Genomic DNA, 72,089 nt, shown 5'->3' on the forward strand with positions numbered 1-72,089 from the left:
CTCAATTACACCCAAGGGCACCTAAAATATATGAAAGGTGAAAAGACCTTAAAGTGTTCTAGTTCAGTTGTTTTTAAGAAATGACTTAAAGGGCTTAACAAATGTATAATAAAGATAAAATAATGTAGCCTTTTAAAAAGTTAGGATTCGGTGCATAATTGTAAGCACTTTTTTTTTTTTTTTTTTCGAGGTAGGGTCTCACCCTAGCCCAGGCTGACATGGAATTCACTATGGAGTCTCAGGGTGGCCTCAAACTCATGGTGATCCTCCTACCTCTGCCTCCCAAGTGTTGGGATTAAAGGCGTGTGCCACCACGTTCGGCTGTAAGCGCTTTTTAAGAGAGGGAAAGGTGAAACCATTGGATGTAGTGATATATACTTGTGCGCGGGTATGTAGAATGTGGTGTGGTGTGTGACGATGTGAGGTGTATGCACGCATGTGTGTGGCTACATGTGCTTGTGAAGGCTGGAGAATTTCTATGCTCTACCCTATGGCTCATCCACAAGCTGCCTGGAGACTGGGTCTTTCCCTCAGCCTGAAAGAGCAGATATTGGACAGCGACCAGCAGTGATTTCCTGGGGCTCCGCCCCTACCTGGATTGGCCATGCCCAGCTTTCACATGGGTTCTAGGGCAAGCACTCTTAACCGCTGAGCCATTTCCCCAGCGGCCCCCCCCCATCCTAATTTACAGGAAAAAAAAAGAAAATCTCAGGTTTCTAGTTAGAAAGAAATATTCCTTCTACATTATTCCTATCTGTAATTTACCAGAGAAAGAAGTGGTAGGCAGTGACATATACTTCTAAATAGAAGACTGATTGCTCAGCAGTAACAACTTAAATCCGACTTTACACTTAGTGGCTTGAGAAGTGAGAACAAGAAAGCACATAAATCGTTAACGTGTCGTGGGTTCAATTCAGTAATTCCGTGTAAAATCTCATTTCCCTACTTTCACTCGGTATTTTGGGTCGATTTGTTTTTCTGTTGATTATTGTATGGGGAAGTGTGATGTTTCTCCCAAATAAGGTTCAGTATTTATTCTTAACCTTTAAAATGAGCCTCTTGGGCTGGAGAGATGGCTTAGCGGTTAAGCGCTTGCCTGTGAAGCCTAAGGACCCCGGTTCGAGACTCGATTCCCCAGGACTCACGTTAGCCAGATGCACAAGGGGGCGCACGCGTCTGGAGTTCGTTTGCAGTGGCTGGAAGCCCTGGCGCGCCCATTCTCCCTCTCTCTCTCTCTCTGCCTCTTTCTCTGTAGCTCTCAAATAAATAAATAAAATAAACAAAAAAAATTTTAAAAATTCATCAACCTTGGATTTGGTCAAAACGAAGTTTGAAATCCCAGGTAAGAATTCTGTGTCTTACATAACCGCCCAAGGCCACATCAGAACACAGCCTAGTTTGTAGAGAACAATGATTTGTCTAAAGAATGTAAATTTAGTTATGGCTTTGTACTTAAAGCAAGTTGCTCTCAAAACAAAGTCTTAAAACGTGTATAGTTAGAAGGGAAAATGCTGATAAATTCTTTCTGTAAAAACTGTAAGATCACAGTGGCAAGGCTAAACTTAAAAACAGATAATAAGATATAAATGGTCTAAGGGCTCTTTCCTTTGGGGGCTGGAGAGAGGGCTCAGTGGCTAAAAGTGCTTGCTTGCAAATCCTCCCAGCCTGGGTTTAATTCCCCAGTACACACACAAAACCAGGATCACAGAGTGGTGCATGCATCTGGAGTTTGTTTGCAGTGGCAGGAAGCTCTCTCTCAAATAGAATATTTAAAAAATAATAATTCTCCTCAGATAACATTATAGAATAAGGCCGCTAAATGATTTTAAAGTATATTACCATATAAAGTAATATTAACACCACAAATGTAAAACCATATGCATAAATGCACATCTGCACTTCTGTATATAAACATAAACATATGGTGTGTAGAGGGAAAGAATGTGTATGAATCAAAGAGGCCTTTCTTTGAGCTAATTATTTCACTCTGAAGATGTGTAACAACTTCTGAAGAATTTCCTAGTTTATAACAAAATGCACTTCAAAAGAAAGACCATAAAAACACAAATTTAGTTAACATACACAATGGGATTCAGAAAAAAAATACACAGTGAATATAGACTTGGGTGCATTTTCATGCTGGTGATTCTTTTTTTTTTTTTAAATGTAAGCTATTAATATTTTAAGAAAAAAAATGTAACCCATAAGTTGCATATTGTTATTATACACAAATGGAAACATAAGTGACTTTTAGCACGGAGCACACATGCTTACATCAACTCAATAGTTACACATTTGAAACAGTTTGCACTTGACGCATTAAGTTCTCAAGTACATGAAAGCAATGATATTTTCCGTAAGACTGCAGTGAGAAAGTCAATTTGCTACAAGTGTATAAAAACAGCAAGGGCTCCTCTTGGAGCCCCAAGATGCCTCTCCACAACGCCTTCCACACAGAATCCTCCTCCAGTAATCAATACAGGCTATTTGTTTTCCTTAAGAGGTTTTATTTTCCAGGTACAGTATAAGCTCAAGAAAACAGACCAACAATGACGCGATGTAACTATGTCTCAACAACTGAATTGCACACAATGCTTCAAAGTAGGTTTGGATGAAGATCTCGGGACACTTTGGTATATGTTCCTCAGGGACTTTGACTAGAAATGCTAAGTCCCCATCTTGCATTAAAATGGACAAGTCTTTGGTTAAAAGTTCTACATTTTGGGCATTTGTTATCAATTAAAATGGTCCCCCATAACCAATGAGTGGCGTGACGTGTCACTAATGCACAAGACTTTTTAATTGACCTGCTTCTGATGCACTTGGAAGCTGTGAACTGTGAATGTCCATTTACTGTGTCATGGACGGTTTTAATTTTCCACCTACGAGCAGAGAAACCGACAGGTTTTTCATTTCTCTGTGATTTTCCTATTGTAGCCTAAACTGGACAGTACTTTGCAGGAGCTATAGATACCGTTCTGCAATATGTGATCAGGATTAGAAAGCGGTCGAGCATTAAATTTAAATTTTATTAAATCCTGACGGGTCAGTGTTCGGCTGTAGGTGAATCTGCACCAACTACCCTCAGTTAGCAGGCAGCGTTTGCTTCAAACCCCCAAACCATTCCGCGTACAAGAGGAACTGTTGCCAAAATGTATAAAACTGCAGATCATACAGGAAGAACACCAAACGTACTTTATTAGCACAAAAAAAAAGCAGCCGTAACAAGGCACAGCAAGCAGAAGCAGTCCAAGGGTTAGTTAGTGTTGCGTACAAATATAGCTTTTCTTCTCTGTGCCCGTGGCAATAGCCGTGGGGCTAGAAAATAACCTTGCTCTAGCAGCTGGCATGGGCACTGAGGAGCGCCCACCAGCAGGACCAAGCACAGGGACAGGAAGACACAAGGATGGATTTGGCTACCGTAATGCAAAAGTGTCTGGGCCAGAACTGAATTCAGTTCAGTACTAAGAAGCAAACACTAGGTCCTGGTGATACTTCCCATAGGTTTCAGGTTTTTCCATTAAGAATTAACTGCACTGAAATTATATCAACTGTACTGAAGCCATTCCACTATGAGAGCTTACAACAAAGAGATAAATACTGCCATCCAAATTATTAAGTAGAGCTTAACAATAATCTCAACATCAGCAACCATTATAGTAGTAATTATCTGATGTGTTGGGGCGTCTTTGAGTCTCGTTTCTCTCATTGTTCACAAACTCACAGGCGTAGAAGAAGATCCAACTTTAATGAAACAATGTTTGGACTGCACATGTCAACTTAGGGAGGAAAAAAAAAATCACACACAAGACTACAACTGCAGCAGCCATTCCAAATGCCTGTTTTAAGTTAAAGCACTCATTAAAAAAAAAAAAAAAAATTACCACCGAGGGCCTTTAAATAAAATTCTACCACTAACTTTGTAAGTCTGAAATGTTAAGAACTACCTTAGAAAATGTGGTTTACTTAATAATTGTACCCTTTGCAGGAGAGAAAAGGAGACTCACTAGAAACTACAGCAATACTTCAGTGAACTGCACTATGCCCTGTGGCCAGAAAATTGCATTTTTTTTTTCTTCTAAAAGGAAGGCAGTCTTTTATTATTTATTCATGTTGAACTTTCAAAGCTTGGTTTATAGCAACTACAAACGTCGCTACTCTTGGAAGGTTATAGAAAAAAATTCTTAGAAAACAAAATAATTTCAAACATCAGTCACACTGTTGAAATGCTCATCCGTTAGTAATAATTTGTTCTTCGGTAAGAAATAGAATTCTTCTTAGCAAATGCCCCAGAGTTGCCTCGCTCCATTACTTACTACGGGCCGTTTTTCTTTAAAAAAAAAAAAAAAAAAAAATCTGCGAACGTGAACCAACACCTGCGTGGCTCAACCCTCGTGTTTGCAATAGGCACCGCAATGAACGGCAGATGGCACCCGGACGGGACCGGGGACCGAGGCCGGCGAAGTGCGCGCTGCGCGCTCACACCCGGGGCGAGAACTCCCAGCGCGCAGCTCCAGCTCCGCGCGCGCTGCCCCGGGGGCGGGACGGTGCGATGCCCGCTGATGCCCGCGACAGCTGGCCAGGCCAGCGCCCTGCGGGGGGCGGCGGGCAGGGGTTCTACTTGGCCTTGACGGGCTCCCGCTCCAGCCAGCGCACCCTCACTTTCTGCTTGTAGTGGTACTCCTTCAGGAAGTCCTGCAGCGCGGAGGGCAGCGGGAGCCCGTCGATGCCGTCGTACGTGGTGCACCTGCAGATCACCGCGCGGCAGATGTACTGCAGGCTGAACGGGAAGGTCCTGTTCAGCGAGATGGTGAGCAGCGGCTCGAAGAACATGCAGGAGCTCGGGTCCTTGTAGTGCTCCAGCAGCCCCGTGACCGTGGACGAGTGGAACACGCACGGGTCGTGGGCGTCGAAGCTGAAGTTGTGGTTCCACTGCTCGATGCGCGCGTGCAGCGAGCGGTTGTAGCGGCGGAAGCTCACCGAGAACAGGTAGTCCTCCTGCGCCGAGTCCCGCAGCAGGAACGTGCCCTCGGGCTTGCCCTCCAGCAGCGCCTCGGCCTCGTAGCGGTCCATCACGCCCCAGTAGCACGGGTTGCCCGTGATCTGCAGCAGGTCGGGCACGAGGCAGTGGATGTAGTCGATCTGCGTGTGCACCTTCCACGCGCCCTGCCTGCCCGCGTGCCCGTGGGCATCAGGCGCCGTCGCCGCCGCCGCCGGGCGCTGCTTGGGCTTCCGCGGCTGCAGACACAGGGTGGTGGCGGCATCGTCCTCGGGCTCCCCGCCCGCGCTGGCGGCCGGCGGGGCTGATGAACAGCCGCTGTCCCTGTCCCCGCCCGCGTCCGCCATGCCCGGGGCCAGCTTGGGCCCCAGCTTGCACAGAGGGTTCACCTGGGCGCTGGCCTCGAACGTGTGGATCTGGGCGTTGGGCGGGGGGGTCCACGCCTTCCTCGATGCTGAGCCGCCGCCGCTCGCGCAGCCGGTCCTCCTCGTCCTCGGCGGAAACCAGGGACGGGTCGAAGGTGTCGAAGAAGGCCGAGTGCGGGCTCACGGGGGCCGTGTGCTGCTTAATCAGGTGCCACTTCTGCGCCAGGTCCGAGCCGGCGGGGAAAGGGCACTTCTCCAGCATCAGCTCGGAGAGGTGGATCTTCCTCCGGGAGGAGAAGAGGGGCTTCGCCTGACGGCTGTGCGCCCTCACCGGGAAGCACAGGCCCACCGTGTCCTGCAGCCGCTGGCGCAGGGAGCGGCCGCCCACCGTCCTGCCTGGCGCGCCATCCGCATCGTGCACCGAGCTCACGCCGTAGCGCCGCTCGCGGCGGGGCGCGCCGCCCCGGGCCCTCGCCAGCCTCTTGTCCCCGTCCAGGGGGCTCTGCGGCTTGGAGGAGCAGCAGTGCTGCTTCTTGCCTCCCCACGGCGCGTGGCGCGAGTAGGAGTCTCTGCGCGCGGGCCTGGGGGCGGGCGAGGCGCCCGGCTCGCGCTCCCGCTCGCGGTCCCTCTCCGCGCCCATCTCCACCACCTGGGGCACCTCGGCCGCGCAGTTCTGCTTCCTCCTCGCGGTGGTGGCGTCCGGGCACGGGGGCCCCGGCTGCAGGGCCGCGTTTTCCCCTAAGGCGCCGCTCTGCTGCCCCGGGGCTGCGTCTCCCGCGCCGCCGCAGCTCTTCTCTTTGACCAAGGCGCAGCTGCTGGAGCGCACGTGGGGACTATCACTGCGGCTCCCTCCTTCCGGGCCGAAGAGGTTCTGACAGCGGTACTTGAAGTGGTTCCACATTTTCCCCACTCTGTCCATTGACTACACGACCTGAAGGTGTGGCAGAACGAGGAGAGAGACGCAAGTTAGTAAACACGAAGCTACACACAGTAGGACCCCTCTTCCCTTCCCACTGGGATGTTCAGGAAGGCGAGCCAAGGGTTTGCTGCACCAAGGTCCAGTGATCACTAAGCCGACCCTGGCTAGAGGACAGCACTGAGAACTCAAACGACAGCAAAGGAGTTCAAATTCTACTTTTCTTTTCTCCAGGCGTCAAATGAGTATCACATTGTTTATTTATTTATTTTTTTTTTTTGGATTTTTGAGGTAGGGTCTCACTCTAGCCCAGGCTGACCTGGAATTCACTATGTAGTCTCAGGGTGGCCTAGAACTCACCGAGATCCTCCTACCTCTGCCTCCCAACTGCTGGGATTAAAGGTGTGCACCGCCACCCCGGCTCCTTAAAAAATTCCATCAAGCACATTAAAATGCCACCTGCAGCATTTTAATATAGTGTGGATTGTTGAAACACACTAGTATCTAACTTTCAAGTTACAATAAAAGACTACATCTGTGTGATCCCTAAATTAGTTCTAACACCTTTCAATAGTAATTTCCCCAATATTATCAGCACCTCCCTTGACATTTTATGTTCACTTTTTATTTATTTGAGAGTGACAGACAGAAAGACAGATAGAGGGAGAGAGAGCGAATGGGCGAGCCAGGGCTTCCAGCCTCTGCAAACGAACTCAGACATGTGCCCCCTTGTGCATCTGGCTAACGTGGGACCTGGGGAACCGAGCCTCGAACCGGGGTCCTTAGGCTTCACAGGCAAGCGCTTAACCGCTAAGCCATCTCTCCAGCCCTCCCTTGACATTTTAAAGATAACAGGTTATTCACGTGATACGGCCCTATCTTCCCTCCGTCCTTAATACATCAAATTTCATTCATGAGTCCTAAGAAGTATGAGTAGAAATGGAAACAGACGGAAAGAAAACACAGTATTTTAAGTTGAAGTGGAAAGGTGTCTTTAAGTTTCCCCATTTTTTTTTTTTTTTTCGTTTTTTGAGGTAGGGTCTCACTCTAGCGCAGGCTGACCTGGAATTTACTATGGAGTCTCAGGGTGGCCTCGAACTCATGGCGATCTTCCTACCTTTGCCTCCAGGGTGCAGACCCTACCTCGAAAAGACAAAAAAGAAAAAAACAACCAAACAAAAAACCCCCCAACTCTATAGAATTTTAAGGAATATAACAGGTGCATTGTTTCATTCAGAAAGTTATTTGCAGAAATTAGAAATGCAAACTTAAGGGCTGGAGAGATGGTTTATTGGTTAAGGTGCTTGCCTGCAAAGCCTAAGGACCCAGGTTTGATTCTCCAGGTCCCATGTAAGCCAGATACACATGGTGGCACACACATCTGGAGTTTGTATACAGTAGATAGAGGCCCTGGCATGCCCATTGTCTCTCTCTGTTGATAATAAATAAATAAACAAGAAGTGCAAACTTGGGCTGGAGAGATGGCTCAGCGGTTAAGCGCTTGCCTGTGAAGCCTAAGGACCCCGGTTCGAGGCTCGGTTCCCCAGGTTCCACGTTAGCCCAGATGCACAAGAGGGCGCACGCGTCTGGAGTTCGTTAGCAGTGGCTGGAAACCCTGGCGCGCCCATTCTCTCTCTCTCTCCCTCTATCTTTCTCTCTGTCTGTCGCTCTCAAATAAATAAATAAATAAATAATGGACAAAAAATTAAAAAAAGAAGTGCAAACTTAAAATTCAACTGTTTTTGGCACACTATGAGAGTAGAGAATTTTTATTAAAAAGTATTATTTATCATTTATACAGCATTTTTTTCAGATTTATCATCTTAAGACTATTCTTTGTTACTTAGCGTGCGTATTAGATACTGAGTTTCCTTATGGTGAGTCACCAATACTGTTATTTCTGTAATTCTGATTACTGCCAGATATTTGTACTTTGTAGGGTTACAAAAGTCACAGGGAATACTCATTTCTTAAAACGGATTATGTATCTTCCTGCTAGTTTCTTACACAAAGTGCTCCTGGACTAACAACGCTCTTGATCAATAATATTAGGAGAACACGTATTTCTGATGTCAGGATGGATACTTTCAGATGATTTTTTTGTGTTTTCCCAAGGTAGGGTCTCACTCTAGCTCAGGCTGACTCAGCAATCCTCCTACCTCTGCCTGCTAAGTGCTAAGATTAGAGGCATGCGCCACCACGCCCGGCTCAGATGGCCTTTTTTTTTTTTATTAGAAAAATATGGTTAAGCCTACAGGAAGCTTGCATGAAAGCTGGAAAACGTTCTAATAAAAGCCTGCATGGAATTCAGAGCCTCAAGGCTCACACCACTAGGCTTCACACATCTTGTAATTATTCAGTCTTTGTTCACACGGCACATATGGACTGATGCTTGCCAAGTTCTTCGTGACTCTACTATCTTTGATGATGTATTCTTCCAATACCCTAACCACTTTTTTAAAAAAGGAAGTATTCTTATTTATTTATTTATTTATTTATTTGAGAGAGAGAATAGGCGTGCCAGGGTCTCTGGCCACTGCGAATAAACTCCACATGCATGTGCCACCTTGTGCATCTGGCTTATGTGGGACCTGGAGAATTGAACCTGGATCCTTAGGCTTTGCAGGCAAGCACCTTAACTGCTAAGCCAAATCTCCAGGCACCCTAGCCACTTGTTTTAGCTTCATTCTTCTCATTTATTTAAAAAAAAAAAAAGTTTTATTCAATTCATATGTATAGTTTCAAGTCCTTGATGGTGTTAGGAGAAAGGGTCTCATTCCATAGCTCACGCAGACTATTCTAGAACTTACTAACCCAGGCTGGCCTCCTGCTCGTGCAATCCTCCTGCCTCAGGCTCCCACATGCTGAGATTATAGGCACGAAGCACACTTCTGCTCCAAAAAAGCTGCTCATTAGCAAACAACATACCAGTCATCCAATTCTTTTCATTCTTGATCCCCATTCCCTGAGTCAAGAAAAGCACTTTAACTAGTTTATTAACTCTTTCTGCCGGTATATTCAGAGAGAAATAATACAGTCTCCTGTCTGTGTTACACGTATCTGACTGCAAGGTTGTGAGAACAGGGGAATGGGACTGATGAAAGTCGGCGCTTGAGATTTAACCTTTAACTTAGTCCTTATTTTCAAGGATAGCCTACTTCAGTCATGAGTGAATCTCTCGGATTAAATCTCTCCAAGCTCTAACCCTTTAGTTTTATTCAAAGTAAAGAACAATGGTCTAGGGCTGGAGGGATGGCTTAGCGGTTAAGGCGTACGCCTGCAAAGCCTAAGCACCCAGTTTCGATTCCCCAGGACCCACGTTAGCCAGATGTACAAGGGGGCGCATGTGTCTGGAGTTCATTTGCAGTGGCTGGAGGCCCTGGTGCACCCATATTCTCTCCCTCTTTCTCTGACAAATAAAAATAAAATACTTAAAAAATATATATATGTACACACACACACACATATACATAAAAGAACAATGGTCTACCAGTACAAGGAAGACAGCGTGTGGGAGATCAATGCACTGATGCTTTTGGCCAGCCCTGCTCTCCCTTCCCTTTGAGAGAACGGGCACCAGTTCATGGACAAGGTTCTGAGAAGCTCTGGTCTAGAGCTGGGCTGTCAGTCTATGTGGCTGCCCACCCTTAAACCACGGCTGTGCCACATACTCAAATAGTATGTTTAGACAGAAACAGGTGAATATAATTTATTTTTAAATTTTTTTTCTTTACTTATTTGAGAGTGACAGAGAGAGAAAGAGGCAGAGGGAGAGAGAAGGAGAGAGAGGGAGAGAATGGGCGCGCCAGGGCTTCCAGCCACTACAAACGAACTCCAGATGCGTGCGGCCCCTTGTGCATCTGGCTAACGTGGGTCCTGGGGAATTGAGCCTTGAACCGGGGTCCTTAGGCTTCACAGGCAAGCGCTTAACCGCTAAGCCATCTCTCCAGCCCATCAGCTGAATATAATTTAAAATGAATTTCACCTCCTTTTTACTTTTTAAATGTGGGTACTAGAAAACAAATCATAGCTATAAGTCAGATTTCATTCCTACTGGACACTACAAAGTTTTGAGCTATCATAGGCCTGAGACAAATCTGGTCTATGACCAATTTTTATACAGACTGGGAGCTCTTTAAGCATTGTGGTGGTTGGATTCAGGTGTCCCCCATAAACTCAGGTGTTCTGAATGCTAGGTTCCCAAGCTGATGAAGATTTGGGTATTAACACCTCCGGGAGGGAGTTTATTATTGGAGGCGGGCTTATGGGTGTTATAGCCAGCACCCCCTTGCTAGTGTTTGGCACATTCCCTTGTTTCTATCATCCACCTTATGTTGGCCAGCGGGTAACGTCCACCCTTTGCTCATGCCATCATTTTCCCCAGCCATGATGGAGCTTTCCCTTGAGTCTGTGAGCCGAAATAAACCCTCTGTCCCCAAAAGCTGTTCTTGGTCGGGGACCAGCAATGCAAACCTGATTGAAACAAGTATGTTTCTTTATATTTTCAGAGGAATTTTAAAAAATCCAAAGCAAAAAACCTGCAAAAAGAAAATATGACAGAAACCACATGTAACCTACAAAACTGTTTTTTTTTTGGGGGGGGGTCCCTTGTTTTGTCCTTTTCAGAAAACATTTAATGACCTAGGTGGCTTAGCATGGTCAGAAATTCAAGCACACGCCGCTTTGGACACAAGAGCCACCATGTTCAAGAGATCCAGGAGCTCGGCTCTCTTCTCCACGTGTGTGCATCTTGTGTTGTCTAAAACTATTTTCCTGATAGGCATGTCCCGGAAAAATCACTGTTCAGGAGAGTGAACAGACCTGAAAGCACAAACATGTCCTATACAATGCTCTATCAGCAGAGCAAGCAGAAAGCATGCAGAACACCAAAGCCGCTTCTAACACTGAATCCCGGGTCCGGCTGCCCAGAGGAGACATGCGACTTCATTCTTTCTAACCTAACTATGACCAGCTTGCCTCGGGACAAAATACCGTGATGTACAGAAAGGATTTGGTGCTTCCACACTCCTTGAAGAGAGATTAGATTTTTCTTGACAAGGGAAATGCGACGTGGGAGGCTGGCATAGTAGGAAACAAACAAAAAGAAATGCTAACAATGAGTCATGGAATAGTTCACTTAAGATTCAAAAAAGCATTTCAAGTCTCTTAATATTTACAATGCCACATTTGTGGTCCTGTTGCTAAAATTTTTAGAAGTGAATTTAGGATAGAGCTGAAATCTTTTGAGATCTACAGTATAACTCTGCACTTTATAAAAAGTTGCACAGAGCTAAAAAATACTATTAAATGTCAATTGCATAGCTTCTAGAATGAAAGCTCATCATCTATTACAATCTTTCTCATTTCCACACATGCCCAGCTATATTTAAAACAATTTTATAAAAGCTATTTCTTCCCCTGAAGAATCATAATTTGAAATTGATTTTATGTAATGATTTTGCACATTAAATGGCATGTCAAAAACTGTATTTAATAGGATAAGCGATAAAACAGAATTGAGAAAAATTAAGAGTCAAGTTCTTTACTACAAAAATTTACATACATGAAAAAATTAAGAGAGTATGGTGAAAAGCTTTCTTAAGGCCAACTAGTGTCTATTACACATTAAAAAAAAGGTAATTCAAACAGTTCTTAGGAGTTCATTTTAATGTGACTTAGGCCGAGTTGTATGAGGATTCAATTCTACTCAGTAAGTTTTTTTATATATATATATTTTTAATTTTTTTGTTTATTTTTATTTATTTGAAAGCAACAGAGAGAGAGAAAGAGGGAGATAGGGAGAGAATGGGCGCGCCAGGGCCTCTGGCCACTGCAAACAAACTCCAGACGCGTGCGCCCCCTTGTGCATCTGGCTAACGTGGGTCCTGGGGAATCCAGCCTTGAACTGGGATCCTTAGGCTTCACAGGCAAGCGCTTAACCGCTAAGCCATCTCTCCAGCCCAGTTTTTTTTTTTAAATTATTTATTTATTTGAGAGCGACAGACACAGAGAGAAAGACAGATAGAGGGAGAGAGAGAGAATGGGCGCGCCAGGGCTTCCAGCCTCTGCAAACGAACTCCAGACGCGTGCGCCCCCTTGTGCATCTGGCTAACGTGGGACCTGGGGAACCGGGCCTCGAACCGGGGTCCTTAGGCTTCACAGGCAAGCGCTTAACCGCTAAGCCATCTCTCCAGCCCCCTCAGTAAGTTTTAAAACAACACTGATTGCCACAGTGGGTAAAAAGGCAGGCCAGGGTCCGCCTCAAATCCTCTTCCCCTGTCCATCAAGCTACAAGTACTCAGTCACGGTAATTCCTTTTCATTATCAAGTCCTTCAGTGACAGTAACAACATGGGGACACGTGGACTTATTAAAGTTTTTCTATGTCAAGTAGGTGTAGAAAATGAAAATTTTTATTGATGTGTTGGAGACATTTTGGTGTTTGGAAAAGATTACAAATTAACCATGTGAACACCGATCCAGAATCCCCAGTGGCTGCCAGGTATAAATATCTTATAAAGATCTGATAACTGTTTTTTTTTTTAACTTATTTTTAGTCACTTTTACAATGCATTGTGATCTAGTCGGTATTATCCAATTTGGTGGCTATTTTCCTTTATATTGCTATTTAGTATGAGGTTGAGCTGTATACAACAGAATTATACAAAACAGCGTTTTATGGGTCTAAAATGATCATACAATTCAACCTCAGAGTCACAGTATTATGTGCACTCAAAGTGTGGAGCCCTGGCAGGTTAGACTTTCTTTTTTAAAATATATCTTCGCTTATTTTTATTTATTTATTTGAGAACAACAGACAAGACAGAGAGAGAAAGAGGCAGAAAGAGAGAGAATGGGTGCGCCAGGGCCTTCAGCCACTACAAATGAACTCCAGACACATGCGCCCCTTGTGTATCTGGCTTATGTGGGTCCTGGGGAACCGAGCCTCGAACTGGGGTCCTTAGGCTTCACAGGCAAGCACTTAACCGCTAAGCCATCTCTCCAGCCCTGAGTTACACTTTCACTGCATTAGTTATGATAGGTTCCAAACTTGTTCGTGATACTTATATTAAGTTATAGGACTCAATTTATGTAAGTTAACATCATGATTGGGAGTCTGAGTAAGTTGAATGATTTTGACTATTCAATGAAAGAATTGAAAAGAAATAGATGACAAAAATCTCTAAGGATTCTAAATTAAGGATTTAACAAGTCTAAATTCTTCCCAAACAGAATCTTAAATGTTGTATTGTGGGTGCAGTTTCTGCAAGACAGACAATATGAACCTGCAACTAGATAGCCTATCTCTAAGGAAAGACTTGGCTTCTTAATCACAAGACTGGAAATCAGGGCTGGAGAGATGGCTTAGTGATTAAGGTGTTTGCCTGCAAAGCCAAAAGATCCCGGTTCGATTCTGATGCCTATGTAAAGGACCCACATAAGCCAGATGCACAAGGGGGCGCATGCCTCTGGAGTTCGTTTGCAGTGGCTGGAGGCCCTGGCGCGCCCATTCTCTCTCTCAAATAAATAGATAATTTAAAAAAAAAAAGACTGGAAATCAACAATATAATTATATTCTTTTTTAATTTTACTTGTTTATTGACAACTTCCATAATTGTAAACAATATCCCATGGTAATTTTTCCCTTTCCCCCTTAATTATATTCTTAATGTCAGAGTAAAATTTTAACGTGTGAATTCCTCTTTGTGGTTTAACTACAGAGAAACTGGTCCAGACTGCATCAGATAAGAAGCTTTCGTCAACAGTCACTTAATCAAATTTACAGTAATGTCAAAATTGATTAGTACAAAATCCTAACAGCAAGAGGAAGACATGACCTGGTTTAGGGTTGGTCTGGGGAGGTGATGTTTCAGAATTCTGTCCTGAAGAATGAGAAGGAATGAATTAGGACAAAGGACAGGGCTCTACAGGCAGACAGAACAGAATCTGCAAGCGTTCTGAAGGAGGACAGCACAGGGCATGAAGAGGGATCAACAGGGCCCAGCAGAACAGACGAGGAAGCCGCGGAGAGCAGACTCGGAAATCCACGGTTACGGAGTAAGAGCCGATGCTGACAGTGCGTGACGATTGATGCCGAGGTGGTTCCCAGTAAGGGCTCGGTTAGGCCGGTGATTGTCGGGGTGGATGCGAGATGTTTCGAAGTCAAGTCTGTAGGACTGATGCGTGGGAATGCAGCATGAGAAGAGAGTATCCAAAGAACAATGTGGGCAGGTTTCTGGCTTGGGCGAATGGGTGGATGAAGATGCTACTCCATGGGCTGGAGAGGTGGCTTAGTGGTTAAGGCGCTTGCTGGCAAAGCCCAAGGACCAACATTCGATTCCGGTGCCTATGTCAAGCCAGTAGCCCAAGGTGGCACATGCAGCTGGAGTTCATCTGCAGAGGGGTTAGAGGCCCTGGCATGTCCATTCTCTGTCTGTCTCCTCTCTCTTAAATAAAATACTTAAATTTTTTTTGTTGTTTATTTTTATTTGCTTATTTGAGTGACAGAGAAAGAGGCAGAGAGAGAGAGAGAGAGAGAGAGAGAATGAGAGAATGGGCACATCAGGGTCTCCAGCCACTGCAAACGAACTCCAGATGCATGTGCCCCCTTGTGCATCTGGCTTACACAGGTACTGGGAAACTGAGCCTCAAACCAGGGTCCTTAGGCTTCACAGGCAAGCGCTTAACTGCTAAGCCATCTCTCCAGCTCAATAAAAATCTTTTTAAACAAGATGCTACTCTGGAGATATGCAAGAACACAGAGTGGGATGATTGGGAAGAAATAACAATTTAATTTTTGAAATGTTGCAGCTGTACCCATTATAGGAGTATTTAAATGTATTCACTGATATATTTCTATATATGTATATGTATATATATATATATATATATATATATATATATATTCCATTGAGATATATTCATATAAAATATCATATAGGAATATAAACTATTTGTATAAATACACATGAATATAAAAACAGAGTAACAGATTAATATATCCGTTATGAATAAATGTATCTTCCAAACACGCTCTCCTAAACGTTCTGTTTAAATATATATGCACCATGAAAATGGGAAAAGCAAGAGGATGGTAGCGAGTTCAGGATAGCAGTTGCCCACTGGGGAGAGGAGACAGAAGTAAGAGAAACTCTCGAGAGGCTTCGAAAAGACCGAGTACTTTCCTTTCTTCACCTAGGTAATGGGTTCATGGGTGTTGTTTATTAACTATTCTTTCGTTTTTCCTTACAAATCTGTCCACTTTATATGCACAATATAACACAGTGAATTAACCAAATACAAACCACAAAAACCACAAAGAGTGGAACATGGGTCCTTAGCTTCTCACGCAAGCGCCTTAACCGTTAAGCCATCTCTCCAGCCCATACACTCATTTTTTATAAAGTGGTTTTTCTTTTCATTTTTCTAAAGTTCACTATGTCAGAGATGGGAATCAGAATAGTGAAAGAATTTCAGGTAGTTATAATTTTTAAAATAATAAATAGATCCAAGAGTCTTTGAAGTAAGCCACCATGAAACAGACAAATTTCTGGTTAATCTTGACAAAAGAATAACATGGTGATCAGAATATTCCTATGGTGACAATATTTTTAAAATTTTTATTTATTTATTTGAGAGTGACAGACAGAGAGAGAAAGAGGCAGAGAGAGAGAGAGAGAGAGAGAGAGAGAGCGCCAGGGCCTCCAGCCACTGCAGACAACTCCAGATGCATATGCTCCCTTGTGCATCTGGCTAACGTGGGTCCTGGGGAATCGAACCTCGAACTGGGGTCCTTAGGCTTCACAGGCAAGCGCTTAACTGCTAAGCCATCTCTAGCCCTGTGGTGACAATTTTGATTACTGGTAATATTCTGGTTTCAATTTTTAAATTCCTATTTTTTTTTTTCAGATGGTACTGGTGGTGTTAGCGTGTGTGTTTGTTGAACCCAGGACCTCTTGAATAATAGGTAAGATCTCTGTCCTTGAACTATGTTGTCTAGTCTGGAATATTCTAGTTTCTAAACTTTATAGCCGTCAACTGTGAAACCCATACCCTCTGAGTAAGCCTGTGGGGCACTGTGCCGTGTTCTGCTGCTGTGGTAATTAATACAACTTTATGACCAGGTTTATCGCTTTTCTAGAATACTTCTTTTAACCACAGGACTGTGTCTGTAGCCATATGCATAATTCCAAAAATGATATTTAAGAAGTTTTCGTTTCTACATGTTAAGGGAAATACATGGTAATCTTAGTAAGAAAAGAATACGGAAATAAATTAGGAACCACAGTGCCATACGGATTCCATATGAATATGCCCCTAAACATACAGAATGAAAACATAAGGGCTTTTTCCAATTTAACAGGTAAGTATTTTTAATGCTCATTTCTTCACTCTCCGAGTCATGTAGGAAGGTACTCCAACCAACCCTCTTAGGCCAAATCCCATGTAGGGGTGTTACCAGTGCCTGGCTTCCAGCAGCAGAATGAAAAAGGCCTGAGTGTGCCACAGTTAACACTTGGGGCAAGGGAGTGAGACCCTACCTCGAAATACCAAAACCAAAAACCAAGAAAAAAAAAAAAAGGTATCAAAAGATATACAAAAACTCTAAGAAAAAAAAAGTTGTTTTTTGTTGTTGTTTTTTCAAGGTTGGGTTTTGCTCTAGTCCAGGCTGACTCAGAATTCACTATGGAGTCTCAGGGTGGCCTCGAACTCACGGCGATCCTCCTACATGTGCCTCCCAAGTGCTGGGATCAAAGGCGTGGTCCACCATACCTGGCTAGGAAAAAGTTTTTGATAACGCTTTCCTTTTTATCTAAAATTGCTCAGAATACATTTATCATCCATTTATACACCTAACACCACCACTCTGGCTCACATTTCAAATCTGAAGAGAAACAATGGGCTTCCAATAGCCTGACAGCCTGGAGTTAAGTCCAAGCAAGCAAGAACAGGCAATCACAAGACCTTTCTTCCTTTCCCACTAGTTCCCCAACCAGCTTCTCACCTGACTCCCTCTCTTTCCCGCCCTCACTTTCTTTTGTCTATAATCTAGCTTCTCTATCACCACAAGAAAGAGAGTTTAAACATCTCAACGTCATTTCTTTGGAAGATAGCTGAGCAGGGTACTGGTAAAAGAAACCAAGATGCTTTTAAACAACTTAATAAAATAAATGTAAAGAGATGAATGTAAATGTGAGAACGCTGGCCAAAATTTATAAACTTTGAGTTCCAAATAAAATACCTTATTTTGTTTTATGTATTACCATGTCGCATGACAATTTTATCTTAAAATAGGACAGCCAAAAACCTTTAGCTTGTTAAGAGAACTAAAATAAAACCTCACCAATCAAACGATGAGAAGTAGACTGAAAAGGCTTTAAAAATATTCATTCTGGGGCTGGGGCGATGGCTCGGTCAGCAAAGAGCTGGCCATGCAAACATGAGGACCTGGGTTTGGAACCCCAGCACCCGCTCAAGCTGGCACGACAGTCAGCAGCTGTAATCCCAATACTGGGGAGGCAGGGACGGGAGGATCCCTAATAAAGCTTGTCCGCTAGCTAGCCTAGCTCGGCTGTTCCCATTTCCACTCTGTCTCTCTCCCTCCCCCCTCCCCTTTCTCTCTACTTGTAAATAAACATTTTGAAAACTCAGGAGCTCAGGGCCATACACTACAAGGTTCCACACTGTGAGGCCTAAAGAGGAGAACACATGGAAACACTGGATGAAGATAACAAGACAGAACTGGGCGTGGTGGCGCACACCTTTAATCCCAGCACTCGGGAGGCAGAGGTAGGAGGAGGATCGCCGTGAGTTCGAGGCCACCCTGAGACTACACAGTGAATTCCTGGTCAGCTGGGGCCAGAGTGAGACCCTACCTGGAAAAACCAAGAAAAAAAAAAAAAAAAAATTTACAAGAGAGGGCTAGACAGATGGCTTAGCAGTTAAGGTGTTTGCCTGAAAAACCAAAGGACCCTGGTTCAATTCCCCAGGACCCATGTAAGCCATCTTCTTCAACCCAGAATGCTGATTATTCAATACAAACGTTCCTTTCCTGTCTCTCCTCCTGGAGAAACTTCGTACACAACTGAAGTCACTTCCCACTAGCATTTACAATGAGGGTTCTTGTATAGCTAATAGTTTCAAGTATCAACTAGGCAGTTTAAAGAAGCATGAACTCTCACTGTTCTTCAATAATGAAAGGCAAAAAGTTCTCGAACATTCTGTAAGATCTGAAATGAGGGAAGATGTATTATTAAGTGGCTCATATTCCAAACGATTGGAGAAGCACAGCAGGTAAAATTACCTGCTTGCTGCTTGAAGATAATCTGGCAGACCCACTACATGGGGTGACCCTCCATTTTATTAAATAACAACAGACCCTCTAGTTTTCACAAAAATATGTCATACTTGGAACTAATGAAGACGTACCATTTTACAACTGCTATTCCCCAAGTACTTATGAGAATTCACAAGGAAACATAGAATCAGGTAAAAATCCTAATTATCTTGAAACAGCTAGTTTAAAGGAATATTTACCTAATCATAAAGGTTTTCTAGGGCCTCTACTTTATCAAACTATTTAAGCACACAGACATAGATGTGGTTTATGTTACTTTGGCTCTCCACACAAATACTTTATTAGAAGTACAAGTTAAGGGCTGGAGAGATGACTTAGCTGTTTAAGGCACTCACTGTGCAAAGCCTGATGGTCTGGGCTCCATTTCCCAGGACCCACATGTTGCTGGCAGATTAAGTGTTGCTGGCAGAGAACACCTGACCAAGAGCAGCTTATGAGAGGAAAGGGTTAATTCTGGCTTACAGACTCAAGAGGAAACGTCACGAAGGCAGGGGAATACTGAAGGCATGATTAAAGGCCAGACACCACCTCCTGGTCAGCATCAGGCGGACAACAGCAACGGGAAGCTGGCTATAAGACTTACAAGCCTGCCCCCAACAACACGCTGCCTCCAGTAAGGACCCAAGTCCCAAATTGCCACCAGCTGGGGGGCCTAGCATTCAGAACAAGTAAGTTTATGGGGACACCTGAGTCAAACCGCCATGCCACATGAAACCAGATGCACAGTGACACATGTACCTGGAGTTCATTTGCAATGGCAAGAAATCCTGGCATGCATATTTTCCTTCCCTGCTTGCAAATAAATATTTTAAAAATTAAAAAAATTTAAAAATAACTACAACTTAATATCACACCCTTATTTTTCATTAAGAATTTATACAACAAGAGCTGGGCAGCACTTGAGAGGCAGAGGTAGGAGGATCACAGTGAGTTCGAGGCCACCCTGAGACTACAAAGTAAATGCCAGGTCAGCCTGGACCAGAGTGAAATCCTACCTCGAAAGTAAAAAATAATAATAATAATAATAAAATAAATGGTCTTATTCCATATTTCATAAAAATGTTATCAGGGCTGGAGAGATGGCTTAGTGGTTAAGACACTTGCTTGAAAAGCTTAAGGACCCAGGCTCAATTCCCCGGGACCCACATAAGCCAGATTCACAACATGGGCCATGCATTTGGAGTTCCTTTGTAGTTTGTAGCTGGAGGCTCTGGCACGCCCATTCTCTCCCCACCCCCTTTATAGCTCTGCCTCTTTTTCTCTCTCAGTTAAATAAATAAAAATAAAATAATGTTATCAGTGGGGGAGATGGGTTAGCATTGAGGTGCTTGCCTGCAAGGCCAAAGGACCCAGGTTCATTTCCCCAGCACCCACATAAAGCCAGAGCACAAGGCGCAGTATGCGTCTGGAGTTTGTTTGCAGTGGCTAAAGGCCCTGGCGTGCCTACTCTCACTCTCTGCTTCTCTCTTTCTCTCAAATAAATAAAATTAAATATTTAAAAAAATGTTTCAAAGACATCACATTCAAATAAAGATGCACACACAAAAATTCCTATCTTCCAAGATCTGTCCTTCAAAAAAAGTATGTTTCCTTTATGCAGAAAATAAGGAAATCAGAATTGTCTTTCCTTTTTATTCTATTATCAGAAAAAAAAAATCATCTAAACAGAAGCCCTTAAATTCCTTCCCTCTCCTTCTCCCTCCTTCCTTTCTTCTCTCCTTTCTCTCTTTCCCTTCCTTCCTTTTCATTATTTTTTTCTTAAATTTCTGAAATACTTAGAACAATTAATCAATTGTAATTATACTAAAAATCCAAACATTGGCCTGTTAGTCATCCCCAAGCCCCCTTTTTGGAAGTAGATGGAAATAAAACAGACAGAAAAAATTTGAGTGATATCAAGTGTTTTGGTAAAAGGAACGGGTGAGGATTTCAGTAGATAATAATAGATAAATCTCCATTCAAAAAAAGCGGTGAAGGGAAGCCGGGCGTGGTGGCGCACACCTTTAATCCCAGCACTCTGGGAGGCAGAGGTGGGAGGATCACCATGAGTTTGAGGTCACCCTGAGAGAACATAGTGAATTCCAGGTCAGCCTGGACCGGAGTGAGACCCTACTTCGGGAAAAATAAATAAAAAGCCGTGAAGGGCCAGGTGTGGTGACGCTCACCTTTAATCCTTACATTCGAGAGGTCAAGGCAGGAGATGTGCCATGAGTTGGACTAGAGGGAGACCCTAGCCTCAAACAAAACGGCAGTGAAAAACTGAGCACGGCAGCGCACACCTGTAATCCCAGCACTCGGGAGGATGGTCAACTTGAAAACAATCTTTAAAGAAATTCATAGTAGTAAATATAAAGAATCGATGGCATCTCAAGAGATGGGAAGAGCTATTTAAGGAAAACACTTTAGAAAGAAATGAGAGAGAAATGATCATTAGACTCGATGAAGCCAGGGTTGGAGGATGGTGCATGTCTGTAATTCCAGCACTCCCAGGGGCAAAGTTGGGAGGATTCCAAGTTTGAGACCAAACCTGCACTACGTGGTGAGACTCTCTCTCAAAGACTTAATGAGGGCTGGAGAGATGGCTTAGTGGTTAAGCACTTGCCTGTGAAGCCTAAGGACCCCGGTTCGAGGCTCGCTTCCCCAGGTCCCACGTTAGCCAGATGCACAAGGGGGCGCACGCATCTGGAGTTCGTTTGCAGTGGCTGGAGGCCCTGGCGTGCCCATTCTCTCTCTCTCTCTGCCTCTCCCTCTCTCTGTCTGTCACTCTCAAATAAATAAATAAATAACAAAAAAATTTTAAAAAGACTTAATGACATAAAATGTAAGACTTCTGGATAGTGAAACCTATTTAAAAGGCAGTAAAGCTGGGTAAAACATGTTCAACATATAAAAAAGTGTTAATATACTTATTTTTTAAGAAAAAGAAAAAACCCTAACACCTCGATTAGAAAATAGCAAAGGACATGTTCCTTCCCCCCCAAAAAAGAAATCACAAATCAGATTAATACTTGGTCAGTAACTATATGAAATAAGGTCATTCTGGGAATTTATTCAAGATACCAAATTAAAATGTGGCACTAGATTTTTACTCAGCAACTTAACTAAGTTTTATTTTGCCTCTTATATTTTTAGTAAAACTACCTAGTACAGGGATTGGGAAACTAGCATTTTCACATACTAATATGAAAGCACACAGCCATAAGACAATTTAAGAAGGTAGCTTTATGTCATGTGTCTAAGTTTTAAAACTAATATATAACTTCTTACCCAAGGCTTTACAATTATATATTTATCCCAAGAAAATAATCAGGTAGGATGTAAAAGAGAACCATCATAATATTAGTTATATCAGCAAAACACTGGCAATATTGTATGACTGGCTTAATTGAAATACTCTCTGGATGGAATGCATGTTAAATGGAATATTTAATATGCTAAAAATGTTCATCATATTAAAAATGGTTATTAAACATTATAACTAAAGTGATCTCAACACATGCATATTTTGAAAAACATAAAGGAGACATAGCAATTATCTCTGGATAGTTTCAGGTTACTATAATTTCATTAAAAAATGTTTGAACCGTTAGAGCTGAAGATGGAGCTTCCTTGGGAGATTGCTTGTCTAACATGCAAAGCTGGAGTTCAATCCCCAGCACAGCACAAACTGGGAATGGTAGTGCATGCCTGTGATCCCAGAACTGGGGAGGGAGTCAGAAGGAGCAGAGGTTCAAGGCCATCCTCAGATTCTTCAGAATGCCTCAAACAGCAAAATCCCATAGTTATATGGAAAATGCAGAATAAATAATGAGGTATTAAAATTTCTTCATAGTGGGGCAACAATGAGGAAAGAAAGAGACAAAGAAATGAGAGGTTGGAGAGACAGAAGAACAATGAAGAAAGCAGTGACAAATTCAAAGTCTCCTGTAGTCAGTTAAGTACTGGGGATTAATGGATTAATGGTTACGGTGAATTGACAGAGTACCAATAACAAGCAATGTGCATTCCTTTGTTGGAGAGGTTCTATTTATAGACTCAGCAACTGAAATAGATGATGGGAACCCATATAGTATTAACAACTAGGACAGCCAATTATATGTAAGGTGACAGCTTGTAAGATCCTGTCTCAAAAGTAATTTTTAAAAATTATTTATTTATTTATTTGAGAGCGACAGGCACAGAGAGAAAGACAGATAGAGGGAGAGAGAGAGAATGGGCGCACCAGGGCCTCCAGCCTCTGCAAACGAACTCCAGACATGTGCGCCCCCTTGTGCATCTGGCTAACGTGGGACCTGGGGAACCGAGCCTCGAACTGGGGTCCTTAGGCTTCACAGGCAAGCGCTTAACCGCTAAGCCATCTCTCCAGCCCTCAAAAGTAATTTTTTAAGAAATTTAATTCATGACATATTCTGCTACACTAATTAAGATGTTCTTTAGTAAAGATGAGATTTTGCTCCTATTCTGCATACTAGACATGTAAAGAATTTTGAATTCCACTCCCTTAACTATATGAGAAAAAAAAACAGCTTTCTGAATATTATTTATGAATTCCATCTAGTTAAACTAACCTATTATCTTCATTTAAAATGAAGCTAATGGAGAATTCTTAAATTTGATTTTGAGTTTTTACACACACATGTATATATGTATACTTTTTCATAATATAAGTATGTTCTAAGCCTTTACAGTTTGCTTTACATAAAGATATGCATGGGAAATATACTGGCAAGAGATGGCTTAGTGGTTAAGGTGCTTGCCTGCAAAGCCTAAGGACCCAGGTTTGATTCCCCAGGATCCACGTAAGCCATGCACAAGGTGGTGCAAGCGTCTGGTGTTCGTTTGCAATGGCTGGAAGCCCTGGCACAACCATTCTCTCTCTCAAATAAACCAATAATAGTAAATAATATATTTAAAAATTAATTTAAAATTTTGAAAAAGAGAATATACTGGTGGGCCACACTTACAATATACTTTGGTTCATTAACAGCCTCAAAGTATATCCCAATCTGGTTGTTCTCCAATGCATATCAAATTCACTGCACCTAAAAGCGAACATTTTCCCTCAAACCAGGATGTCACTGCCATGTTTCCGCTGAATTTCTTAGGAAATTATTGACTATTTTACTTTCCTTCATTTAACAAATTATTCTAAGGATGTAGGCTGTGTTTAGGGATGGTGGTGGAGTTAGAACAGAGGAAGATATTACCCATATGGTGATAATACCTGTGGAAAACAAAATCTTTCAAAAAACAATATAACCCACCAGATGAATGGTAACAAAATGTAGTATTATTCGACCTGAAGAAAATACAGCACAGAAACAATTCTTACCTCACAAAAGCACAAAAGACACACTACGAACAGGAAGTAAGGCAGGCCTCTGTGAATCTATGACCCAATACTCTTCAGAACTTCAAAGAACAGAAAAGTTCAAAAAAAAAAAAAAAGATTCACAAAACTTCCATTTATTTTAACGTTCCTTAAACTCAGTATAAATATTTAGTGCACACTGATCATACCCTAAACACAATGTGGGATACTGGAGTTTCCTGAATGGAAACCACGGGCATGGATTTACGCTATAATGCGTTGCTTCTATTTTTAATTAGTTTTAGAATGTCTTTGGTATCTTCAACCAGATTATGAGTTTGAAAAGATCTTAGGATGCCTGGAACAGACATCAGACATCAAAACATGTGGTAAGGAACACCAATACATTTGAAGAGTAAGATATAAGGCTCTCTTCGTTTTGACTTGGTACTCAAGTCCTATGTATCCAGATGTCATGTTTTTGTGAAAATATTATGGCTGCTTTTCTATTTTAGCCCCTCTCCCTCCAAGTTTTACCTGACATTTGTTACCTCTTACAATGGTTTCTATTTATTTATTTATCTATTTATTTATTTATTTATTTGAGAGCGACAGACACAGAGAGAAAGACAGATAGAGGGAGAGAGAGAGAATGGGTGCACCAGGGCTTCTAGCCACTGCAAATGAACTCCAGACGCATGCGCCCCCTTGTGCATCTGGCTAACGTGGGACCTGGGGAACCAAGCCTTGAACCGGGGTCCTTAGGCTTCACAGGCAAGCGCTTAACCGCTAAGCCATCTCTCCAGCCCTGGTTTCTCTTTTTATAAGTAACTTTAGGGGCTGGGGTTATAGCTTGGTGGTAGACGGCTCACCTACATGCACAAGGCTCTGGTAGTTCAATGCCTGGTACCACCTTACCCATACACGCTAAATAAATAAGCAAACAAACAAGTAATGTTGGCAAAAGTAGGAATCCAGTCAGCAAACAGAACTTTGGCCCATATAATTATTTTCCAAGACGATTCACTGCATTATTTTCATACACCATGAAGATAAAGCAGCGAGATATTGTAAAGTTATTTTAAGCTCCCCTAACTTATCACCATATGGAATCTCCCTCGATTCCCAGACCTCAGTGTGATGGTCTATTGTCACCAGGGAGCGTCATGTAAACCACTCTTAGAAAATACAACTCCTTGTTCAAAAGTCTTCAGGTCTGTTCCCTTTGAGGGATGAACTGTTAAGTTCTTTCAGGTAGCACTGTAAGCCACTATAAACTTGGCCCGAACCACTGCGTTTTATTAGGCAAATTTCTTTGTCCATCCTTCCTTCCTGGTCCTGAGTGGGGATCCACACGGCACTGTCTGAGGTTCCGATAGCAGCAGGCTTTGAAGTTCTGCCTCCTTTCCCACGTGGCGTTCAGTCATCTGTCAGAATGCCTCCCTCTGCTTTCGCAAAATGCTCATCACTCAGATCTCCTCCGCTCCACGGCACGGGCCCGTGAAGGGTTCTGCACTGCATTCCGGCTGCAGAATGCCTGTCCCGTCGGGATGCCCCTAGACCAGCTCTCAGAAAGGCAAACATGCCCTCACTGGGATACGCCAGCGAGCTTCGTCCACTGGAGAACGAGGTGAAGACATTACAAATTCAAGTTGTTCATGTGCCACGCAAAGGCCGAAAATTAACCACCAGCTGCAGGCAAGGTAGGAATGGCCAGCACATACAATTGCCTCCAACACTTCCCAGCTACCCCAGCTCGCCTGTGTGCCATGACCTCACATCTGGTGTTAACTTCCCATCGTATTTCTGACAGTCTTCCACTGCTTCACAACCACAATGGGCAACTTTTCTCAAGTGTGCTTTTTTTAAAATTTAAAATTTTTTTAAAATTTAAAATTTTTTTGTTTTATCTATTTTTTAGAGATTTTCTTGTTGTTGTTCATTTTTATTTATTTGAGAGTGACACAGAGAGGGAGGCAGAGAGAGAGAGAGAGAGAGAGAGAGAGAGAGAGAGAGAGAGGGAGAGAGGGAGAGAGAGGGAGAGAATGGGCGTGCCAGGGCCTCTAGCCACTGCAAACGAACTCCAGACACATGCATCCCCTTGTGCATTTGGCTAACATGGGTCCTGGGGAATCGAGCCTCGAACTGGGGTCCTTAGGCTTCATAGGCAAGTGCTTAACAGCTAAGCCATTTCTCCAGCCCCCACATGCACTTTTTGAAACAAACCTCAGGATTTTTTTCATTATAAAGCACTATACTATGTTAACATGTATTTTTCTGAATCATTTTAACATGTAAATACAATTAGTGGGGTTGGGGCAAAGTTGATTTTTTAAATAAATAAAATATTAAAGAGATCATGGTCCATAATTAACCTGAATGCCTCTATATATCAACTAATCCAATCTACTAACCCACATAGTCCTCAAGGTACATGTGAATTATGAACTTACTCAAAAAGATACTAGGAACTATGAAGTCCAGAAGGAAATGATGCATTTTAAAGGACTCAGAGTTGATATACATCAAAAGGTCTAAATACATATGTTTATCTCTGTTGTACTTACCATCTCCTTGCTACAGTAGAGCTCCTGACCAAAAAGAAGCTGATGGAGGTAAGATGTTTTAGCTCAACGATGGCATGAGCAGAGGGTGGACATCAACTTGGTCCCAAAAGATGGCCAACAGCAGCAGATAACTGTGCCAAACACTAGCAAGGGGAAGCTGGCTATGACACCCATAAGCCCGTCCCCAACAACACACCTCCTCCAGAAAGACTCCACCTCCCAAACTGCCATCAGCTGGGAAACAAGTATTCAAAACACATGAATTTAAAGGGGAAGTCACATTCAAACTACCACATTTCTCCTCTGGCTCCCATAAATTAGTGACCATCCGATTTGTAAATGCAATGCATTCAGTCCAACTTTAAAAGCCCCCATACTTTTCACTAATCCCAACACTATTTAAACACCCCCGTAATCCAAAGTCTCTTAACTGTGAGCTTTGTAAAACCAAAATAATGGTACGGAGTAAACATCCACACTGTAAAAGATGACTCCAGGCATAGCAAGGGGAGACTGAATTAATACAAGATCTAAAACATGGCAACCATCACACCCTGCAGCTCCAAGCCCAACATCTGTAACCAGTGACGAAGTCTCTGGAGTTCCAATTTGGATCCTCCAGCAGGGCTACTTATCGCCTGAGGGAAACACCATCCCAAACCAGCAGCTCCCCTGGGCAGCCGTCCCATAGTCCTGGTCTTCCAGAATCTTAGGGTTTCCACTGCAGCCCACAGTTCATCCCCATGACTCCATTGTATCTCCCCATAGGGACTCCAATAACCCTGCCGCACACTATCCAGTGGTCATTTCTAGAAACAAACTGAGTTGCAAACCCAATGACCTGTTCTTCCCTGGCTATGTTATACCCCCTTAGTACAAGGTAGGCTACCAAACATGTTCATCTACTGGGAAATAAAGCCAACTTTGAAGAGCAGGAAAACTGCCTCAGTGTTCTTTTCTGGTCCCCTGCTTTCAAAAGAGACAGCATTCTTTCTGGTGTCCCAATGCAGAAAAGCTGGCTCACCTCTCAAATGCAGGTGAAGTTACTCTAGTCTTCAGCTGAACTTTCATTTCCTTCTGTGCCATATCCATCTGCTCACAGCAGTCCCTTTCTAAATTCAACTCTGTTCAAGTTCTTAGGACACTGGCGGATCACCACAAGCCTCTCAAACTGCTTCTAGCCCAGTGCAACGTACTTTCTGCCCCTCATAAGCCAAGCCTACACAGTTCTTTCTGCGCTTAGGTCTTTCACACTGTGACCATAATCCTACCGGTCCACCCAATTCTACTTGCAGCACTGCAAGGCATCTCTGAGGGCAAGGTTTCAAATCCTTCCACATTCCTCCCACAAACCAGTTCCAAAAGCCCAAAAGCCACACGGTCAAGTTTCTATTGGCAATGACCTGGTACCAATTTTCTGTTGCAGTTACCAAGCACCTAGCCAAAGGCAGCTGCCAGGAGGAAAAATCCTACATTTTGGCTTACAGTCTCTAGGAGAAGCTCCATCATGGCAGGGGAACACAAGACAGGAGCAGAGGCTGGACACCCCCTCTTCCCCAGCAGGTGGAAAGCAGCAGCAGCAGCAGCACAGTGAGCTAAACTCTAGCATGGGAGAGCTGGCTGTAACACCCCTAACACCAGCCCCCGCAAGATTCTGCTTCCCACACTGTCATCTGCTGGGAAACAAGCATTCAAGATACATGAATTTATGGGGACCACTGAATCCAAACCACTGTGATCACCTTTAATTAATCCCGTTTTCACCCTTGGTTAGACAGCAAATACTGGGGAGACCCAAGACCCATGAAAATGACAAGAAGGAAAATCCAAATACCTAGCATGAAGCAGGTCATCTCTATCAGGTCCCAGACGCCCATCCCCCAACCCTGGGGCCCGGGAAACACTGGAGGAAGAGGTGGATGAGTATGCTCTCACTGCTGGCCAGAAAACCTTCTCCAGAGAGATGGCAATAGACACTAAGGAGACCCAAAACTCATCAACGCAGAAAATAAGAGCTCCCAACAGCTCAACATCAAAGGAGGCTTCTAACACACCATCCAAGACTCAGGGAAGACTGTGGAAGAGGGAGCAGAAAGAGGGTAAGAGTTACAAAGGAAGGAATGTATACTGGGAGGTGCAACCATGGCCCCAGAAACTACCAGTAACCCACTGAAGGAGGCCCTTAGGGCAATGTGGGTGAGGGAGAGGAGACAGAAAAGGATAATCTGATGGGAATATAACCAATTTGTAATATCGTCATATATTAAAGTTCCCAATGAAAAACAAACAAAGCAGTAGGTATTATAGATGTATAGATATTATCTCAGTGAAATTTTTTTTGTAAGATTAGTAACAATTTGATCTGACTTTATTGTTTCTTAAATTTTAACGTTTGTTACATACCATTTCATAACAGCACAAACATTTGCTTCCATAGCAGTTTTTGTTATGTGGACACACACACAAAAAAAGTCAGGCACCCGAGATGGTCACACACCTTTAATTGCATCTCTTGGGAGGTTGAGGAAGGAGAATCACTGTGTGTTTGAGGCTACCCTGAAAACACTGGAATAGGCTGAGACCATTCCTCAGCAAACAAACAAAAAGATTTAGTGATAATTATTTTTATTTTTTCCATATTCTATTTTTCTTTATTTATTTGAGAGAGGTAAAGAAATAAGCAGGCGGGGGGAGAGAGAGAGAATGACTGGGAATGCCAGGGCCTCCAACCACTGCAAATGAGCTCCAGGTGTAGTACCCCCTTGTGCATCCAACTTTCGTGGGTCCTGGGAGTTGAATCTGGGTCCTTGGGCTTTGCAGGCAAGCACCTTAACCACTAACTCATTTCTCCAGCCCTATCTAATAATATTTAAGTAGCTACCTTCGGGCTGGAGAAATAGCTCAGTGGTTAAGGCACCTGACTGCAAAACCCAAGGGCTTAGGTTCAATTCCCCAGTACCCACTGAAACCAGAGGTACAAAGTGGCACAGGTGTCTGGAGTTTATTTGCAGTGGCTAGAGGCACATCCATTCTCTCTCTCTACCTGCCTCTCTCTCTCTAATAAATCAAGTTAAAATACAATTTTTAAAAATACTTAAATAGCCGGACGTGGTGGCGCATGCCTTTAATCCCAGCACTCGGGAGGCAGAGGTGGGAGGATCGCCATGAGTTCGAGGCCACCCTGAGAGTACATAGTGAATTCCAGGTCAGCCTGGGCTACAGTGAAACCGAAACCCTACCTTTGGAAAAAAAAAAAAACCACTTAAGTAGCTATCATCTCTACTATGTTTCTCAGTGTTGGCTTTTGGCTTGGCACAGTGGGAAGTGCCTACAGTCCCAGCTACTCGGAAAGCTGACACAGGGGAGCCACACAAGGGAGCCACGGGACAGCTTGGTAAACCACCTGCAATGCAGTCCTGCTTCATAGTACTCCTGAGTCTTGCGGATTCTGACTTCTTACATGCCTGGTATCTTTACCAAACAAACTGAAAGTTCTGTTATTACCCAGAAGCTGAATGATAATAAGAACTTGGTTTGTGATAATAGGATTGATAATTATTGCTTGTTACTTTTAAAACCCAACTTTTTGCATGCGCCAATACTTGTATATGCTTCTAAGCAGTAAGAGTGGACAGTTTTAGTTATTATTTTGTAGATTAAATGATTCATGGATGAAACTAATTAGGAAACCATCTTAACAAAAGCATTCTATTTGCAGAAAGACATCCTTGGGTGTGTGTGGGGAGGGATGCGTGTATAAGTGCAGGTGCACATGTACACACGTGGCACATGGATGTGGATGTCAGAGTACATGCTGTGAGGTGTCTTCCTCATTCATTCTCCGCCATCTTTACCGAGACAGGCTCCCTCCTAGAACCCAGAATTCACCAAGTTGGTTAATCTAGCTAGCGAGCTTGCTCCAGGAATCCAAATGTCCCCAACTCCTGAGCACTGGGATTACAAAGCTCAAGCCCTCCTCCCAAGGCTCGAGGGGAAACTCCACAATATCTGGGAAAATGATGGCATGACCAGAGGGTGGATATCACCCCCTGGCCCACATCAGGTGGACAAAAGCAACAGAAGAGTGTGCCACACACTGGCAAGAAGAAACTGGCTACAACACCCATAAGCCTGCCCCTAACAATACAATGCCTCCAGGAGGCATTAATTCCCAAATCTCCATCAGCTGGGAACCTAGCAGACAGAACACCTAAATTTATGGGGGACACCTGAATCAAACCACCTCACCAAATCTCTTACAACTCTCATAGTCTACAAATAAATCACAGTCTACAAATAAAAGGACTAGAAAAACCACAAAACTTTTAACAGTTTTCATTCAAAAGTAATGCAGCTCATTTTAAATTTACTTTTTTGAGCTTGCCTTCTTTGACTCACAAGAAATATTGAGCTATTTTGGAAAAGTCAAATTGGGATGTGGGGAAAATGGCTCAGTAGTAAGACACTTGCTATACAAGATTGAGTTTACCCATGAATTTGAGTCCCCAGCACCCACATAAAAAGCTGGATATTAGGGGCTAGAGAGAGGGTTTAGCAGTTAAGGTGCTTGCCTGCAAAGCCTAAGGACCCAGGTTCAATTCCCCAGGACCCACATAAGCCAGATGCACAAGGTGATACATGTGTCTGAAGTTTGTTTGTAGTAGCTAGAGACCCTGGTGCGCCCATTCTCTCTCTCACTATCTCTCTCTCAAATAAGTAAATAAAATTTTTTTTAAAGCTGGATATTAGGGCTGGGAGAATGGAATGCTCAGCAGTTAAAGGCCCTTGTTTGCAAAGCCTGTTGGGGCCAGGGTTCAGTTCCCCAGCACCCTCATAAAGCTAGACGCAAAGTGGTACAGGCTTTCAGAGTTTGTTCACAGCAGCAAGCAATGCTGGGGTAACCACATACACAAACAACTCACACACATAAATAAATAAAACGCTGGCCATGTGCGGTGGCTCACGCCTTTAATCCAAGCACTTGGGAGTCTGAGGTGGAAGGGTCTTTCCAGGTTTGAGGCCAACTTGGGCTAACAGCGAGACTCTGCCTTAAACGTCAATAGGAAAAGGCGGATTGTGGCCACTTATGCCTGTAACCTCAGTCTTGTAGGGGTGGTGGAGCAGAGACCAGAGAATCAATGGGGCTCCTTAGTTAGCCTGGGTTCAATAAGAAGCTTTGTCTGAAGGAAATAAAGCAGAAAAAGTGATGTATGATAGTCAGCGTTTTCCTCGGGCCTCCACATGTGTGTGCAGAGCATGCATATCTACACACACGTGCCTACACCACACACACCACAGCACACATACTATGCCAAAGAAAAATAAGAAGAGATGTCAAATTGGAAAACATAAACTATTGTTTCTTTAAAGATTTTTCCCTTATATACTAAAATGACTAACAGCTACGGCAAAACCATCTATACAAAAAAAAAAAAATCATCACAGTTGTTTTTTGTTGTTGTTTGTTTTTTCGAGGTAGGGTCTCACTCTGGTCCAGGCTGACCTGGAATTAACTCTGTCATCTCAGGGTGGCCTTGAACTCATGGCGATCTGCTACCTCTGCCTCCCGAGTGCTGGGATTAAAGGCGTGCGCCACCACGCCCGGGTCATCATAGTTTTCACTGACTACGATATTACACTCCAGACGATAACACCCATGCAACAAGTGACATCGGTCCTTCTTCAGTAACACAAGTAAAAGAATTCCCAGCGACATTAGCAAAAACAAAAGAAAACAAAAGATTAGGTGTGGCTTTAAGTTTCAAACCTCAAAGTCACTATACAAAAGAAAACAGTAATCCTAACAATTACTGACTTGCACCATGGTGATCTTAAGAGTAAAGGTCCTTGTGGTGCACTGAGGCAGAAGGATCACAAATTCAAAGCCTTTCTGGGCTACGTGTGAGTTCAAAGCCAGCTTGGGCAAGATAGACCCTTTTTCAAAATTTAAAAAAAAAAAAAAAGAGGGCGGGGACTAGCAGCTCAGCCGTGGAGTGCCTGCCTTGGATGTGTGAGGGAACAGGTTCAGTCCTTCTACAGAATCCCCACCACAGAAACAAACAAAGATCTATGCAGTAAGTACTTACTGTCATTATTTTATGAGAAAGCTGGGACTCGAGGCTGCGTAACTTGTTCACAGCTATGGAGCCCCGCACGAAGCCAAACATCAAAGGGAAAAAGAAGAATGAGTGCCTGCCTCAAACTCTCAAGACAACGTCGGCAAGCTGTGATCACTGGCATATGTGGCCTTCCAGTAAAGATGCAGTAATAAGTGGTTTTCTGCTTTACTTGTCTCTAGGTTTGTTTCCACTATAATCAATTCCCCTGCCCGTGAATTTCTGGCTCTGTTACGGCTGAGGAAAACACGGGAGTATTTACATTAAAGTCATTCTCTGGATGAGCAAATGAATGAATGAACGGTGCCTCCTTGGAGTCTCTCTTTGTTCCTTGACTACAACGCTCCTTTCTCTCTTAGCGTGAGCCTTCTTTGAATTTCTAACATGTGCTATATATAGCACATGTATAAAGCTGAGTCATACAGTGAAAGAGCACCAGGCCCACATGTATAAGAGAGCAGGGAAAGAAACAGCAAGCATCACTGCTTTAGGAAACTAAAGAGCACGACTTCCATTTCTTGCTCTGAAACAAAGACATCTGTATCTTCAAAGGCGTGAGATGCAGCAAGGGCTGAGGGAAGCATAATCAAACTACCGTGAAAACAGCTTGAAGACGGGAGAGATGGCTTAGTGGTTAAGGCGCTTGCCTGCAAAGCCAAAGGACCTCGGTTTGATTCCCCAGGACCCACGTCAGCCAGATGCACCGGGTGGCACGTGCATCTGGAGTTCGTTTGCAGTGGCTGGAGGCCCTGGAGCGCCCATTCTCTCTCCCCCAACTTCTCTGTCAAGTAAATATTTTTTTTTTTTAAAAAAAGAAATGTTTCTTTTTTAAGAAATTCAAAAGCATCCCCCTCCTCTGCCATGCTCTGTGATGTACATGCGTGTGGTACACACGTGTGCGTGGAGACCAGAAGGCCACATGTGGCACCTCGCTCTTTAAGAGGCAGGGCCTCCCCCCTCGAGCCCAGCGGGTGCCAATTCAGCTAGTCTAGTTAGCAAGCTTGCCTTGGGGATTCCCTGCCTCTCCTTACTCAGGGCTGGGGTTCCAGGAGATTGCCATGCCAACGAGACATTTAAGTCGGTGCTGGGGATTTGATCTCTCGTCCTCACGCTTGCAGAACTGAATCTCCCCAGTCCTCATCTATTTTGCCCTTCACTGCCTTGTGAACATTGTCTTATGCCTTTAAATAACCTAAAAGATTCGTGAGGTGTTTTTTTTTTTTTAAATCTCCTACTGTTATTATTAGCAGTACATCAAACAAAAACTTTAAGATTTACGATTTGTGACTGTCTTCTGGTGTTCACATTGACAGCTAGAGCATAACTTAGTTCTTTATGAGGTTTTATTATTATAAATGTCATTGTAATGAATACGTCTGTATAATGAAGACATGTGTATGTTTCATTTTCTTGAACTCCTAAAGTTTTATTCAGCTATAAAAAAAAAAAAGAAAGAAATTATGAAACTTGCAGGAAAATGGAATGAACCGAAAACTAAGATACTAGGTGAAGAAACCCAGGCTCAGAAAGACAAATGCCATATGGTCACTTGCATGTATGTGGGTCTTAGGTCTGAATTTCTAGATTTGTGTTTAAGTTAGGAATATCTGTGGAGGTTAGGAGGCTTAAAAAGGGGACATCTGGGGGAGATACTTCCAGAGGTGGGGGATCCAGTAGAACACACGTGATATGAAAGTAGGCGGGGAAAATGTAAGGGAGAAGTTGAAACCGGTATAAGGGCAAGGGGTTGGGAGAGTTAACCAAAACTAGGGATATGTGAAAAAGCAATATAGAAACCCACTCTTGTGTAAGCTAATTAAAAATACAGTTTTTAGAGCAGGGCGTAGTGGTGCACGCCTTTAATCCCAGCACTTGGGAGGTAGAGGTAGGAGGATCACTGTGAGTTCGAGGCCACCTTGAGACTACATAGTTAATTCCAGGTCAGCCTGGACCAGAGTGAGACCCTACCTTGAAAAACAAGCATATATATACATATATACATACATACATGTGTATGTATGTATATGTGTGTGTGTGTGTGTGTGTGTGTGTGTGTGTGTGTGTGTGTATATATATATATAGTTTTAGGTCTGGAGAGATAGATTAGTGGCTATTGCACTTGCTTGTGAAGCCTAAGGACCCATGTTTAATCTCTCTCCAGATTTCATGTAAGCTGAATGCACAAAGGTGAGGCAAACGCAAGATCACACATGCCCCTAGGTGGCATAAGCATCCGGAGTTTGACTGCACTGGCTTTGGCAATAGTGTGCCAATTCTTTCTCTCTCTCTCTCTCGTGTGTGTGTGTGTGTGTGTGTGTGTGTAATTTTAAAAAAGAGCTGGAATGAAGATACACTACGCGAGTGGATAAAGCTGCTCCTGGAAGCCCAAGGTTATTAATGGGAAAATCCCAGTGCCAGGAATGAGATCCCTCCCAATTAGCTGCTTGTCAGGGAGGTCCCCCAAACAGTAGTCTACTCCCAGTGCTCCTGGTTGCCTGCCAAAACTGTGAGCCCTCATTTTTGAAGACAACACACAACTCTGGTGCAGGACAGAGAGAAATCAAGCTGGAACTGAGCTGTACGTTTCCTCCTGGCTACGCAAGCTTCTGGGTGGAGGAGTCCGCAACAGTCTTACCCAGCTGTGGATCCTGTACCCTCCACGGCCGACCTTCCAGGCACGATGTGCCCACTGGTGTAACAGTGGCATGACTGCTATGGCAGAAGAGGAATGCTTTCTGATTGAAGTTGAGGCCTGCTTCTTGGAGAGAATTCACGCCTGGTTCTGTAAGCCTTGTCAAAAGCTTGTGGCTAGGAAGCTAGGTCCTGGGAGGTACAGGGGAAGACACCTGTTACTGTTGCCAGGCTAAATGAACAGGCTGTCAAACTGCCTTCTCAACTTTGTATCTGTATCCATAAAACAGTACTACTCTCAGTCCTGGTCACAGAAGTTTCTTCCTGCAATGGGTAGAGGTTAATATAGAATTGCAAGAGCTGGCAAAATTGCTCAGAATAGGTGACTATTGTGCACGCAACCCTAAACAGGACATGTGAACCATCTCATCTGAGATTTGGAGAATCTTCCAGAACAGGAGGAGGGAAGAATGGACGAGCTGGAGGATGGGGAGGAGTGCCATGGAATGCCGTCTTCTGGATACAACATGGCTGTTAACACCCATGTACTTACACTAGCTGGATTTCTGCACAAGACGGAGCCTGTCCGCGTTTCTGCAGGGAGGGAGTGGAGACTCACGGGAGTCCCTTCCCCGAAGAGTAGCTCATAGCAGTTCATAGTTACTAGGGAGGGTGGAGTCAAGTTCTTCAGTGATTTTGCCACTGATAATTTTCCCATCCTCTAAATGCAACAATCCTAATTGAACTCAGTGGGTCACGCAAAAAGATAGTAATGTAGGGGTAAGGTTCATTGGGGAGTAGGGGTTTAGTGGCAGTGGAGTAAGAGATGGTAATAGGGGTGAAGAGGATATATACATTTATGAACTTGTCAAAAATAAGAATAAAATAATAAATTCCTGGAAATAAGTTTTGGATAAAAATATGAACATTTTAAGGATTTTTGAATACTGCCAAATTGCCACTTAGAAAGTTCTATCAACATATGCCAACCCTTAACTCTCTCTTCCTTAAAAATTTTTTTTTTAATTTGTATTTATTTGAGAGAGAGAAAGAGGCAGAGAGAGAAGAATGGGCACACCAGGGCCTTTAACCATTGTAAACAAACTCCAGACACATGCACCGCCTTGTGTATCTGGCTTACATGGTTCCTGAGGAATTGAACTTGGGTACTCAGGCTTCATAGGCAAGCTCCTTAACCACTATACACTCTCTCCAGCCCATGTTTTTTGAAGACCTGATGATACAGCTGGAGGGTTTGCAAAGCATGTGCAAGGACATCGGTACAATCCCCAATACCAAAAAATGACGACAAAAACTGGGGACAGGAGGAACATAAATTCAAGGCCAATGTGGGCTGCAATAATTAATAAATAAAAGAAAAAATGAACTTCTACCACTTCATTTCCAGTAAGGACTGCACTAACTGGTACTGAGTGACCTACATCTCCCATTACAACCCACCATACGTTTAGGCAGTATAGATGGTCCCCAACTTATGATGGTTCAATTTAGGATTTTGTGACCTTACAATGGCATGAAAATGTTAAGCTTTCACATTCAGAAATCTATGTTGGGGAATTTTAATCTTTCCTCATATTATAAGCTACAGTAAGGTATTTTCCCAGCATTGGACAGCAGCTGCAAGCCACAGTTCCCAGTGATTCACGTGATCACAGTGGTGAGTAACCACTGCCCCATAGTGAAATATGTGCTGCTCAGCTACGATGTGCAAGAGGGTTAAAGCTAATAAATCTATTTATATTTATTTTTATTTATTTATTTGAGAGCAACAGACAGAGAGAGAAAGAGGCAGATATATATATATATATATATATATATATATATATATATATATATATATATATATATATATGAGAGAGAGAGAGAGGGGGGAAGGGGGGGGAAGAGAATAAGCATGCCAGGGCCTCCAGCCACTGCAAACGAACTCCAGATGCGTGCGCCCTCTTGTGCATTTGGCTAACATGGGTCCTGGGGAACCGAGCCTTGAACCGGGGTTCTTAGGCTTCACAGGCAAGCGCTTAACCACTAAGCCATCTCTCCAGCCCTAATAAATCTCTTTTTGACTCCGTATTTCCACCTACATGATTGTGAATCAAAAACACATAAACATGAGGTCGTGCTTCCAGATGGTGGACCAAAGACAGTATGAGATTGTGATTCCCATGAGAAAAGGAACATCCTCCACCAATGTCCTGGCACTATGCCTTTGCTACTGGGAGGAAAAATTTTAAAAAATCTCCCTGAGGTGCTCAAATGGAGCTTGAAGTGTCAGGGGCTGCAGGAATCGGAGGACATAATCTGAAGAAGGTTGCTATGGAGAGAAAAGGTTTTACATCTATGAGTGAAGTCCCCTGATTCTGCCTGGAGAATAGTATGTGTATCGATGAAGCCATGTGAGGAATACCATCTGGGGAATGAACAACTACAGTGAGTGAGTTTCACAGCTGTTAGGAGCAATAGTTCTAAGTAAAAATGAGGCCCTCACCCAGCAGTGACAACATCACCATGGTAACCGGGGGCCATGACCAGGGATGACTGTGTGCTGATATCTAAGGTATCAGCAGCCAAGGTGACTGAGGAGAAAATGGGTATAGGGCTGGAGAGATGGCTTAGCGGTTAAGCGCTTGCCTGTGAAGCCTAAGGACCTCGGTTCGAGGCTTGATTCTCCAGGACCCACGTCACCCGGATGCACAAGGGGGCACATAGGTCTGGAGTTCATTTGCAGTGGCTGGAAGCCCTGGCGTGCCCATTCTCCCTCTATCTGCCTCTTTCTCTCTCTGCCTGTCACTCTCAAATAAATAAGTAAAAATTTAAAAATAAAAAAATAAGAATAAGAAAAAGGAAAAATGGGTATAAAAACCTCAGCAAGGGCTGGAGAGATGGCTTAGCGGTTGAGCGCTTGCCTGTGAAGCCTAAGGACCCCGGTTCGAGGCTCCGTTCCCCAGGTCCCACGTTAGCCAGATGCACAAGGGGGCGCACGCGTCTGGAGTTCGTTTGCAGAGGCTGGAGGCCCTGGCGCGCCCATTCTCTCTCTCTCCCTCTATCTGTCTTTCTCTCTGTGTCTGTTGCTCTCAAATAAATAAATAAAAAAAATTAAAATATTAAAAAAAAAGGTGTGTGCCACCACACCCAGTTTAAAAAAAAAAAAAACAAAAAACCTCAGCAAAACTCAGAACACTGTCATTTAACTCAGAGAGGCAGACTGCACATCCCTCTTTGTGTTGATAGATACCCACGGTGAGAAAGAAGGAGAAGTGGGTGGGAGCCCTTGGCAGCCTGGCATGAGGCAGAGCAGAGAGAGAAGATCCCAGACACAGCCCACGGGCAAGTGATGTCCCAGGTGAGTGCCTCTGAAGTTCAGGCTACTTGTACCATAGAAGAGAAAGGGACCTGGCTTAACTGACATGTGTGAAGACTGAATAGAGTGTGGCGATGGAATTAACATAATCCAATTCCGCCTCTAGACTGCCGAGTTTAGCCCTCTGCCAGGATGAGTTACATGCTGCTCATGGTGCCATTGGCGCAAGGCGAACCACTACCCTGCGATGGGCTGTTTCCTGAAGGGGTTTCTCATCACCCCATCACAGTCCTCCAAAGCCACAGGCGGCACTTAGCCACATGGTGGCAATATGGTCCGAACACTGGGTGCTGAAACTTGTGCGGAGATGGTGTGGGTCACTCAGAGGGAAGCAAAGTGCGTGACGGCCACCCTGGATGAGAGGCCAGACTCCTACGATGGCACGGGGCTTGCCAAGGTCCTAAGACCGGAGCAACCGCCATATGGGAACCTGGTTTGCAACAAGAATATTCAGGGAGCCGGCTGTGGGGGCGCACGCCTTTAATCCCAGCACTTGGGAGGCAGAGGTAGAAGGACTGCCGTGAGTTCAAGGCCACCCTGAGATGACATAGTGAATTCCAGGTCAGCCTGAGTGCCAGAGTGAGACCCTAACTCGAAAAACCAAGAAAAAAAAGAATATTCAGATTGGCTGAAAGAAAACTGGAAGCTCTAACCTCAGAAATACACAGTGCAAATCCCTGTAGCTGGTATTTCAGAAACAAGTACATGATATTCTTATTTACCCTTGCCACAAAATGCATCACGTTAAGGAATGATGGAGATGAAGGTGCACAGAGAGGAAGGAGCTTAAGCCACAGAATGGAGAAAAACAAACAAACAAACAAACAAAAAAAAAGTTCAAGAAAAATTATGAGCAAAGGACTAAGATAGAAATTCTGCTCTACAAGCCAGAAGATGCAGAAACAGTCACAGCTCAAGCTGAGAAAAAGGAAATACCCGCCATTTTGTGTAAAATTATACATGAGATTGAAGAAGACAGAATGAAAGGAAGACTGACCAGCCAAGTGTTAAGAGATGAAGGGCTGGAGAGATGGCTTAGCGGTTAAGCGCTTGCCTGTGAAGTCTAAGGACCCCGGTTCGAGGCTCGGTTCCCCAGGTCCCACGTTAGCCAGATGCACAGGGGGGCGCACGCGTCTGGAGTTCGTTTGCAGAGGCTGGAAGCCCTGACGCGCCCCTTCTCTCTCTCTCCCTCTTTCTCTGTCTGTTGCTCTCAAATAAATAAATAAGAGAGATGTAAAAATAACGCATGGTTGAAGGATGCCATTGAAGAATGGGAAGGGGACAAAAACCACTGCAACCCACCCTACCAATTTCAACTCGGACAGTGGTGAACACTCCCCCTAGAGCCTCGAAAGGACTGGAAATGGAGTGAGAGCAGAAAGTGGAAACCTGCGGGCCTCTGAAAGGCCCAGGCGTGAGTCCTAGTGGAACTTCCTGAGCCTAGCTAAAGTTTGGCAAGGCCAGCTAGGACTCAGCAAGACGCCTAATGGCTTCTGTCCAGCTACTTACACCCAGGAATTGAAATTACCATTTCAATAGTTACAGTTTACTATTGGCCCTTACCTCTCCCCCACACCCCGTCCTAAAATCCCCACCTTCGTCCCCAACATGATATAGGCAACTGCTCATAGCAATAAAGTAAGTTTTTTTCAGTGAGTTCCTGCTTCCAAAAGACTCCCGACTCAGTGTGGTTTTTCTCCGGTGGCCAGGAGAGGTTTCTGGGTCATCGTATGCTTATCTTCCTTCTCAGCCCCTAGGGAGGAACCAGCAGGCCTGGTCCTTCCCTCAGCACTACCTGCCTGGGGAAGGAGCCCGGCAGAAACCAGCACTTCAACTACAGTGGAATTACAAACATATAGGCAAGAGTTTGCTCAAAGGGCAGAAAAAGATGTCACTTATACAAGTGGAATTTGGGGAAAAGGCAGTGAGTGACACATCAACTCTGACAGCAGAGGAAATGTGTGCCCTGGCCGGCAGAGTGGAAAATCCACATATTTATGAAAATCTTAGCCCCATCCTTGAGGAGCATGCAGGGATCAACATTCGTTGTTTGCTTGGGTAGCATCTGTGTGGGTCCAAGGCTTCCCCATTTAGATTTTGGCAGCCTCTGAGGCTGAGGGGCAGTTGGAGGACTATGCAGGAAGCTGTGGAGCTATGCTGCAGGTTAGGGATTTTATACAAGATTTATAACATGGGGATAATTAACCCACAAGTGGCAGGCACCATTTGCACCAGGAGTGAAGAAAACAGTGATAAAAGGGGCACCTCAGCATATGAGGATGGCCCTGTCTACATGCCAGACTATAGCCACAGTTAGTGAGTTTTTTAAACAAATGAGAGAGTTCGAAACTAATAAGGTGGTGACTTTACCTGCTAAGCCTATGCAGGCAAAAGCTACCTTTATGGTCCAAGATTGTAATCTAATGGCCCGAGCAGCACCCAACCCCGTATATGCCCCCAGTGCAACCAAGAATTCTGTAAATGCAAGACAGAGAAAAAAATGGGCAGGGCTCCTGGGGACACGATGCTCCCCAGGGTGTCTTCAAGAACATCAGGCCACTTGGGGACCACCACCTCCAAGAGGAGAGGTCCGTGTTATCAGACAGGCCCAGCAGGCAAGGACCGTGGACATCCGAGCCCCGTCATGGATCTCCACGGACACCCGAGCCCCGTCACGGATACCGCAGGGCCCGCATGGGGCGCCCGCCCGTACGCGCAGCTCCTCTGCGAGATAAGAGGCGACTTCACTGCCTGAAGCTTCTGGTGCACACAGAGAGCCGAGCTATGATAATAACTAGCTGGCCGGCCTGTGAAACTGGAAAAGAAATAGAAATTGAAGGCGTCCTCCAAACTAGCCAGAGAGCTCCCATGGAGAGAATAAGCTCCAACAGACATATTAGGAATAGATATGATACTCTTCCCTCAATGGATACCATAGAAGTGGTTAAAGGGAGCCAGCGCACTGCTGAGAACTGTCCACGTGCCGCCAGTAAACTGCCACAGGTTCCTCCGACTTTTTTTTCTTTTTTAAATTATTTATTTATTTATTTGAGAGCGACAGACACAGAGAAAGACAGATAGAGGGAGAGAGAGAGAATGGAGAATGGGCGCGCCAGGGCTTCCAGCCTCTGCAAACGAACTCCAGACGCGTGCGCCCCCTTGTGCATCTGGCTAACGTGGGACCTAGGGAACTGAGCCTCGAACCGGGGTCCTTAGGCTTCACAGGCAAGCGCTTAACCGCTAAGCCATCTCTCCAGCCCTTCCTCTGACTTTTACTAAACAGTGTCCATGGGAAGGAGGGATAGATGAGCTAACTGAGAATGTGAAGAGACTCCTAGAGGAAGGTGCTAGTGAACACACCCAGTCCTTCTCACATAGCAGTCCAGCATGGCCCACGAGGAAGCCTGGCTGGCAATACAGGTTCACAGTGGACTACAGAAATTGAAACACAAAATCCCCAGCCATGCCCGGGAATTTACCTGAAGGGGAGGACATTTTTAACAAAACCTGAAATTTCACTGCACAGTATTTTACAGTTGTGGATTTGTCAGGTATGTTCTTTTGCATTCCTCTGCATGCTAATAGTAGAGAATATACTACATTCACATGGCAAAATAAACAGTATCAGTTTACTAGAGTCCCAAAGAGATATTGCAACAGCTCCATCAGTCTGCAGTGGAGCCTGGATAAGGTGAAACATTCACCTGGTATCCTAATATCATCTTATATGGATGACATAATCATTTGTGGGATATCATGGAGGAGGTGCAAAAGTATTAGATGCAGTAGTTAAAACCTTGAAGGGGGATGGATAGAAGATTAATAATGTAAAGGACCCCCCCACACACACACTAGCATTAAGTTCTTAGGAATAATTTGGACCAGTGAGGGCCCCAAGATTCCCTCTAGAGTTATCAATAAAACACGAATGTATTGATTGGATTATTTGGATGTTGGTGCCTCCATATACCATATTTGCAATTAATACTGAAACCACTATATGATGTCACCAGAAAGGCTGCTGACTTCCAGTGGGGAGAGCAGCAGCAACAAGCTTTTGATCAAGCGTGTGCATATACATCTGGGTTTTGTCAACTAGATACTATATGACCCGAGGATGGCATATGTATGCATACACTGTTGTTTTTTTTTTTAACAACGATGGTAACTGGAGCATTTTTATTAAAAAAAAAAAAACCCATGTTTCCATTTTCAGAGAATTAGTATTCCTTCTTTGAGAAATTAGCATGGCTCCTGTATGAGGCGTTAAGGACATTTAGCCCCAGGATCAATGCCTAACAGTCAGAACCCCAGTGCCCCTGCTGGAATGGGTGCACATGCCAGGCGGAGCCCCGGCTGGAACGAAAACAGAACCAAGGGTATTACAGTGGAAATGGTACCTCCAAGCATTTATTAGGGACCACACGGTGTCAGCCAAAGGGGACACGCCTGGCTGGGGAGAAGAGTTGGCACAGATACCTCCGACACCCAGGCCATCATTCGTCGTGAATGCCCCTCAGAACACAGGGGCAGTGGAATGGGGCCCTACACGGGTGAACGCATGGTTCACGGACGGAGCCGCAGACACGGGGGCCAAGCGCGCTGGAAGTCTGCAGCCTGGAGACCCTCTTGACGGGTATATCCCGATGAGTGAGGGGGCGGCGAAGTCTGCACAGCCCTGCTGGCAGCAAAGGAAGGAAGGTGGACAGTCCGCATTTACTCTGACTCATGGTGCCTGGTTAAGGGAACAGCCCTCTGGCCGGCTAAGTGGAAACAAACTACTGGGGATTTCAATGGCAGGGATATTCGGTCTAAGGCTGGTTGGACAGAGATTAGCAAATTAGCAGAAGGTATAAAAACGTCCTTATAACACACGTGGACGCACACATGCGTAGGGAAGATGCCACTAGTATTCATAACAGTAAAGCAGGCCAGTCAGCTCAAATGATGACCCTAACAATTACGAATAAAGCCCATGGAAGGGGGTAGCTATTAGAGACCTGCGCATGACACTTAAAGGCGCCAGGCAATGAATGAGGAGCTGATTAGTAGAGAGGAATTAATAAAGCTGCATATTACTTTGGGACACTTGGATGTTCACGTGGAGGCAATGCAGAAATCTACAGGTAACTTGGCAGGAAAGCAAAAGAATAATTGCGTGGTGTCCTGGAACCGAGCTGAGATTTAGGCGTAACCCCCCTAGTGATATCTCCAAGCCTGAAAGATTTAATTTTGTCATTCAGATTGACTTTATTGGCCTTTATCTTCTTTCCATAATCAATATGCATGTACTACCGTAGATATATGTACAGGTTTGGGGAGCGCCAAGGCTTGTGACAAGCCAAATCAGGGTGCAATCACTTATATATTGTGGACTTGGACTGCACAACAGGGGACCCCCGTGCTAATTACTTCAGATCAGAGACCTCACTTTACAGGGAGTGTAGAGGATAAACGGACATATTTAATGGATATACTCTGGGATTTTCACTTACTATATAACCCAACAGTGTCAGGAAATGTAGACCATTTTAACGGCCTTTAAAAAAATAAACCTCAGGGCTGGAGAGATGGCTTAGCGGTTAAGCACTTGCCTGGGAAGCCTAAGGAGCCCGGTTCGAGGCTCGGTTCCCCAGGTCCCACGTTAGCCAGATGCACAAGGGGGCGCACGCGTCTGGAGTTCGTTTGCAGTGGCTGGAAGCCCTGGCGCGCCCATCCTCTTTCTCTCCCTCTATCTATCTTTCTTCCTGTGTCTGTCACTCTCAAATAAATAAATTTTAAAAAATGCTTTAAAAAAACAAATAAACCTCAGTCATTAGTTAAAACCCCTTTTTAAAAAAAGACATTGGAAACAGCTTGTTTTTGGTAAATTCCAGATGAAGACAGCACAGAGCCAGCCCCCTGGAGGAGGTGTATCATGGCGTCATTGACCTACCCAAATTAAGTGATAAACCTGTAATGCTATTACCACATAAAATTATGCAGCAAAACGCCAACAAATCTCTCTCCCCACAGGAAATCGTGGCACCCGGAGATAGAAACACAGTTTTGACAACAGCGGGATAGGGCGATCTATGCATGATGAAATTAACAGGTATCACTGGACGGCATCCAACATGAAAATAGTGGGACTCATTAGCTGGGTCATAGGTGCCGTGTGTACACTGGTAGTAGTGATCCCGCTGCTGGGGCACCATTCCTTCTGTAGCAACGGGAAATCTAATAATGAGACCACTCAGTGGACCCAAACATGGGTAACCAATTACAGCCTCTGTATTACAGACCTCATTACACAGTGATTTAGGAAACCTGTGGAATAAGGCGCTCCAGGAGGATGAAGGTGGTGGCCTTTTGTATTATTGTTATAATTACTGATGGTGAGTGGGGTATTGGCAATGACACCATCGTCAGCATGATAACCACCATGGTGGCACCACCAGCAATACCAACTAACCTCTATCCGGAGTTACAGGATTGGAACCATTACCATACTGGCCTCAATGTTTCATATGCAAGACGTTCCTTTTGGGCTAAGTATGCCTGGAGCCAACATGTGGGCCATCACGGGTACTCTTCTTACTGTGAACAGTATAGGAAGGCGACTGCCCAGCACAGCCCGATAGTCAGAGCTTCTCTAAGAGACACTGATCGATTATTCATGATGAAAACCCGTTACGTTGCCATGGTACTGAACTCCGGCGCCAGGTCACGTCCGCTTCTGCAATTTATGTTATGCACATGCACAAGATTGAGGTCTGCACCAGACACCACCACAGAAGTTCACCACAATGGGGGAGCCTCCAGATACTCTTCTGAAAGGGACAACGAAGACACGAATCAAACCTGCACAAGCAAATACAGAGCAGGGACAAAATTTTTGTCAGCCTTCTTTGTGCCATGAACGAAACAGATGCTTGCCCCTGCCAATGATTTTTATGATTAGGATGACAGCAGAGATGACAATTGACCAGCCACCGGCCACCCCCCTGCTAATCCCTGGCCTTCCCACCGGGAGGCTAAACAACCAACTGGCAGTTTTAAGTGGGCACCAATCCCGTCACCATATGGGGCTCCTTGCCCCAAGGAACTGTTTGGATTGTACCCGAGGTTAAACTCAACTAATTATACATAGTGAATTCCAGGTCAGCCTGGGCTAGAGCAAGACCCTACCTCGAAAAACAAACAAAAGAAGAAGAATTTAAAGCAGCAAGAGGAGAGATATATCAACTAATTATACTATTACATATTAAGGCAAACAAGAACGATGGAACTCACAGGTAATAGATATGAACGTCACTAATGACACTTTCCTGCCAGTACCAGGCTGGCGTAAGATACTGACCTTGGATACCTAGCATTAAAAATTTCCAATTATCCTTACTGCTCCAACAGCACAATACACTACTTATGATGTTGATCCTCAGATAAATTATAAACGCCTTGAATATGACACCTTACTTATTGTGGCTCTGGCAGCCCCTGGGTTGTATAAATCTACCAAAACCCAGGTGTGCCCTGCAGCCCTGGGTGTGCAGCACTCTGAGACTTTACCTTTCACTATAGTTGTGAATCACATACAATGTGATGATTATGCCCAAAGGCAATTATTACTCTGGATTTCCAAACAATATGACAGCTATTTTTTTTTTGTTGTTCTTATTTATTTATTTGAGAGTGACAGACAGTGAAAGAGGCAGAGAGAGAGAGAGAGAGAGAGAACGGGTGTGCCAGGGCCTCCAGCCACTGCAAATGTGTGCGCCCCCTTGTGCATCTGGCTAATATGGGTCCTGGGGAATGGCGCCTCGAACCAGGGTCCTTAGGCTTCACAGGCAAACGCTTAACCTCTAAGCCATCTCTCCAGCCCTGACAGCTACTTTTATCAGCCCCACTGGGTTGCATTTGAATGGGACAGCAGTCGAAATCGCAGCGACACAACCACACCTACGATGTCATGTCAATGTGACATGTACTGCTACCTACATGTTGGCAGACAATGGCAAACAGCAGAAGCAATTGTACTTTGCCAACTTGACTACCAGTATTTTTCGCAACAGAATCAACCAAACCTGTGATGCTGTGTAAGGCCACAAACCCTGTGCCTCACGGATGCAGGTTTCTTCCAGCAGACACTCAGGACTTTAGGTGATACCACCCACACTACAGCAGAAAATTCACCTGCACTTACCCTGTCCCTTTGGATGTGCATATGGACAATCAGATAATATGTTATAAATCATGCAGAAGTTGCAGCAGCACGAATTACAACGTGTCTGCAACTGAATACATCTTCCCCAGACTAGCTGTCACCCGATGGCCATCCCGAAGATTTGACCCACTGGGCAGACTACAAGCGAGGTACTCCATTAAACAAGCTGACCAGGAAACCCTGCATTGGTGGAACTTGGTAGGATTCAGTTTGGATCTTGACTTGTTTCCTTCAAATGTCACCATGACCTCCCATGCTGTTTCTATGACTTTACCTCTACCTAGGGTCCACAAATAGGGGATCATGGATTTAGTGACTCATTCACCTTTCACCAATACTTCCTTCTCATCGGTGATGGCAGGCACCGGGTATGAGTTTGACTCGATGTGGACTTTCTCACTGTCACTTACAACTGGAGACGTCAAAGGTGACAGTGATGGTCCTTACATCCCAGATAGAGGAGGATTCAACCAGTTACATAAATTCTTCACGGCCCATGACAAGCCAGCAGTCTCGTGAGCAATGGACTTGCTAGACCCGCCTAAAGTCACAGAGGCACCGATGTTGGTTCTATCAACACTGACCTATCAACTCCGGTAAGACTTGTAGTTCAACCTCGTATACAACCCATTACGGTGACTTTTAAGTTGAAGGACTGGGCGCCACCTAAGGGGCTGGGCCCGGAGCAGCCTCCTCCAGTATTCTACTCTTCTACTAACACTTGGTCAGCAAGGAAGCTGCTTCAATCCTTGGCAGTTGGCACATCCATAGCGGGCACAGCGTCAGGCGCTAGCAGTGCACCAGCCACGATGGCGCCCATACAAGCAGACACCAAAGATACTAAGCGGGTGACAGGAGCAGGCACAAGCGATTGCAGCGATGTCAGAAGCTCTGCAGGCTGCTCTTGCTTTAGTCACTCAAATGCGGGACGAAGGACAAGTACTGCAGGAACCTAGGAGGTCACACGTGAAGTCCCGTGATTCCCTGCCCAATTTACTGACGCTTGTTGAAGACACCAGATCCATGCAACGACATGTGCAACTTCAATTACTTATGAATACGTTAGAAATGGAACTGGACACTTTGTTCACTACTGGCATGGGTGCGGAAACCCTGACCCATTCTGGACAGGCGCAAAACTTCGTATTGTGAAAATGGTGTATGTGTACTCAATTAATTACAGGTCTTTTCGGACAGGGCAGGACCTGCATACCTGACTGTGCCATTACCACGGAGGCTGGCCAATGTGTTTGTCCAACCTATACAATCCTACATCTGGGCGAACCTTTCTAACGAAGCCCAGTACTATCCTTTGGACAGTATTTTGTGTCTTGGCATTAATATACAGACAACCACCAAACCTCTGCTTACTGAATAGCAGATTTCAGGAGTCTCGACCACCTTTTATGACATTGTGAATGATCTAGGTAACTTTGTATTCTCAATTTGTGGAACTGTGCCATTTAACCTCACCACTTATTTTTTCAACATTACATCTTGGGGACACTCATCATTCTTCTGACGGTTACCAAAAGGAAGCCACTTGGCTGCCTACATGCATAAAGTGGCTGCCAACTTCTCAATCGATCCCATGACTGATGCCGCCGCAATGACAATACCGCAGTCTCACGTCTTTGACTCCATGATGTATGCAGCTGGCCGATTCAAGGACCCCAGGTACTACAGGGAGGCAGAAGACTCTCTACAAAAGTTCACAGGCCTCCTACAGCAGCATAATCAGAGGCAGTTTACCAACATGGACAACATTTCCAAACATATGACACACAGGTCAATTGTGTGTCTCATGTGGCCCATGGTTTACAGGCTGACATTCTGGCCTGGGTCTCTAAGACTTGAGATATTGGGACACTGTACCTTTTTGGACACACTTGGAAGACTGGCATGCCTGGGTACAGCGTGTATTTGAACTTGGATCCCGCTTCGCTGGTTTAAACAACAACTTTTTTTTTTTTTTTTTGCGTTAAAGGCCTCAACTTCTTCTTTTTTTAATTTTTATTAGCATTTTCCATTATTATAAAAAAACTCCCATGTTAATTCCCTCTCCCCCAACTTTCTCCTTTGAAATTCCATTCTCTAGCATATTACCTCCCCATAATTAAACAACTTCTTTATGTGGATGCTTGCACAGTTACACTGATTGTTTGAGAATACTGCTTTTCGTTTGCAGATGGGGATTGTACAATGGCACTGATAAGACCACCCAGTCCATAGAACCCCCATGAGAACATGCCTAATATGAAATATCTTCCCAAAAGTAGGTTTTGTCCTGTCCATTTGGGAGACAGATTGTTTACAGAATGTTGGAAACACTGCCCGGACTACGGGACTAGACATATACTGCGTTGATTGATAGGATAAACCCCACCATCTACTTGCTACTTTTGTAAGAGGAGATGGTCCGTGGTTATCAGCATCAGGCATGAACAAAATCATTCCCTCTTTGCTACATTTTTGTGCCATATCCTTCACCACAAGCTGGCAATACATATTAGCCAATGGCATGAACAAGTGCCTGTTGTAATGGTCAGATTTTTGGTAGCCGTATATGTCTCCAATAGATGTTACATATATCTTGCCATGATCCAACAGATGATTAGACATGACCCTATTTATGTATTCAAGAACCCAGGAAGGCATTCCTCTGTATTAGAGGTAAGCTAGTCCTAGAATTAATAAAATCACCCAAAACAAAAGGATAAAAAGAACCAGACATGGTGCCACACATCTTTAATCCCAGTACTCGGGAGGCAGAAGTAGGAGGATTGCTCTGAGTTCGAGGCTACTTTGAGACTACACAGTGAACTCCAGGTCAGCCTGGGCTAGAGCAAGACCCTGCCTCGAAAAACAAATAAAAGAAGCGCTTCGAGGACCCTGAGTTTCTGCTGACTACACACCTGCCCGGCATGGCCTATCGCTCCGTAGGCACGAACGAAAAAAGTCCAAGAAAATAAGAAACACTGGGAAGCTCCTCAAACAACTGGGTTCACACAGAGCCCTAATTATTCAGTCTTCATGAGGCCTACCAAGGCAGACACAGGAAAAAGTATTACGTAACAGTGGACCCAAACTGGTCCTAAATTAAAATCCACTCTAGAATTGACCAAGACCAAAAACTCCAAACACCAATCAACTGAATAAAAGAGAGACTGGAAAAAAAAAAAAAAATTAGCCTCAGTAACCCACCAGTTAATAGTGGATACACATGTGGGATTGGAGTCTGAAAAGAAAGTTGAGAAATAGGAATTTGTAGGTAAAACATTTAGAAATCTCTTATACCCACAGAAAAGTTCATGGAACTGCTCAAGAAATTACATATATATGCATTAAAGAAACTTAATAAAATAGTATAAATGTCAAGACTTTTGTATGCTGAAAGCTATCATCAAGCAAATGAACAGGCAAGCCACTGACTGGGTGAAAAATCTCCTAAAACTTAGGAAACTGACAAGCGGCTGCTTTAAATAGGTGTTTCCTGAAGGAAACCCAGCAAATGGCATTATATATAACATTCAAGTGCTCTGCATCAGCCGTCTCGAGGACACCACAATAAAATAGCCTAACCCGATTACTAAACCACACACTGAAAACATGAAGCAAACAGACTCTCGGGTTGTGGGAGGGAGTGTGTGTCAATCAGTTTTAGGTTCCTGTCATGAACACCTGACGAAAGCTACCATGTAAGGGGTTAAGATTTTGCCTCACACTTCCGGTCCCTCATGGCCAGAAGGGTGAGGTGAGGCAGTCCACCTTACTTCCCAGCAAACACCAGGCTGGGGAGGGGGGTGGAGATGAAAATATGCCTGAAGCAGCTGGCTTTCATCCTCCAGCTAATCCACTCTGAACCCTCCTCCCAGAGGAGTGCCTTACTAATCTCCTAGGCACTCCCTGATCATTGTATTTAAATATCACTGCCTCTGAGCCCAGGCTCATCTACAGCTCAGTGCAATCCTCCTCTTTGGCCTCCCAAAGGGCTGAAAGGTGTGAGCCACCACGCCCCACTGATCTCCCCTCTTCCTTCTAGGCTCACTTACAAAACTCAAACTTCATCAACTGCCTTTAATACCAACTCCCCCCCCCCTGCCCTTTCATGTTTAACAAGACAAAAACAAGGGCTGGAGAGGTGGCTTACCAGTTAAGGCATTTGCCTGCAAAGCCAAAGGACCTCTGGTTTGACTCCCCAGGACCCATGTTAGCCAGGTGCACAAGGGGGCACACATCTGGAGTTCATTTGCAGTAGCTGGAGGTCCTGGCGCGCCCATTCTCCCTCTCCCCCTCTCTCTCTCAAATAAAAAATAATTTAAAAAAATAGGCACGTGTGGTGGTGGATGCCTTTAATCCCATCACTTGGGAGACAGAGGTAGGAGGTTCGCCCTGAGACTGCACAGTGAATTCCAGTTCAGCTTGGGCCAAAACAAAAAAATAGTAACAATTCACAATACATAGTAACTCAGCCTAGTGTATTTTATTTTTCTGAGCACATTTATTACGTTCTTTAAAGCCATTTGCTAAACCTGCACGGAAATGAGTGAGGAAACTATCAGACAATACAGCCAGCTCTCAGTTAAACTATTTTCACAGCTTCATTAACATGGCCATTGTAGACTTCAGGGAAAAGTGGAAAAAAAAAAAGTTTCAGCTACATGCATAAATTCTTCCTTACAGTAACCTCTGCCTCCCGAGTGCTGGGATTAAAGGCATGTGCCACCACGCCCAGCTTAAATATTAAAATTTAAGTTATAGAGTTGTGGCTTACTAAAGGCACAAAGAGAACTGTAATTCAATTTTCTCCTCAACTTTTATATTTGTCTTTGATCTTTAGTGCCTCCCTTCCTTAGAAAAAAAAATATTTATTTATGAGTGGGGAGAGAGTGAGGCAGAGGGAGCACATGGGTGTGCCAGGACCGCTTCCCACTGCAAAGGCACTCCAGAGAGATGCATTCGCCACCCAGTGTAGCTGGCTTACGTGGACTCTGGGAAGGGAACCTGGCCTGGCAGGCTTTGCCAGCCAGCGCCCTGAACAGCTGAGCCACCTCTCCAGTCCCTTGCCCTCCTTTCTCCGTTTTCCCTTCTTCGAGTTTCTTTTCTTCTTCTGCCGCTTACGTTTTCGCTGCACCCTCAATGTATTTACTTCGCGAGAACGTCTGGATTCCCCTGTCACCGTTCGTTCAGCCCTTACGAAGCATTTCCATCCATCCATTTACTTGGTTGCTACAAATCCATTTCATAAACGAGAGACCATATACAATGAGTGCCACCTTTGGTACGGTCTTGTATTTTCTGTCCATTGTGAGTCAAACTTTCCTGCCCTCGGTTTGAAGACTCAATAGCTCATCTAGTACGTGGCTACTCCTTATCCCAGAATGCCTCTCAACTCCTCACCAGCCCATCTTTCAAGCTTTAAGCGTTCAACAACAAGAATTATGCCCATCTCAACATATGTATCTGAATGTTTTTCACCTCACTTTCCATGCCAGTAGAAGAATCCACCTCCCGAACTCCTGCCCTGGTGACCTGTTCCTTGTTAATTAATGTTATTCTTATCAATGACCATGCATGATTCTGAATTTTATAAAGTCAAGGGAAGAAATGTGTTAGGGGTAGCCATAACCAACTCACAATCTCAAAGGGGAAAATCACACACACACACACACACACACACAGAGAAATCCCTACCTTTCCTTTACAAACATTTCTTCTTTTTAAGGTCTTGCTATGTGGTCTAGGCTGGAGGCAAACTTGTGATCCTCTTGCCTCGTCCTCTAACTGTCAAGATTACAGGTCTGGGCCACCACTCCGGGCATGGTAGATCACACGGGGAACCCCAGCACTGAGGAGGAACACCTCAAGTCCAAAGCCAGCCTGGGCTACAGACAGCCTATCTCAGGGGGGTAAAAAAAAAAAAAAAATAAGAATTTAAACAATGCCTGTAAATGCTCCCAAAGTATTTATACTTGGGCTGGAGGGATGGCGTAGCAAATATGGCACCAGGCTCAGATGCACCAGGTGGCATATGTGTCTAGAGTTCATTTGCAGCGGCTGGAGGCCCTGGCGCACCCATTCTCTCTTTCACTCTGACTCATTCTCTCTGCCAGAAGCATAAAAATAAAATAGTTTAAAAGGTATAAAGTTTTCACACACCACCCTTGAATAAGAATATCCCAAGCAGAACACGCAAGGCGCTGAAGGACTCTTCCTAAGCCCTGAACTAAAAGGGTAAGAGGATGCCCCCTAATATTCCAAGAACTGTTCAGGCTTAACAATCAAAAGATGAGTGTCTTTGATCTCAGTCCACCACACAACGGCTGATTGCGGAAAGTCACTTAATGTCCCTGAGTCAGAGTTCCCCCTCCAAATAAAATGGATAATGCTGGGCTGGAGAGATGGCTTAGCGGTTAAGCGCTTGCCTGTGAAGCCTAAGGACCCCGGTTCGAGGCTCGGTTCCCCAGGTCCCATGTTAGCCAGATGCACAAGGGGGCGCACACGTCTGGAGTTCGTTTGCAGAGGCTGGAAGCCCTGGCGCGCCCATTCTCTCTCCCTCCCTCTATCTGTCTTTCTCTCTGTGTCTGTCGCTCTCAAATAAAGAAAAAATTTTAAAAAAATGGATAATGCCACCTACCTTTCAGAGTGTTGAGAGAATGACTCATAACACAGTTTAAAAAATGGTGTCCCTTTAATAATTACTGTTCTGTCCACCACCACTTTTGTTTTCAAAACCATGCCCAACAATCCTTAATATTGACTGGCCTTTCTGGTCCAACAACAACTATAATAAAGGCCTTCAAGGAGGCCGTCTACGTAACTTCTGGATCCCCTTCCTGGGTCCTAAGACAGGTCCCATATGTATAATCTGGAGTTCTCCTGAGGGCATTGCCTTCTTCTGGGCCCCGGGAGAACTCACCGAAGGCTGTTCCTGGAGCTTCCCCTGGTTGGCTCAGCTTCTAACTACCTGCAACAGCGCATGGAGTCAGCTATAAATCTGGCCACTTTCCCTGCTGGTCTTTCAATCATTGATAAAGATGTGAAATGAGGGCTGGTCCTTCTACTGACCACGTGACTGGAGGGTGATGGGGTGAGGCTGCTGTCTCACTCAAACAGTCGAAGACTAAAGCAATGATTACATAAACCAGCCCCCCCTTTGATTACATATGTATTTTAACCCTTCAGTAAGTACTTGGACTTCTCCTAATGGATTACATTTCATGTTTGGGGGAGTCAATTCTTCAGCGTTGAAATATAGTGGTCTCTTACAATCAAAGGGATGGGGGGGAGCTGGTTCCTAGGAATCCTTTAACCCATGTGTATGGTCTCATGGGCTAAGGCATTTTTAATTAAGATTAAACTTCCTACTTAATGAAGTCCCCAGAAGGCAGATCCCTGCCACAGGGGATGGTCTTCAGTTGAGCCCCACTAGGGGCACAGAAAGAAAGCACTCTGAGCTCTGGCTGCTCTGTTTCCTGGCCATTGATGTTGGGTTTGTTTTGTTTTTTCGAGGTAGGGTCTCACTCTAGTCCAGGCAGACCTGGAATTCACTATGGAGTCTCAGGATGGCCTCGAACTCACGGCGATCCTCCCACCTCTGCCTCCCGAGTGCTGGGATTAAAGGCGTGCGCCACCACGCCCTCCCCCCTTTCTGCCGTGGATGATGGAGCTTTTTTTTTTTTCTTAATTTCTCTCTCTTTCTGCTGTGGATGATGGAGTAAGCCAGCTTCTTCTGCCATGATGGAATTTCCCCTGGGCTCTGTGAGCCTGATGAAATAAACTCTTTGCCTTCGGTAAGCGGCTTCTGTTCTGGTGTCTGTCTCAGCAACAAGAAAGCAACCGCACCAAACCAGGTAGCAGACTACTTAGATGCTTTATGTTCCTATGAACAGGTTCCTTTATGTAAAGTGGTTTGCTATTTGCATGTAAGCTATGCCCATCCTCCCACGTTCTTTGTAAGTAGTTGTGATACTGTATTGTTTAGAGGGAAATGACCAGAAGCAGGGAGCGGTGGTGTGTGCCGCCTTTAATCCCAGCACTCGGGAGGCAGAGGTAGGAGGATTGCTGTGAGTTTGAGACCAGCCTGAGACTCCATAGTGAATTCCAGGTCAGCCTGGGCTAGAGCAAGATAATACCTCAAAAAAAAAAAAAAAAAAAAGACAACAGAAAAGACATTCCATTCCATACATAAATCATTACAGGTATATTTCAATCCAAGATGATGAACTTGTGATTGATTACAAGGCCAAACGACACATGCCTATGCACAAGACAAAATATAACTCAGGAAAGAGACAGGTGACTGACATTTACATATATCCTGGACTACAGAAGGAAAAAAAAAAGGCTTGGGCTTCTTGGAGAAGCAGCGGCAAGGGTCACAGGAGGCTGGGGCGGGGGCACAGCTAATCACAGGGTGTCCTGTTAGGCAGATGGTCTCCCAGGTGTCAGGGACGCCCTCAGAAGAACAGGTGACAGTTCTGTGGCAATCTCTGGGTGAGGTACAGACCTTTAATCTCGTTCCCTTTGATATGGTCTTTCTTAGATCCTTCTTTGGGTTAATAAAGGAACCTCAGAAAAAGCCTCTGCTGGCATCACTGTTTACTAGTGTGCATTTACTTTATAGATGTAAATTTCCTTTACAAGAGGACAGCTTGTTAAAGCTATGTCAGTGCCTGCAGCTTCTTCGGATATACCAAAGTCTATTTCGAGGTGGCATATATTTTGGTTTCCCACGGGGTTGAACAGAGTATATGAACTTGGGAGGATACAACAGCGTCATCATGGTCTCTCTAAAACCATTCCTTTGAATGGCTTACCTGCACATAAAAGCAAGCAACTAGTCTTTCACGTAAGCTATCCAGTGCAAATTTCTCCAAGCTTGGCATGATTCAACAACCCGTCCTGATCACACTGTCACGGTTACTTCTGCTCTGATGACATTCAAAGGCCCTTCTCTCTATATATAAGCAGGATGGTTGGCCAGTACAGGTGGATAATTTATGAGGTTAGACAAGGAGAATACTTTATGTTTTCCCTCTTTCAGTCTCTAACAGCTACACTGAAACTCATGTGCCATGCATAACAAACTGTCAACGTCATAATCACTTTTAAAAAAAATACTTTTTAAAATTTAGTTTAGAGACAGAAAAATAGGCAGGTAGAGAGAGACGGAGAGAGAATGGGCACGCCAGGCCCTCCAGCCACTGCAAACGAACTCCAGATGTTTGCGCCTCTTTATGCATCTGGGGTATGCGTATGTGGGACCTGGGGAATCGAACCGGGGTCCTTTGGCTTTGCAGGCAAATGCCTTAAGCACCAAGCCATCTCTGCAGACCTTTCTAAAAATATCTTTTAAATTTTTATCTATTTTAGAGAGACACAGAGAGGAAACGGCGTGCAGAGAGAGAGAATGCATAATCACTTGTAATATACAAAAACTACAACCGAATGGGAAAAAATGAGCAACAGGTTGTTATGTCAGTAATGTAGTATTTCTGATGCATTCTGAAATGTGCGACTAAATAATTTATTAGTTTAATTAGAATACGTAATAGATGTGAAGAAAGCATCTGCATGTTTTGGTTTTCCAGATTCCCAGAAGTATGTCACAAATCCAACCAGTGTCCAATAAACTGTGATAATTTCACTGTCCTTCACAATGATAAAAAATTAGGAGGTAATCACTTTTTTAAAAACTTTTATTTGCATGTGTATGTGGTGGGGGGAGAGTGTGTGTGTGTGTGTGTGTGTGTGTGTGTGTGTGTGTATGGGTGCGCCTGGGCCTCTTGCCACTGCAAACCAACGCCAGACATTTGCATTCCTTTTTCTATCCAGTTTTATGTGGGCAATTTGGGAGATCGAACCTAGGCTGGCAGGCTTTGTAAGCAAGCTCCTTTAACTGCTGAGCCATCTTCCCAGTCCCAGCAGTCATTTTTAAAATATTACAATTCTGTAGTAGGGAAAATAAACAAATAATAAAGAAAAAACTGACCCTAGAAATCTCTGATGGCTCCAGGTAACTCTCCTAACCCTGATAAACATCACAGGAGACATGGGAGGTAACCTACATGAGTCCCATCTAAAGAGCCATGGATAGCAAGCCTGCCTTAGATCTCTACTACTACGGTTCTACTGCTAACCCCCAAAGACGACTCTGGGTGTGGTGTACAAACGTCTACGTGCAGAGGTGCTCCGAGCTGAATCGAGAGTGGCGGGGGTCATTCCCCTGTCACTCATCTGAGCAGTTCCTTGACAGCGTCTCTCACTGAACACAGATCTGTGGTTTTCACAGGTCCTTAGTGATCCTCTGGTTTCTGCTCCCCACAGGACTGGGGTTACAAACATGTGTGACCATGCCCAGCCCAAAGACGCTTTTTAGCTATAATTTATTTTTTTTTAAATTTTAATCTGCCACATGTAAAATGAACTCACTTCAATGAACCGCTAAAGATAAAGGTAATTAAGTAGGTGAAGTACATTTTAAAAATAACTGAAATGTCCACAAACGTCATCAAAGACCAGGCATGGTCATGCAGGCCTGTCATCTCAGCACTTGTAAGCGGAGGCTGGAGGATGAGGAGTTTGAGGCCAGCTGTTGAAATCACCTGCTCCTTGGGATAAAGCGCCCGGCCAAAAGCAGCTGATGGGAGGAAGGTTTACAGTTTGGCTTACAGTCTCGAGGAAAAGCTTCACAGTGGCAGCAGAAAGCATGGCACAAGCAGAGGCAGGGGCTCACCTCTGCCACAGCAGTTGGAAAACAGCAGCAGCAGATTAAGCCCGACTCTAGCGAGGGGGAGCTGGCTATAAAACTTGTAAGCCCTTGCCAGGCGTGGTGGCGCACGCCTTTAATCCCAGCACTCGGGAGGCAGAGGTAGGAGGATTGCCGTGAGTTCAAGGCCACCCTGAGACTCCATAGTGAATTCCAGGTCAGCCTGGACAACAGTGAGACCCTACCTCGAAAAACCAAAAAAATAAATAAATAAATAAATAAATAAAACTTGTAAGCCCACCCCCCAACCACACTCCTCCTCCAGCGAGGCTCTGCCTCCCAAACTGCCACCAGTTTGGGACCAAGCATTCAGAACACATGAGTTTATGGGGAACATCTGATTCAAACCACCACACCAGCCTTGGTTACACAGCAAGTGTGGGGCCTGCCTGGGCTACAGGAGACCATCTCAAAAGGGGGGAAAATTGTCTTAAAAAGGTAAGCTTTAGCCAGGCGTGGTGGCGCACGCCTTTAATCCCAGCACTCGGGAGGCAGAGGTAGGAGGATCACCGTGAGTTCGAGGTCACCCTGAGACTACATAGTGAATTGCAGGTCAGCCTGAGCTAGAGTGAGAACCTACCTCGGAAAACCAAAAAAAAAAAAAAAAAAAGGGGTAAGCTTTTATATGACAGATCATAAGATGTTCTATGTTCTGACAGGGAGGTGGCTTGGTGGATTCAGTACTTGTCATGCAAATATGAGTCCCTAAATTCAGATCCCCAGAGCCCTCAGAAAATCTGGACACCCAGTGCACCATCAGTGAGAAAGGGGGAGACAGGAAAATCCTCTGGAAGAAAGTAGGAGGCAAGGACTGACGCCCAAAGTCGTTCTCTCCCCCCCTCCCACATACCAAAAACGAAGCTACACATTGTAACAAGAGACAAAGATGTTATGGGGGGTGGGGGGGAAGACCACAAAGATGAATGAAATTCAAGGCTCAGAGGACTGTAAACAGAAGAATGCTATAAAAACAATACAAGAGTCTAAGAAGACAGAACTAAACACCCGGAAGAAATCTAACACACTTGACACAATACATCATTACTATGGCCTGTGAAATAATTACTCAAATTGTCACTATCAGGAACGTTCGCTAAACCACATGGTCATAACATTAACTGGGCCTGTCTGGGTTCCATCAAATTAAAAAGAACTCTGTGTTATAAAATTGGAGTTACACAAATTGATCAGTAAAACAACAGTTTAATGAATAAAGTCATCCAAAAACTCACTTACTAGAAAACAAGGCTTAATGATTTTTCTCATAGTCCCATTGCACTGGCAAAAGAGTTGTAATTAATAATTGGCCTTATAAATTCCTTTCTGCCTTACCTAAGCTTATTATGCTAGGCCTCTAGAATTCACTGTAATTTTGCTACATTACCTACAAATCAAGTATGAGCATTTCTTTTTTGTTCTAGAATTATTAAAAGTGTATGCAACAGGGTCTTTCAATGACATCATAGAAAAAAAAAATTTCCTCCCAGTTCCAAGGTTTGATATTTGAGTCTATAAAATAAACTGAAAACATGGGCTTGGGAGATGGCTCAGAGGTTAAAGGTACTTGCCTGCAAAGCCTGCTGGCTCGGGTTCGATTCCCCAGCGTTCATATAAAACCAGATGCGCCAAGTGGTGCACACATCTGGAATTCATTTACAGTGGCAGGAGGCTGTGGAAGACCCATCTCTTTCATTCATTCTTTCTCTCAAATAAATAAATAAAAATATTTTAAAAAACAAACTGATAGGGCTGGAGAGATGGCTTAGCGGTTAAGCGCTTGCCTGTGAAGCCTAAGGACCCCAGTTCGAGGCTCGATTCCCCAGGACCCACGTTAGCCAGATGCACAAGGGGTGCACACATCTGGAGTTCGTTTGCAGAGGCTGGAAGCCCTGGCGCGCCCATTCTCTCTCTCTCCCTCTATCTGTCTTTCTCTCTGCCTGTCGCTCTCAAATAAATAAATAAATAATTAAAAAATAAAAATAAAAAATATATAAAAAAATAAACTGATAGTAGCTAAGCAGGAGAAACAGCGTACAAATTTATCACATGCTAGTGCATGGAGGCCAGACAAAATATACAGAACTCAAAAAATGGTCAGGACCAGGTGTCTAACTCAGTGATACAGTGCTTGCGTTACAAGCATGAGGCTCGAATTCACCCACCAGGGCTACAGATTAGGGAATGAGGGAAGAGAGCTGAAGTTTACCATTTTAAGTTACAAAACAGAAAGGGGGCCTGGGAAACTGGGAGTGAGGGTAATAGTTTTGGGGAAAGTGCGGGGAGGAAGGACACTGCAGAACACAGATGGTTCTCGCAGGCTGGAGAGATGGCTCAGCGGTTAAGGCGCTTGCCTGCAACACCTAAGGACCCATGTTCAACTCTCCAGATCCCATGCAATCCAGACGCACAAAGGCGAGGTAAGCGCAAAGTCTCCCGTGCCCACTAACTGGTCCAAGTGTCTGGAGTTCAAGAGCAGAGGCTGAGGCTCTAGCGGGCCAATTCTCTCTCTCATCAAAGACGACGGTTTTCTCATCCAGAGAATCTCCCAGGCAGGCCTCTCGGGAGGCCACATTACACCCTGGCAATCTGGGAGGTGGTGGGTGGGTTCATATGATCTTTCCCAGACCCCAATATGGCAGATGCAGGGGCCTTACAGAAGCCTATTTGTAAAGCTTTTTGTTTCACTTAAGGTATGATTCCTTTACAAAGCAATTCTCCCACACAAAAGGACAGTTTCTCTATTCCTATGTCCTCCGCCACTTTGAAGAGTCATCTGGAAATATGCCAGGGCAGCACACTTTACGGTGGCATATTTTAAATCTTGCCCACCATTCACAGAAATGTACGCTTTAACCCTAACTTGATATGCAGACCTAATTAAAGTCTAAGGTAAGCACAATACAGAACCAAAGCCATGGGAGTGTCACTTATACTAACTGTTCCTTAAGGCAGACAATTATTTGATCCTGTGTTTATCTAGGAACTTTTTTTTTTTGAAGCAGGAAAGACATTGCATTAACAGTAAAGAGACAAATGATCATACAAGAGCCTAGTTAAACCCAATGAACAACAGAAAATAATGTCTAGTATTTATTGTGCTAGGCATAGGTAATCCTTACCATTAAGCCACAAGGCAAGAACCTTCCCTTCTCCCTCCCGCCCCCCCACTGCTCCTCTTTTTTTCCTGCCTGGCCTTGAACCTTGAACTATGGAGCCCAGACCGGCCCTGAACTTACAGCCATCTTCATGCCTCTAGCTCCCATGTACTGGGGATACTGCTGTGCTTACCACGCCTACCAAGTCATCGACATTCAATAACCTACATTCGATAACCACACTTTACAGATGAGGAAACATCACTTGTCTGAGGAACTGAAACGCGAATCCTGTCTCCATCACAACTACAATAGAAATATTTTAATAATTATCATGTAATCCTACTATTTTATTTACTTATTTATTTTATTTATTTATTTATTTTGGTTTTTCGAGGGTCTCACTCTAGCTCAAGCTCCTACTATGTTTTTAAAGGCATCAAAGTCCATTTTGATAGAACAAAACCTGCATACTTACTTAAAATAATTTTCAGGTAATTGACAACAATACTGAGCCTTCTGAATGCTCAAATTTCAACTAGTTTTAGCAAAAAATAGAGACTGCTAGCTTATCTAAGATGCTCACCTAATACTTTAATCTAGGTGACAGTTTTGTTTCTTTCCAAGAGAACTATCAGCATTTCCACTACATAACAAGGCATCACAGTGCTTTTTTACTTTTAAATAAAAGCTTATCCAGTTTTGCAGCATTTTATGTAAAACACTGAAAAACTTCTCCATCCTTAGAAGGGAACAATACCAAATAGAATCCAAAAAAAAAGAAAGAACTATTTTTGGTTGGCACTAGAAAGCTTTAGAAATAAACAATATGAATGTATTAAAGAAAAATAAAAGCACAGATGACACTCTTAAGAGACAGGCCCACCAATCCTGGCTCTGGCATTAACTAGCAATTGACAATCTTTTGCACTGCTCTGGGCCTTGGCTTCCTAATCAGCAAAATCATCATCTCCTCAGTCTACTCTTCCAGCTCTAAAGAGATGTTTTCTCCAAGTTTCTCATGCTCATTCTGTTTTTGTTACTAGCATTACTTCAGAGCCAGCAAGTTACTATTTTTCCTAAGTTCCACAACAGGAGGAAAACAGCCCCCTCTAAACAAAGTGAAAAGGAAATGCCTCCTCCACAGCTGGTTTGCCAAAGATGATTCTCAAAATGAATGGTGTAGAAATCATTGTTATGTCAAAAGGTGTTAGGTTTCAATACTTTAAGCTGCTGATTGGTATGCCAGTACATACTCCCTCAGGACAGAGAGTATAAACTTCAAGGACAATAGGGAGAAAGAAAATATAATTACCCATTACTTATTCAAGGACTACAAAAAAAAAAAGGCCAATTATAAACACTAGCAACCTTTTTGCAGAAACATTTTCTTTGACTGATAAATTAACGGGCAAAGGAAGATACGGAAATTTTCTTAAATTATGTATAGAGGCACCCTAATCAAAGGAGCTTTCATTCTGCAAACTGTAGAGGACTCAACAAATGTAAGGAAGATTGCTTACTAAGGAGGTATTTAAAGATTAAACACAGGCTGTGCAATTCTTGGCTAACTCTTTTCAATGGAAATGAAACCCCTCCATGGACTGCTACCAGAGGTGGACAGCGGACAGCCACGACCTCATGCTGCTGAACCTTGTCGCTATTTGTAATCCATTCTGAAAAAGAGGGCTATGTAAGGGCAAGACTATTAAAACGAAGGCATGATCCGACATGAGATTCCCAACTACTGGGAGAGTCAAGCTGATTCTAGCATTGGTTTCCAGAGCGGCTGGCTTACCAGCATCCTTCCCAGCTCACCAGGGTAGCTAGGGTTATTTCAAAACTTCTGTAGTTTCTGAGCGCGTAGCTCCCATTTTGCATGACCTTGTGCAGATGCAATTAGAAGAAAAAGAAAACATGACGTACTTATATCTTCTAGAAGAATTGTCAGTAGTAAAGTTATAACAGCACAGTCCAAGCCTAGTGTTAACTTCGGAAGAAACAAGGTTCCAGTCTAGATGGAGAAGGCGCTACAAGAATTTCAGGGTATAGTTTTAAGTGTGTCCGGCAAAAAGAAAAAAAACCTAGTAAAGGGCAAAATAGCATCAAATATATACGTAAAATAAAGGATCACTGACCAAGTCCAGCAGCGAGCCACCTTTTGGTTGGAATGCCAAAAGAAAAAAAAAAATGTCAAAACCTCGTGACTGGTTTTCCCCAAGCTTTCAAAGTTCAGACTCGAACCCAAGATGTTACTTACATTGCTTTTCAGCATCCTCTTTTTAAATGCAACTCCCTCTCACAAAGTCACTCGGGCTGCAGCCTCTCGGATGCCCAAACCCTCACGTCCCCCCCCCCCAAAAAAAAAACATCAAAGAACCTCAGGACTTGCTTGCAGCGAGGGTCTGTCCCTGCGCCTGCCTCCACATCCCAGGTTCAAAGCCCGTGGCGCTCCGCGTGTCTTCTTTCATCCCGGCACCCTGACTCCTCCCTCCATCTCCCCGTGGACATTCCCACATCGACCTTGACGACCCCTCGGGTCGGACCTTTAGAGCCCCAGGTGAAGTGGGCCCCCACGCTCCCAGAAAGCCACCCTCCCATCCCCGATCCACCACGACCACCGACCGCTCCCCCCCCGTCCCCCCGCAAGACGACCCCTTTTCCTCCCCAGCCAGCCTCAGGTGATGACGCCCTTACCTTCCTCCAACCAGGAAAAAAAAAAAAGGCAATTCCTCGGAAACGCACCGAGAGCTTAGGCGCCGAGCGGCTTGCAGGCGGGGTTCGCTGCCCGGGCTTGCAGTCCTCTCCTCGGTCGGTCCATCCCGGCGGCCCCTAGACCCGGGGGTGCCGCTCTGCGCGCGCGCCGCGGTGGTGCGGAGGAGCCCGCCGGAGGATCCCTGCGTCCAGGCTTGTGGGGGGGCAACCGGGGAGAGAGAGAGGATGGGGCGGGGGGAAGACACCGAGAAGCTGCCAGGACACGGCGGGGACACTCACTGCCCGACCCGGGCGCTCGGAGTGGCCGCATCCAGGGCACCTGCGCCCAGGCGGGACGGGCCCGGACGGCGCAGGCACCGACCACAGGGCGAGCCCGCCCCCCGCCGCCGCCGCCGCCGGCGCAGTCTCGCTTCCTCCGCACGGACGGACAGACGGACGGAACCCGGGGAACCCCCTCCTCCCCTGAGCTCCGCCGGATGCCCCCCGCCAACACACGCCCCCCCCCCACTCCAATACACCTCGTCACCCTCCCCCCCACCCCCCCCAACCCCACCGAAATGGAAAATACCTCCCGGGGCGGGAGGCGGGCGAGGACACGCCTCTCCGGACACCGTGACCAATAGCAGGCGCGGGCCTTCAAGGGGGCGGGGTTGGCGGCAACCAATCAGGGAGCGAGGAGGGCGGGCGGGCGCTGGGGTGCGCGGCCGCCATTTTGGAGTCGGGCAGCTTGCGGCCGGCGGACCGGGGCCCAGAAGGGGAGAGCCAATCAGGTGAGAGGATACGTCACGTGGGCGCGAGGGGGCGGGGACCGAGGGGTTGGCTTACGGCTGGAGGGGAAGGGGCGAAGGCGGCGAGTCACGAGGGCCGAGGCGCGTCACGTGACGGCCGGGAGGCCGGAGGTGGGCTTAAGGGCGGAAGGTCATCCTTAGGTGGGTGCCGCGAAGGAAGCTGGTCCTTTCTTTTTTTTTTTTTTCCCTGGCAATTCAGGGAGAAGAGAGAGAACGGTGAATGGAAGGGGTGTGAGTAGGAGAAAATGTGAATGAGTCTCTCTCTCTGTAGGTTCCTCCAGCATGGAGTCATCCAAGGCGCTCAACTCCCAAGATCCACCGGAAATCTGCGGGACCCCTCGTCTAAATCTACGACACTCTCCTAGGCTCGGGGAGCCCGGGGTTGGGGGGGGTCCTGACTCACAAATGGGGCCCCGCCTTCGACGTGGATGAAAAGGATGGAGAAGTGTTAACCTGGGGGGCAGTGCTGTCTTGCCATACGCCACTCGCCAAGATATGCTTACGGGCTGCAGAGGTGGCTTAGTGATTTAAGGCGTTTGCCTGCGCAGCCTGAGGTCCCAGGTTCGATTCCCCAGGCCCCACGTAAGCCAGATGCACAAGGGGGCGCACACGCGTCTGGAGTTCGTTTGCAGTGGCTGGAGGTCCTGGCATTTGCCCATTCTCTATCTGCCTTTCTCCCTCCTAAATAATTAATTAATATTTGGAAGAAACCACGATCGCGTCCCAATCAATGCTTATATAAAAGACTCTTGTCTAGCTGTCGCCTTTTATTTCAATTCATAATTCAGCCACGGTCTAAATTTCCCTCCCTGTTAAGTCCACTGAAAGTGTGCTTCAGACTAGTTCGTTTTACTTGGTGGTAGGATTATAAGAGCAAGCCACCATATCTGGACACTTTTTTTTTAGGATTTAATGTCTTGGGAGTGGGGTCTGTAGACCACATCCTTTTTGAAGGCCTTTTGAAAATATTTTATTCATTTGAGAGAGAGAGATTCAGAAATAGGTAGAAAGAGAGAGAAAATTGGCCCAGGGCCTTCAGCCACTGCAAACGAACTCCAGATGCATGTGCACCCTTCTGCATGTGGCTTACGTGGGTCTTGGAGAGACGAACCTCGGTCCTTTGGTTTTGCAGGCAAGCACCTTAACTGCTAAGCCTTCTCCAGCCCTGAAGGCGTTTCTTTAAACTGTTCTTTGTTGACCCCTTAGTCCTCTTCTCAGGAGGCACATAGTTTTACTGCACACTAGGTGACCTAACCATTCTGATGGAATCTGCAGCTGTATTTACATGTAGAGAGGTCAATCTGCATATATAAGTGCTTTTAGACCACCTTACTTGGAGGGTATGAACATTTTCAGAAGGAACCCATATCTTCTGAAGTTCACAAAACCTATTCTCTGTTCCTTAACTTTGCTTTAGAATACCACTGTCGGGCTGGAGAGTTGGCTTAGTGGTTAAGGCATTTTCCTTCAAAGCCAAAGGATCCCCAGGACCCACATGAGCCAGATGCATAAGGGGGCGCATGCACCTGGAATTTGTTTGCCGTGGCTGGAGGCACTGGTGCACTCATTCCCTCCCTCTCTGCCTCTTTCTCTCTCTCAAATAAATAGAATAGGAATAGGAATTAGAATAAGAATACCACTATCTACTCACTTCTGGAATCTGCAAAGCCAAAGGATCCTGGTTCGACCCTCTAGGCCCCACACAAGCCAGATACACAAGGGGGTGCATGCATCCGGAGTTTCTTCGCAGTGGCTGGAGGCCCTGGCACACCCATTCTCTGTCGCTTTGCCTGTCTCTCTCTCTCTCTCTCTCTCTCTCAAAAAATTATATCTATCCTCTGAACTTAAAAAAGGCTATCCCAAGAGCATCAGCCCAGATCCCAATGGGAAGGTCAGTGTACTTATGTGAGTGTGGTGGCAGTGATGCCCAGAGGTAGGGGACAGGATTGTGACTAATATCACCTATTCTGCTGTGCGATCCCATGATGCTGTGCCCCACATATGACCACAGTTCATAAGTACTGCTTTACTTGGCAGTGTCAAGTACATGTGGGCAGTGTAAAAGTGCTCCTTGTTTCAAACGGGTGAATTGCCAGGCTGTGCCCTGTAGGCAAAGGCTGCACTAACCTCTCCACTTTGTATTTCCAGGCCCTTGGGTATTGCACCCCAACAGGGGACGAAATGCTGCCAGTCCCATCGTAGTCCTTGTAATTAAATCCAAGTTCTGGCAAAGGGCAATACATAATTATGAAGTATTATTATGTTTTTTTTTTTTATCATTATTAGGCACCCAGCTGCCTAGCCCAGGAAACCACAGTAGTAAAACTCTGAAGCCAGGCTCCTCTCCCAGCTGGCATGGACCAATCCCAGGTGTACTGGCAGAGAGTTTCACAGCTCCGTGTTCATGTAGTGAGACCTGCTGTCCCCTCTTTTTGGCAAGATTAAATTTAAATGAATAGAGAAAGGAAATATAAAGACCTTTGCCATTCCCTCTGAACAAATTTTTTTTTGCCATCTCTCCAGAACAGTTTCTTCTCACCTACATATCGATTGCATAAAGCTTTTCTAGCTTTATCCTTGACCTGTTTGCTTCCCAAACATCATCCTGCAATGTTTCTTTGAGGGTATTTGGCATTGAGTTAGTGAGGGTGCCTCAAGAAACACACAGATCGGGCTGGAGAGCTGGCTCAGCAGTTTAGGCGCTTGCTTGCAGAGCCTATAGGCCTGTGATCAATTCCCCAGTACCCATGTAAAGCCAGATACAGAGTGACACATGCATCTGGAGTTTGTTTGCAGTGAGAGAATGCCCTTCTGTGTGTGTGTGTGTGTGTGTGTGTGTGTATGTGTGTGTGTGTGTCTGCTTCTCTCTGTGTATGCAAATAAATTTTTATTTTTTTTAATTTATTTGAGAGAGAGAGTATGGGTGTGCCAGGGCTCCCAGCCACTACAAACGAACTCCAGATGCATGCGCCACCTTGTGCATCTGGCTAACATAGGTCCCAGGGACTCGAATCAAGGTCCTTTGGCTTTGCAAGCAAGCGCCTTAACTGCTAATCCATTTCTCCAGCCCTGCAAATAAATTTTAAATAAAGAAACACACAAACAGAGTGTTTTCATCTTCAGGAAACTTAGAGACTAAGCAAACTCCTGAAAGCTAGCCAGAAGCATGGGTTTTATTGAGCATCTATTCAGTGCCATGCTTGGCCTTTCCAGCATGCTGTCTGGCTTTAATCTGCCCCACCCTGCAGGATTTCATTATCCCTGTTTTCCTCAAGGTCACAGGGACCTAGTAACGGAACTGAGATTCCAACACAAACACATACATTTGGTGATTACTCAAAGGGGACTTGTCCATGCTGGTAGCTTGAGTATACGCGTCAGATTTTACCTTTACCTACCAAATTAAAAATGGCTTACTTGGCCGGGCGTTAATCCCAGACTCGGGAGGCAGAGGTAGGAGGATCACCGTGAGTTCGAGGCTGCCCTGAGACTCCATAGTGAATTCCAGGTCAGCCTGGGCTAGAGTGAGACCCTCCCTCAAAAAAAAAAAAAAAAAGGCTTCCTGTGTAAAGTAGATTTTAAGCTGAATTGAACAGACACTTCAGAGGTGTTGCTGAGGCAATAGTGCTAAGTGAGGAGGCCATATTAGCCACAAGCCTACAACCAATCAATAAGCAAAGATTTTTTTTTATTTTTTTATTTTTATTTATTTTTAATATTTTTTATTTATTTATTTGAGAGTGACAGACAGAGAGAAAGACAGATAGAGGGAGAGAGAGAGAATGGGTGCGCCAGGGCTTCCAGCCTCTGCAAACAAACTCCAGACGCGTGCGCCCCTTGTGCATCTGGCTAACGTGGGACCTGGGGAACGGAGCCTCGAACCGGGGTCCTTAGGCTTCACAGGCAAGCGCTTAACCGCTAAGCCATCTCTCCAGCCCGATTTTTTTTTTTTTTTGGTTGTTCAGCAATGAGTCATATTACATTGTTCAAATACCTTTATTGTCTCAGCTGCTCCAAATGGAGAAGTCAACCCATATGGCACTGGACTGGGAGGCAAGAACTGGGGAAGGGAGGGCCAAGGATGGAGGTGCGTGATGTGGAGATGGACCTGGACCCTCCAGTGCAGAACGCCCAGAATGGCCATTGAACTGACACATTCAGTGTTGCTTTGGCAAACAGCTAAAACCATACAGCTTCCTGGTTATCAAACCCTTGTTTGTGATGGATGTGTGCAGAACAGTTTATTCTTCCCTTTGTTGGCCTATATCAATTTTTAAAAATATTTTACTTATTTATTTATTTGAGAGAGAGAAAGAGAGGCAGATAGAGAGAGAGAATGGGCGCACTAGGGCCTCCAGCCACTGAAAACAAACTCCAGACGTGTGCACCCCCTTGTGCATCTTGGCTTACGTGGGTCCTGGGGAATCGAACCTGGGTCCTTTGGCTTTGCAGGCAAACGTCTTGACTACTAAGCCATTTCTCCTGCCCTTTGTATATCAATTTTAAACAGTTTGTTTAGTACTTAATTATATTTTACAAGGAATTCCACTTCTGCTATTTTTTAGTGCTTTTAAAGGGATTTAAAATTCAGTAAATTAAACTCCTTTTAAGTGTACCGATTTGTTATGCTTTGATGCATACACATCCCTTTGTAGCCACCACCAATACCAAGGAATGGAATGATTTCATCCCTCCCAGAAAAGGTTCATGTGCCCCTTTGCACTTGAAAAAAAAATTTTTTTTTTTAGTTTTTCAAGGAAGGGTCTCATTCTGGTCCAGGCTGACCTGGAGTTCACTATGTAGTCTCAGGGTGGCCTCAAACTCATGGTGATCCTCCTACCTCTGCCTCCCCCATACTGGGATTAAAGGCATGCACCACCAAGCCTGGCTTTGCAGTCGAAAATTTTAATTAAACCATATCTATCTGATTATATGTATGTATGTAATATATGCATATAGGGGCTAGAGATCAAACCCAAGACCTTGCCCATTCCAGACACGGGTTCTAGATACTAAACCTCTACCCCTCAACTTGTAATTCAGATGACTTCAAAAGCTACATCTTCAGCCTCTTCCTTGTTTTCAAAGTTCAGATCTATATTTAGAGTCATATTCAGTCAGTTCTTCCCTGAATCTACAAACAGGTACCCAACCAAAAAAAAAAAAAAATGGAAAATGCTTTCTTGAACTCAGCCACAAGCAAATTCCCACTTCCCACCTGTTACTTCCCCCTCTAAAGAACCATTTTTCTGCACTCTCCAGATTTGAATCATTCATTGTATATCTAGTCATAGACTCTGGAAGATTTTTTTGTTTTTAAGAAATTTTTCTCAGGCTAGAGGGATGGCTTAGCGGTTAAGGCATTTGTCTGCAAAGCCAACGGACCCAGGACCCACCTAAGCCAGCTGCACAAGGTTGTCTGGAGTTCCTCTGCAGTGGCTGGAGGCCTTAGTGCACCCAGTTCTCTCCCTCTCTGTTTGCCTTTCTCTCTCTCTCAAATAAATAAAAATAAAGTTTAAATAAAAATTGTTTCTTCTCCCTCTCTTCTACCTCTCAGTATTAATATGAGAATCTAAACATTTTTAATAGATCCTTCCCATTTCTAGCATCTTTGCTCAGATATTTATCTAACTTGCACAATTACAAGATACTCTTAACTCCTTTCTTCATGCTCCAATTCACCTCCCAATCTGCCACTGTAATTTTCTTTCAAAAACCCAGATCTGTCTATTTTAATCTACTGTTTTCATGGGCTGTTTGGCTGCATACAAAGTGACACTGAAAATCTTTTATAGTATTCGCCCTTCTGGAAATCTCTTTTTCTATATTTTTCTATGCCTCACAGTATACATTTTCATTTTTTGATGCTTACCATGAAATATTTACTATAATTGTGCTTTCTCCTCCATTTATTTATTCATTTAGCCAGTTGTGGTGGCACATGCCTTTAATCCCAGCACTCGGGAGGCAGAGGCAGGAGAGTCACCGTGAGTTCACAGCCACCCTGAGACTACATAGTGAATTCCAGGTTAGCCTGGGCTAGTGTGAGGCCCTACCTTAAAACACCAAAATAAATTTTAAAAAATGAAAATTAAAAACCTATTCATTTTTCACAGCCCCATTTATATAACTTTCCCTCCCTGAAGTCTTTATAGACCTCCACCATAAAAACAGAGTCCTTCTCTCAATAGTAAGCCACCCACCTAGCATGGTGTATATACACTACACATGATGATGAAGAGCAAGAGACTTAGTCAAAAATACCTTGACAGGGGCTGGAGACATGGCTTAGTGGTTAAGGCTCTTGCCTGTGAAGCCTAAGGACCCAGGTTTGATTCTCCAGTACCCACATAAGCCAGATGCACATGGTGGCACATGCATCTGATATTCATCTGCAGTGGCTAGAGGCCTGGGGGTGCCCATTCTCTTTCCTTGTCTCTCTCTCAGATAAATAAATAACAATAGAATATTTTTTAAAATTCCTTGACTTAAGTAAAAAATATTGAGTCATTTGCCATGCTGTCCAATGAAAGTGGCAAAACCTCTCTGAGCCGCAGTTATTTCCCCTATAGAATGATAATCAAAACCAATATGAGTACAAAGCTGTGTCCACCAAAGGATTTTTTAGCATCTTGAGTGCAAAGTCATGTCATCTTTTTTCTATCCCTTCTCCTTCACATAGTGGCTATATCTGTCTGCTCTGTAGATTGGCTTGTGGTATTATTTATCACATTAAAAATATTTTATTTTTATTTATTTGAGAAAGAGAGAGAAGAAAGAATAGGCACTCCAGAGCCTCCAGCTGCGAACTCCAGACACATGCAGTACCTTGTGCATCTGGCTTATGTGGGTCCTGGGGAATCAAACCTGGGTCCTTTGGCTTTGTAGGCAAGCACCCTAACTGCTAAGCCATCCCTCCAGCCCTATTTATCATTTTTTTTGTAGTCATGTTTTCCCAATTGTCATCTCAGTTACCGCTCTTATTTTCCTTTCTATAGTATTTCTTCAAAAGTTGGCTTAACAAATTATGATCAAAATATGTATGTGTTTGACAATCGTCTACTGCAAAGGAACTCCAGAAGCATGCACCATCTTGTGCATCTGGCTTACGTGGGTCCTGGGGAATCGAACCTGGTTCTTTGGCTTAGCTCCTTAACCACTAAGCCATCCCTCCAGCCCAAGATATAATTTGTTTTAAAGATTGCTTTGAGTGTTGATGGGAACAAAGGGTAAGAAGGCAAACCATCTCGGTTTCAGGTGGAAATAGTCTAGATTAGGGTGGTCTTGCTGAAAGTGGCATAGATGAATAGACTTCAAGGTAGAACTGAACAGTTTTTCTGATGGGTTTAGTGGGGACATGGGAAAGCCATTAAAGATGAGTAAATAAATGAATGAAAGTTCAGTCTATTGAGTACCAATCCCATGGTAGAGTCTGAGAATACAAAATTCAATGAACAAGATACAACCTTAATCTCAAAAAAAACTCAGACTAGGTCTGGAGAGATGGCTTCGTGGATAAGGTGCTTGCCTGCAAAGCCTAAGGACCCATGTTCAATTCCCTAGATCCCACGTAAGCCAGATGTACAAGGTAACACAGGTACAAGAGGAAGCACATACTTCTGGAGTTCGACTGCAGTGGCTACAGTCCCTGGTGTGCCAATTCTTTCTCTCTCTCTTATAAAAAAAATTCCGGGGCTGGAGAGATGGCTTAGCGGTTAAGCACTTGCCTGTGAAGCCTAAGGACCCCGGTTCGAGGCTCAGTTCCCCAGGTCCCACGTTAGCCAGATGCACAAGGGGGCGCATGCGTCTGGAGTTCGTTTGCAGAGGCTGGAAGCCCTGGTGCGCCCATTCTCTCTCTCTCCCTCTATCTGTC

General features: G+C 44.6%; 1 protein-coding gene across 1 annotated transcript; it reads right to left on the bottom strand.

Moving 5' to 3' along the window:
* Positions 1–4,546: 4,546 nt before the first annotated feature.
* On the bottom strand, positions 4,547–45,461 carry Socs5 (suppressor of cytokine signaling 5). Its single transcript, XM_004660141.2, is given in 3 exon segments — positions 4,547–5,433; positions 5,435–6,295; positions 45,096–45,461. Coding segments are annotated over 2 exon segments (1,665 nt in total). The 5' UTR covers positions 6,284–6,295; positions 45,096–45,461; the 3' UTR covers positions 4,547–4,617.
* Positions 45,462–72,089: the final 26,628 nt, after the last annotated feature.

This window comes from Jaculus jaculus, chromosome 18, assembly GCF_020740685.1.
Source record: "Jaculus jaculus isolate mJacJac1 chromosome 18, mJacJac1.mat.Y.cur, whole genome shotgun sequence".
NCBI lineage: Eukaryota > Metazoa > Chordata > Mammalia > Rodentia > Dipodidae > Jaculus > Jaculus jaculus.